The sequence below is a fragment of the Bombina bombina genome, chromosome 6 (genome assembly GCF_027579735.1).
Source record: "Bombina bombina isolate aBomBom1 chromosome 6, aBomBom1.pri, whole genome shotgun sequence".
NCBI lineage: Eukaryota > Metazoa > Chordata > Amphibia > Anura > Bombinatoridae > Bombina > Bombina bombina.
The window spans coordinates 863143226-863215314 of NC_069504.1; the positions used below are offsets into that span (position 1 = coordinate 863143226).

General features: G+C 38.7%; 1 protein-coding gene across 1 annotated transcript; it reads right to left on the reverse strand.

Annotated features, from left to right (window-relative positions):
• Positions 1 to 5977: 5977 nt before the first annotated feature.
• Positions 5978 to 39694, reverse strand: WRAP53 (WD repeat containing antisense to TP53). Its single transcript, XM_053718313.1, has 11 exons — positions 39577 to 39694; positions 37891 to 38755; positions 35134 to 35232; positions 34371 to 34479; positions 34199 to 34287; positions 19871 to 19961; positions 17490 to 17622; positions 11370 to 11578; positions 11190 to 11293; positions 7767 to 7889; positions 5978 to 7017 (listed from the first exon to the last, which is right to left on the reverse strand). Exons 2-11 carry the CDS (start codon positions 38664 to 38666, stop codon positions 6855 to 6857), a joined length of 1896 nt encoding a protein of 631 aa, XP_053574288.1. The 5' UTR covers positions 38667 to 38755; positions 39577 to 39694; the 3' UTR covers positions 5978 to 6854.
• Between the last annotated feature and the right edge of the window lie 32395 nt (positions 39695 to 72089).

The window sequence follows — 72089 nt, forward strand, 5'->3', positions numbered from 1 at the left end:
CTTAAATAAACCTAACACTAAGCCCCTGAAGATCTTCCTACCTTGTCTTCACCATACCAGGTTCACCGATCCGTCCTGGCTCCAACATCTTCATCCAACCCAAGCGGGGGTTGGCGATCCATCATCCGGTGCTGAAGAGGTCCAGAAGAGGCTCCAAAGTCTTCCTCCTATCCGGCAAGAAGAGGATATCCGGACCGGCAAACATCTTCTCCAAGCGGCATCTTCAATCTTCTTCCATCCGGTGCGGAGCGGGTCCATCTTGAAGCAGGCGACGCGGATCCATCCTCTTCTTCCGTTGTCTCCCGACGAATGACGGTTCCTTTAAGGGACGTCATCCAAGATGGCGTCCCTCGAATTCCGATTGGCTGATAGGATTCTATCAGCCAATCGGAATTAAGGTAGGAATTTTCTGATTGGCTGATGGAATCAGCCAATCAGAATCAAGTTCAATCCGATTGGCTGATCCAATCAGCCAATCAGATTGAGCTCGCATTCTATTGGCTGATCGGAACAGCCAATAGAATGCGAGCTCAATCTGATTGGCTGATCGGAACAGCCAATAGAATGCGAGCTCAATCTGATTGGCTGATTGGATCAGCCAATCGGATTGAACTTGATTCTGATTGGCTGATTCCATCAGCCAATCAGAATATTCCTACCTTAATTCCGATTGGCTGATAGAATCCTATCAGCCAATCGGAATTCGAGGGACGCCATCTTGGATGACGTCCCTTAAAGGAACCGTCATTCGTCTGGAGACAACGGAAGAAGAGGATGGATCCGCGTCGCCTGCTTCAAGATGGACCCGCTCCGCACCGGATGGAAGAAGATTGAAGATGCCGCTTGGAGAAGATGTTTGCCGGTCCGGATGTCCTCTTCTTGCCGGATAGGAGGAAGACTTTGGAGCCTCTTCTGGACCTCTTCAGCACCGGATGATGGATCGCCAACCCCCGCTTGGGTTGGATGAAGATGTTGGAGCCAGGACGGATCGGTGAACCTGGTATGGTGAAGACAAGGTAGGAAGATCTTCAGGGGCTTAGTGTTAGGTTTATTTAAGGGGGGTTTGGGTTAGATTAGGGGTATGTGGGTGGTGGGTTGTAATGTTGGGGGGGGGTATGGTATGTTTTTTTTTACAGGCAAAAGAGCTGAAATCCTTGGGGCATGCCCCGCAAAGGGCCCTGTTCAGGGCTGGTAAGGTAAAAGAGCTTGTAACTTTTTTAATTTAGAATAGGGTAGGGAATTTTTTATTTTGGGGGGCTTTGTTATTTTATTAGGGGGCTTAGAGTAGGTGTAATTAGTTTAAAATTGTTGTAATATTTTTCTTATGTTTGTAAATATTTTATTATTTTTTGTAACTTAGTTCTTTTTTATTTTTTGTACTTTAGTTAGTTTATGTAATTGTATTTATTTGTAGCAATTGTATTTAATTAATTTATTGATAGTGTAGTGTTAGGTTAATTGTAGGTAATTTATTTAATTAATTTATTGATAGGGTAGTGTTAGGTTTAATTATATCTTAGGTTAGGATTTATTTTACAGGTAAATTTGTTATTATTTTAACTAGGTAACTATTAAATAGTTCTTAACTATTTAATAGCTATTGTACCTGGTTAAAATAAATACAAAGTTACCTGTAAAATAAATATTAATCCTAAAATAGCTATAATATAATTATAATTTATATTGTAGCTATATTAGGATTTATTTTACAGGTAAGTATTTAGCTTTAAATAGGAATCATTTATTTAATAAGAGTTAATTAATTTCGTTAGATGTAAATTATATTTAAGTTAGGGGGGTGTTAGTGTTAGGGTTAGACTTAGCTTTAGGGGTTAATCAATTTATTAGAATAGCGGTGAGCTCCGGTCGTCAGATTAGGGGTTAATAATTGAAGGTAGGTGTCGGCGATGTTAGGGAGGGCAGATTAGGGGTTAATACTATTTATGATAGGGTTAGTGAGGCGGGTTAGGGGTTAATAACTTTATTATAGTAGCGCTCAGGTCCGCTCGGCAGATTAGGGGTTAATAAGTGTAGGCAGGTGTCGGCGACGTTGAGGGGGGCAGATTAGGGGTTAATAAATATAATATAGGGGTCGGCGGTGTTAGGGGTAGCAGATTAGGGGTACATAGGGATAACGTAGGTGGCGGCGCTTTGCGGTCGGAAGATTAGGGGTTAATTATTTTAAGTAGCTGGCGGCGACGTTGTGGGGGGCAGGTTAGGGGTTAATAAATGTAATACAGGGGTCGGCAGGGTTAGGGGCAGCAGATTAGGGGTACATAAGTATAACGTAGGTGGCGGTCGGAAGATTAGGGGTTAAAAATTTTAATCGAGTGGCGGCGATGTGGGGGGAGCTCGGTTTAGGGGTACATAGGTAGTTTATGGGTGTTAGTGTACTTTAAGGTACAGTAGTTAAGAGCTTTATGAACCGGCGTTAGCCAGAAAGCTCTTAACTCCTGCTATTTTCAGGCGGCTGGAATTTTGTCGTTAGAGCTCTAACGCTCACTTCAGAAACGACTCTAAATACCGGCGTTAGGAAGATCCCATTGAAAAGATAGGATACGCAAATGGCGTAGGGGGATCTGCGGTATGGAAAAGTCGCGGCTGAAAAGTGAGCATTAGACCCTTTAATCACTGACTCCAAATACCAGCGGGCGGCCAAAACCAGCGTTAGGAGCCTCTAACGCTGGTTTTGACGGCTACCGCCGAACTCCAAATCTAGGCCTAAGTGATTCTTATGTGCACCAAGCTTGGCACCGCGTCTGCAGACCTCACTGGCATCTGTGCATATAATAATGATCACTGGTACAGTTTGTTAGCTGTGGAGGGCAGTAGAATTTGGGCCTTTAAAAAAAAAAAAAAAAGGTAAATATTTAAAATACAACACCAAAAAAAGGTTTATTTATGTATGTTGCAAAAATGTTTAAAGGGACAGTATACACTCATTTTCATATAACTGAATGTAATAGACACTACTATAAAGAATAAGATGCACATATACGGATATAAAAATCTAGTATAAAGCCGTTTAAAAACTTACTTAGTCGCTCTCAGTTTAGCTCTGTTGAAAAGTTAGCTGGAAAACCCACTGCAAGTGGGAAATAAGACACTCCCCCTTCTTTTCCATATGAAAAGACCCTTTACACAAACAGGAGCAAGCTGAGAAGGTAGCTGACTGTATTCACATAAAACTTTGGGGCTTGGTTAGGAGTCTCAAAATCAGAGCAATGTTATTTAAAAATAAGCAAAACTATACATAAAAAAAATACACAAAAAAAACAAAAACACTTTATGGGCTATATAAAAATAGATCATCTACAAAACATTTATGCAAAGAAAAAATGAGTGTATAATGTCCCTTTAACCCCTTAATGACCATAGCACTTTTCCATTTTCTGTCCGTTTGGGACCAAGGCTATTTTTACATTTCTGCGGTGTTTTTGTTTAGCTGTAATTTTCCTCTTACTCATTTACTGTACCCACACATATTATATACAGTTTTTCTCGCCATTAAATGGACTTTCTAAAAATACCATTATTTTCATCATATCTTATAATTTACTATAAAATTTTTTTATAAAATATGAGGAAAAAAATTGAAAAAAAAAACTTTGACCCCCAAAATCTGTTACACATCTACAACCACAAAAAACACCCATGCTAAATAGTTTCTAAATTTTGTCTGAGTTTAGAAATACCCAATGTTTACATCTTCTTTGCTTTTTTGTAAGTTATAGGGCCATAAATACAAGTAGCAGTTTGCTATTTCCAAACCATTATTTTTCAAAATTAGCGCTAGTTACATTAGAACACTAATATCTTTCAGGAATCTCTGAATATCCATTGACATGTATATATATATTTTTTAGTAGACATCCCAAAGTATTGATCTAGGCCCATTTTGGTATATTTCATGCCACCATTTCACCGCCAAATGCGATTAAATACAAAAAATTGTTCACTTTTTCACAAATTTTTTCACGAACTTTAGGTTTCTCACTGAAATTATTTACAAACAGCTTGTGCAATTATGGCTTAAATTGTTGTAAATTCTTCTCTCGGATCCCCTTTGTTCAGAAATAGCAGACATCTATGACTTTGGCGTTGCTTTTTGGTAATTAGAAGGCTGCTAAATGCCACTGCGCACTACACGTGTATTATGCCCAGCAGTGAAGGGGTTAATTAGGGAGCATGTAGGGAGCTTTTAGGGGTAATTTTAGCTTTAGAGTAGTGTAGTAGACAACCCCAAGTATTGATCTAGGTCAATTTTGGTATATTTCATGCCACCATTTCACCGCCAAATGCGATCAAATTAAAAAAAACGTTAAATTTTTCACAATTTTAGGTTTCTCACTGAAATAATTTACAAACAGATTGTGCAATTATGGCACAAATGGTTGTAAATGCTTCTCTGGGATCCCCTTTGTTCAGAAATAGCAGACATATATGGCTTTGGCGTTGCTTTTTGGTAATTAGAAGGCCGCCAAATGCCGCTGCGCATCACATGTGTATTATGGCTAGCAGTGATGGGGTTAATTATGTAGCTTGTAGGGAGCTTGCAGGGTTAATTTTAGCTTTAGTGAAGAGCTCAGCCTCCCACCTAAAACATCAGACCCCCTGATCCCTCCCAAACAGCTCTCTTCCCTCCCCCACAATTGTCCCCGCCATCTTAAGTACTGGCAGAAACTCTGCCAGTACTAAAATAAAAGCTATATGTGGGCTTTTTTTTTTTTTTATATATAGCATATTTAAATATGCTGCTGTGTAGGATCCCCCCTTAGCCCCCAACCTCACTGATCCCCCACCAAACAGCTTTCTAACCCTCCCCCTCTGCCTTAATGGGTGCCATCTTGGGTACTGGCAGCTGTCTGCCAGTACCCAGTTTAGTAAAAAAAAGTATGTTTTTTTTTTATTGCCCTTTTCTGTAGTGTAGCTTCCCCCCCCCCCCCCCAAGACCAACCCCCACCCCTTCCAGAACCCTTAGATGATGATTGAATTTTTTTAAATATGTTTTTTTTTAAACTTTTATTAACTTTTTTTTACTGCAGTGTAGCGGTTCCCTCCCGCTCCCGCCCCGTGCACGCGCCCGCCCACCCACCGCCCCCCGTGCACGCGCGTGCTCCCGTCTGTCCTGCCCCCCTCCACTCGGCACATCGATGGCCGCCCACCCGCCTCCCAGAGTTGCTCCCACCCACCAACGATACCGGCCACTGATGTCCGGTGCAGAGAGGGCCACAGAGTGGCTCTCTCTGCATCGGATGGCCAAGGGGGGTTATTGCAGGATGCCTCGATATCGAGGCATCACTGCAATAACCGGAAAGCAGCTGGAAACGAGCAGGATCGCTTCCAGCTGCTTTCCAGACCAAGGACGTACGCCACACGTCCTCGGTCATTAACTGTATTTTTTTTGAGGACGTGTAGCGTACCTCCTTGGTCGTTAAGGGGTTAATATAAAATTCAGTGTACTTTTAAAAGCGTGCTTTACACATTAACTTTTATGTCCCTTTAACAGTGTGTGCTTGTGTGTGTGTGTGTGTGTGGGGGGGATATCAATGATCTATATAAAGTTGTCAATAAATACAGATCTGTTACTGTTCCTCAAGGGTGGGTGCATGAACGAGAGGTGTACAGGATATCAGAAATAATGACGACAAGTCTACAAAGAACAGTTATGCTTTATATTTCTGCATAGAGCTACAAGAATATATACATAAAATATATACAGAATTACAAAATGTATAAAAGTTTATACAGTGAAACTTAATATTTACATATTATATGTACACACTGCAAAATGTAAAATAAAGGTATTTTTCTTTGTGTTTTATATATATATATATATATATATATATATATATATATATACACACACACACGTACTGTATATATGTATGTACTGTATGTATATATGTACGTACTGTATGTATATATGTACGTACTGTATGTATATATGTACGTACTGTATGTATATATGTACGTACGTACGTATATATGTATGGACATATGTATATATCTATGTACTGTATGTATGTATGTAAGTATGTACGTATGTACTGTATGTATATATGTACTGTATGTATGTATGGTATGTATGTATATATGTACGTACTGTATGTATATATGTACGTACGTGTCGTGCAAGTTATAAGTGTTTATGTTATTGCATTGCTTGTGTAAAGGCAATTTTGGCACATTAGCATCCTGTTGTTTAATCAAGTAATCAGTTTTCTCCTCAGGACCTATTTAATGGGCTGATTATACTGACCTCCTGCTTAAAAATGTAAGCCAATGTTAAGCTACAATTAGCTAATATTACAATGTTTTAAATGTTTGTTGCACAAATTATCATCAAATCATTTCATACTAAATTATGAAATTCATTTGTGATTTGGATAGCTTAAAGGGACCTGAAATGTTTTCTTTTATGATTTAGATAGAGCGTGCCATTTTAAATAGCTTTCCAATTTATTTCTGTTATCTAATTTTTGTTTTCTTTGTATCCCTTGGTGAAAAGCATACCTAGGTAGACTAAGACACTGCTAATTGGTGGCTGCAGATATATCCATCTTGCCATTGGCTTTCAGCAACTCCCAGTAGCACATTGCTGCTCCTCCAACAAAGGATACGAAAAAAAAATGAAGCAAATTAGATAATAGAAGTACATTAGAAAGATGTTTACAATCGTATGCTCTACCTCAATTATGAAAGAACAAAATTGAGATGCATGTCCCTTTAAGTAACAGAACATGTTATAATATTACAAAGTATTACACTGCCCACAATGTTACTTCATAATACTACACGGCTCACAACATTTTCTGTGGTCTTATGCATAATTCTTCCAGTATTTAGTTCTGCTACTTTGCATTACTACCGCACCACCACAATTGCAGGCAGTTTTCTCCGGGGTTCCCGCGAGAGGATTTCTTTACTTCTAAAGACTCGTCGCCACTGTCCTCTATCTCTGGAAACTTCCTTTGTCCTGATGAAGTCGCTAGAAGAGGAAATGAGGGGTGCAGACTATAGGGAGAAACAGAGCCTATTAAAGTGAGACATTAAAGGGACATAAAACCCAAAATGTTTATTTTGTGATTCAGATAGACCATACCATTTTAAACAACGTTCCAATTAACGTCATCAAATTTTCTTTACTTTCTTGTTATCTTTTGTTGAAAAGCAGACAGGTAAGCTTAGGAGTGTGCATGTACCTGCCGCACTAAATGGCAGCAGTTTTGCAACAATGTTATACATTAGCAAGAGCACTAGATGGCAGCACTATTTCCTGCCATGTAGTGCTCAAGACGTGCATAGCTACATATCTCTTCAACAAAGATCAACAAGAGAATGAAGCTAAATTGATAATGAAAGTAAACTAGAAACTTTTTTTAAATTGTATACTCTATCTGAATCACAAAAGAGTAATATAAAACGCATAAAAAGGGTGTAAAATAAAATGCTTTGTATTTATTTTGTCTCCTTTTACTGCAATTTAATTCTGAAAATTGCTGCCTTTCAAATTGCCATTAAAAGTGGATGTGCAGATTCCATACAGCCATTGGTTGCACACTGTAGTGGCCCAAATATAACCGTCCCTTGTCGATCTCAGTAGAGACGAATACCAAGGTTACAACAAAATGGCACCCATTGCATTACGGACAACGTAAAATAAATCTGCATATTAGTCATCTAATCTTTGCTACGAATGCACTAAAAATGGGGAGGGGCAGTCATAAATCCTATAAATGTATACGACAAGGTTAACCACTCACCTAATTCCGTTGACACAATCATTCTGAGCCTGAAACTGTAGGGGTGCGTCTCCAGGAGGCGAAAGAGTGTCCCAGATTGTCACCAGTCCCTGTGTCCCACCACTTACAAGGTAACGTCCAGAACTGAGGAGCAGAAATATGAAATAACCGTTAAATGCCTGAAGCAGAGTTTATTCAAGACTAATGAGTCAATAGAATTAGAAACACATTGCATAAAAGACCATTATCCATTAGACAAGAACCAGAAGGTGCATCAAATCTTCTAAAGCGTAAACTTAATTCATTCTCAGGGCAGCCTAATGCAGCATATCCCTGGCATTTTGTAATTCTATTAAAGCATTTTTCCCTCACAACTTCTAATAAATCCTAGTTTCTCAACCTGTCTTATGTGTACCTATGTGGGGTACTTGGGAGATAGGAAAAAAGGTACTCCATGGATTGCAATGCTTTTCCTGATGTGGCTATTGTAATCATAACATATATAACAGGAAGTGATGTTAATCATTTCCACCATCAAGCACTCCTAACAGTGCAGACTGAGTATATCACAGATTCCCATACAAAGAGAGAAGCGCTCTACCAGGAATGAACAACAGCTCAGTGGCTTGTTCTATGGCGATTTACCACCCGGAAGCAGCCTCTTCTAGACCAGTGTGCTTTTCACAGAAGAAAACTCTCCCGAAGTATATCAGTCTGATCCCGCCAAGCAAGGTCAGTCCAGCCCCGAAATACCAGGCAATTCTCCTCTGAACAAGGAACATGACAACCCCAGACGATCGTTTCGGCCTCCTATGGGCCTCGTCAGTGAGGTGCAGCCACATTCCTCCAAGCACACTGGGCAAGGAGTCCACGTCTGGTTTCCCCCATCACCCATATCACAGATTCCCCCTGACATTTGAGTACTGTAGTTGGATATGAAGTGTGCCAAAGGGAAAGTGTCATGTAAAGTGTATTACGGTTCACTTCCATACACATGGTTTCTACCATATGACTCCGCTACATTAGTCAACATCTTGAAAAAGGCAGAAGCCAAAACGCGTTGACACTTTAATAGAGACCAAGCAGAGTGCAATCTTATATAAGAGATTAACCACTGTGGGTCTGTCATAGCTCTAAAAGAAAGTCTCCATCTTATCACACTAACAAACAGAGTGGACTGAGCCCCAGTGAAAGACTAATGTACCGGAGTCATATGGTAGAACATTTATATAATGCAGAACATGGGAGTATAAAACATATATCTTGTACGAAAAAGCAAGGCCGGAAAAACATGCTTAGAAATGCGATGATCTCCCTCTAGTGGCAGGTGATGTGAAGTACATGGAACCTCTATATAGAACAGGAAGCTGAGCAGCAGAAACCAAAAAAGTTGTTCCTTAAAAGGGACAGTCTACTCTAGAATTGTTTTTAATCCCTTTATTACCGATTCCCCAGTTTTGCATAACCAACACTATTATATTTATATTTAAAGGGATAGTAAACCCACATTTTTTCTTTCATGATTCGAATAGAGCATGCAATTTTAAGCAACTTTCTTACTTACTCCTATTACATTTTCTTCGTTCTCTTGCTATCTTTATTTGAAAAGGCAGGAATGAAAGCTTTGGAGCCGGCCTATTTTTTGTTCAGTACCCTGGATAAGGCTTGCTAATTGGTGCCTGCATTTAGCCACCCAATCAACAAGCGCAACCCAGGTTCTCAACCTAAAATGGGCCAGCTCCAAAGCTTTCATTCCTGCTTTTTCAAATAAAGATAGCAAGAGAACAAATAAAAATTGATAATAAAAGTAAATTAGAAAGCTGCTTAAAATTATATGCTCTATCCAAATCATGAAAGAAATTTTTTGGGTTTAGTGTCCCTTTAACCTCTGTGATTAACTTGTATCTAAGCCTCTGCAGACTGCCCAATTATTTCAGTTCTTTTGACAGACTTGAATTTAGCCAATCAGTGCTGACTCCTAGGTAACTCCACAGAAGTGAGCACAATGCTATCTTTATGGCACACGTGAACTAGGGCGGTCTAGCTGTGAAAAACTGTCTAAATGCACTGAGCTAAGAAGCTGCCTTCAAGGGCTTAGAAATTAGCATATGAGCCTACCTAGTTTTAGCTTTCAACAAAGAATACCAAAAGATGCAAATCTGATAATAAAAGTAAATTGAAAAGTTGTTTAAAATTGCATCTGAAAAAAAGTTTAAATTTTGACTAGAATGCACCTTTAAGAAGCAACCTATCATCAGAAGTACTAGTGGCAGAAAGCCGTCCTATACTTACACAATGTGGCAAAACATAACAGGGTAGTAAAGAGTGATGGGGAGAACTTGTGTATAGTGTGTGCAATGGTCTTTAGCTCTGTGGGAGCAGCAGGCACATAAGCTAAACAGATAAGGGTCAGACATCAGCATGAGTGAACAGGAATGTACCCACTAGTAGGCGCCTTCTCCAAGAAACATCAGGAACTGTAAGGAGAAGAAACAGGCCAGGAGGAGGAACCATTTCCTACTAAACAGCTTATTTAAAGGGACATTATACACTAGATTTTTCTTTGCATAATGTTTTGTAGATGACCCATTTATATTGCCCATCTGGGTGTGTTTTTGTAACAATGTATAGTTTTGCTTATTTTTAGAGAACATTGATTTTCAGGATCCTAACTAAGCCCCAAGACTGCTTCTGTTTGTATAATGGGTCTTTTCTTACGCAGGGAAGGTTCTGCTCTCAGCTTTCAGTGGGTGTCCCAGGCTAAGCTCATCAACAGTTGGGAGCTTCTAAGTAAGTTTTTAAAAGGTTTTACACTGGATTTGTATTGCAGTATCTGTGCATATTATTCTTTATACAGTAGTAGTGTCTATTACATGCAGTTAAAAGGGATAGTAAACCCCAACATTTTCTTTTATAATTCAGATAGAACATACAATTTTAAACAACGTTCCAATTTAATTCTATTATCAAATTTGCTTCATTCTCTTGTTATCCATTGCTGAAGGGACAGCATTGCACTACCGACAGGAAGCTGAAAATATCTATTTAGCCAATCACAAGAGACAAATGTGTGCAGGCACTAGTTAGCAGCAGCTCCCACTAGTGTATGGTATGTGCATATTCATTTTTTATCAAGGGATACTAAGAGAACGAAGCACATTTGAAAATTGAAGTGTATTTAAAAGTGTCTTAAAATGACATGCTCTATCGGAATCATGAAAATTTAATTTTGACTTTCCTATCCCTTTAAATGAAAATTGGTGTATACTGTCCCTTTAAAGTTTCTTCTTATTTCTAATTGGATGGCTTACGATTGACCCGATTGTGTAGAATCATATGCTGCTTTAAGGGCTGTCACAACAAATATGAGTTGATGTAAGAAAAGAAGATAGTTATATTAGATCTACTGAATAAAGGGAGAAGACATACAACCATAGCACTTACATATCCATCTCAAAATAGATTCGCTGGTTGGTGGTGATACTGCGAGTCATAGAGCACAAAACCTTTCCAGGATGACGGATGTCCCAGCAAAGTATCTCAGGGTCCTACATTAAGACAGATCAGTTATTGTTTTGCTATATTCAAAAGCAGCTTCAAGAGCTCTCTTATTCACTTACTTACTTTTCGTCCACCTGAGAAAACACAGGACCCATCAGGTGAGAAGACCACATGGGTAACACCTCCAATGTGCCCCTGCAGAACTGCCAGAGTAACCCCCTCGTGCAGGGAGTATAGTCCCAGGGATTTTGAGTAGGACCCACAAGCATAAATATCTTGAGATGGGCTGAACGCAATGCAAGAAATAATACCAGCCTGACCTTGTTTTTTATCTGGAAATAGACAGATGGTGTAAGAGGAGATAACAGGGCATAGAAAAGTGACAGGTGCAGAAAAGCAAAATAAAAAAAAAAAAAGATAGAAAAAAAAGACAAGGAAAGATAAAAAGTAAATGGTAACAAGAAAGGATAAGCAGAATAAAAGCAGAGGCAAGAAAGCAAAGTGAGAGAAGAGAGGCAAGAAAATCAGTTTTCTGTTTAAGACACATATTAGTCCAAAGGTTATTCATCCTGAAATAAGAATTAGTTTATGTAGCATAAAGCTGTATATTCATGGCTGCAATGGGTCATTTTTTGGTAAATTAATGCCATGAATCCATTCACAGTGTCATGCTCTCCCAGAGGGTTCTGGGACATTATATTGGGACAAATTTTCAATCTAGATTATATTATTACAGGTGCTTGGTTTGAATGTATGAAATAAACATACAGAGATGAGAAAAATTCCTTAATCCCACTGTTCCTCTGAAAAATCTATATACACAGACTTAACCCCTTACCACTTAAAGGGACACTAAAGTTAAAACAAAAAAAAAAACTTTCAGATTCAGAGAGAGCATTCAATTTTTTTGTTTTATTTATTTACTTTAACACATTTTCTGAGGCACTAAGCGCCTACTGAGCATGTGCAAGTGTGTGTTTGTTTTGTGATTGGGTGATGGCTGTCACATGATATAGGGTGAGGGAAATAGAATTAACTTTGAAATTGACCATAAAAAAACTCATTTGAAAGTGCTACTGCATTGTCCTTTTTTTTTTTTTTTTTTTGTTTCAAAAGAAGTATCATGGCAAATCGTAATACAAACATAATAGGTGAACTTATAACATAAAGAAAAATACTGTAAAGTGTACATGTTCTAACTTCACTGGTTTTCCGTTAGATCCATTGCACTCTGTTTCTCACATTATTGAATTACATTCTTATTTGTAACAGACAGCACTTTATCTATATGTAGCGAAAATACAGCATTTCAATAACCAGGGTTAATATAAGAGTCCAAACTTGAATCGTAAACAGTCTTTTTTGACGCTTCAGTGGGGTGGGTTAGCAATCATTAAAAATAGGAAACCAGCAAGAGAGTGATGACCAGTTACGTTGCCTTCTGCTATAACCTCATGGAAAGGTTAGGTAGATCACCTCTGCATTTTACACTATCTACCTATTGCATCTGTGGTGGGCTTCTGTGTGTTATGTTGGAGCGAAATATTGTTTCCACATAAGTGTCATGAGTTCGTGTGTTTCCACTGTGCCTGACTGTAAATGGTGATATCTTTCGAGGTTGAGGTAATGTTCTGCCTGCATTTTCCAGTCCTCTACTGTCGGTGTTATGTTTAATTTCCAGTGTTTGGGAATTAGGGATTTGGCGCTATTAATCATTAGTATAAGGAGGAGTCTGGCTACACTATTGCTGATCTTGGGGAGAGACAGGTATAGGAGGATTAGTGGATCATTAGGCACTCGTTTTCCTACTATGTCTGACATATGGCCAAGGACCCCCACCCAAAATGTGTCTATATTGTTACAGCTCCACCAAATGTGTGTCAGGGTACCCTCCTCCCCACAGCCCCTCCAACACCTACTGCTCGCTGTCTTGTATATTTTATTCAGTCTGCTGGGTGTTAGGTACCATCTCGTTAAGAATTTATAATTTGTCTCCAGTACCCTTACCGAGACAGACGATCTCTTAGTTTCGTTAAATGCTTTCTGCCAGTCTTTCTCTGTTATATCTAGTCCCAATTCCCTCTCCCATGTTCGAGTGTAGTTTGGTAGTTTTTGTGTCTCTCCTTTCAATAGTTGTTTGTATATTATAGAAATTAAATGTCTAGGAGTGTTATCGGATAGGCATAGTGTCTCAAAAGGGGTTGGCTTTCTTGTTAGATATTGCTTTTTGGGGTGTGTGTGAATGTAATGTCCTATTTGCATGTAGGAGTACCAGTTTACAGTGATATCTGGATGTGAATCTAAGGTTGTTTCCAGAGGGCCTATCTTCCCGTCTTGGAGAAATATTGAGATGACCCTGTGTTTGATGTGCGTTCCTGGGTTTCCCTGTTTGTCTTTTTGATTCCAGGGGAGTGTGGCGTTATTGCATATGGGTTGCATCGGGGAGGTAATATTAGATATGAATGTGGTGGTATTTACCAGTCTATCCCATGTCTGAAAAAATTCCTCCAGTATCTGGTAATGTTTGAGGATTGTCGGGAGTTGTTTAGCAGGGAGCCATGCCGCAATTCCAGCATTACATAGCCCCAGTACATGTCTATCAATTTGTACCCATTGCTTATATATGTTATTTGTGCACCATTCCACTAGATTTTGTAAAGCAATCGCTGTTTTGTAAGTATGTATGTTTGGTACCCCTAGGCCTCCGCAATCTTTGGGCATATACATTGTCTGTTTAGCTATTCTTGGCCTAATTCCTTGCCATATGAACTGTTCCATTAATGATTGGATCTTAGATAGGTATTGGTGTGGGAGATGGATAGGGGCTGTTTGCAATAAATACAGGAGTCTAGGGAGAACATTCATTTTTATCACGTTTATTCTTCCTATCCACGAGATAGACTTGCTCTTCCAGCTAGAAAGGTCGGTAATAAGAGCATTTTCAAGGGTTTTATAATTAGCCTGGAATACAGTTTTGGTGTCTGTTGCCAGAAACATACCTAGATATTTAAGTTTCACACTTTGTATTTTAAGGGGGCAAGTTTGTGTCAATTGTTGAAATTTTTCCTCCTCGTATGTTAGATTTAACATTTCGGATTTGTTAGTATTAATTAAGAAATGGGATACTTTTCCATAATTTTGGAATATTTCTAATGTCTTTGGCAGTGAGGTCTCTATCTCTGTTAGCGTAAGGAGAACATCATCAGCGTATAGGGCGAGCTTGTGTTCTGTGTCCCCTACTTGTATACCTTTGATTTGTGTGTTATTTCTTATTGTTTGTGCTAGTGCCTCTATTGAGATTGCAAAGAGGACCGGCGAGAGTGGGCATCCCTGCCTAGTTCCATTTCTAATGTGAAGTTTGTCTGACAGTATGCCATTCACTTTGATCCGGGCCATGGGGCATGTGTATAGAGAGAAGACGTATTGAATAAATTTATCGCCAAATTTCATTTTATGCATTACTGCTTTTAGGAATTGCCAATTTACCCTATCGAAGGCTTTCTCCGCATCCGTGGATATAAGGACCGCTGGTGTTTTATTGTGCTTAACATAGGATATTAGTTGTAGGGCCTTAAGGGTGTTATCCTTGGCTTCTCTACCTGGGATAAAACCTGCCTGATCCGTGTTTATTAATTTAGGTAAAAACTGGTTTATTCTATGGGCCAGAACTTTAGTGAAAATCTTAACGTCCGAGTTCAGAAGAGAAATCGGGCGAAAATTCTCAGGTGTATTGGGTTCCCTTCCTGGTTTCGGCAGTACCGTGATATGCGCCTCTAACATATTTTCTGTAAATCCGTTATTGCTTAAGAGAGAATTGAACATCCTCGCTATGAGATGATGAGGATAGGTTTTATAGTATTTCATTCCAAATCCATCTGGGCCCGGACTTTTGCCACTTAGCATAGACTTTATGGCTTTTTTAATTTCATCTACCGATATAGGTAGCTCAAGTTTCTCAGTTTCCTCTTTCTCTAGCTTAGGGAGATTTAACTCTGCTAGGAAGCCCTCAATATGTTGTGTTGTAGCTACCTCTGGGATATTATATAGTGATGTATAATATTGTCTGAATGTCTCGGCAATACTCTTGCTATCTTTATGTGTAGCTCCTTGTTTGTTTTTGATATAGTGAACATGTGTGTTTAGTTGCCTCCTTCTCAAGGCTTTTGCTAATGATGTACCAGTCTTGTCTCTGACGTTGAAATATTTTTGTTTTAGGTATGCAGCTTTTCTTTGGTATTCCTTAGTGAGGTAACTCCTTAATGATTGTCTAGCTTTTTGTAAGGATGTTAGTATGTCTGAGGATCGTGGATTTGATTTGTGTTCTTTCTCCCAATACCCTATTTGTGCCAGTGTGGAATTTAGGAATTGCCTGTTCTCTTTATTTTCCCTTGCCTTTCTTGCTATAAGTTCCCCTCTGACTACGCACTTGTGTGCCTCCCAGACCGTCCCATCCGGTGTATCCACTGTTGTATTCTCTCTGAAGTAGTTGTCAAGTGTCCTGTCTATGGCTTGTTTGGTTAGGGGGTCCCCTAACATGTGTTCATCCAGTCTCCAGGTATGTGCTTTCTGTGGGATGTCTGGCCATTCTATCCCGCATTGTACAGGTGCGTGATCTGCCCACGTGGTGGGCAGAATTTTTGAGTCTATAATCAGAGCTAGCCCTAGTTGGTCTGTTAGTATATAATCTATCCTGGTAAATGTGCTATGTGGGTTTGAGTAAAATGTGTAATCCCTAGTTTGTCCATTCACGGCTCTCCATACATCATGTAGTTTCAGTTGGTGTAAAAGGCTCTTGACAGCTTTGATTACTCGTGTAGGTGTGCTTGTGGATCCAGTAAAGGTATCCATTTGCGGGTCTAACGGTAGGTTAAAATCCCCTCCCAAGAACAGTGTTCCTTTTGTGTGGATCAGTAATGAGTGAAAGATAGTTTTGAATGTATGATGCTGATCTTTATTTGGGAGGTACACATTTGCTATGGTGACCGGTCTGTTAAATAATAGGCCCACTAGTATTATATACCTTCCGTTTTTATCTTTTTCTATATATGTGGGTTGGAATTGTATTGAGTTTTTGAATAATATGCCTACTACAGCTTTTGACGTCCCTGATGCTAAGAATACGTTTCTATATTTATGTGATAATAGCCTTGGTTCTTTGCCTCTCTTGAAGTGTGTTTCCTGTATTAGCAATATGTCGCCTGTATTTTTATAAAGGTCTCTGAAGACCATAGATCTCTTTTCTGGACTATTCAATCCATTTACATTTACTGTTGTAAGTGTGAGAGAGTGCATGTCCGGTCTCTTTTGCTAATATGTCCCTTATGAGTGTGGTTGGTGTTGATGTCAACTCGTGATCTGCAGGGGTTTAGTTCCCTGGTTATTTGCATTGTCCTTTTTTATGCATTTCTCAGTTCTGCTGTACTTAATGGTCCTTTGAGTGCTACGTTCAATGAAGTGATAAGAAGTTCAATGAATAGAAGATTGTTTGGATTTGAACAGATCTGCACAAGGAGCTAATTATGAGGAGGGAGGGGCAAGCAGTAAACATAAAAGTAAAACCTATAATGATATAGTTTTAGATACATAATACTATTTATTTATTATTATTATTATTATTATTATGGTAATGATTCATTTTCTCCTTCCAATAAAGTACAACAGAAACGTCATCTAAAAATGAATGATTAACCTATTAAAATAGAAGATAGTTCTATATATTTCTAATGCTATATAACCAATTAATTTTCTAATATAACGGAAAAATTAATCTACAAAGTGATTTAAAATTGAAACCTTCATCTAGTTGTAAATTATTAACATTATAACAACCAACAAAATAGAGTCTTTATGTAAGAAACCATGATTTAAAAAGTCTTCCGAACCAGCGATTTAAATCAAATCCAACCTGCAAGAATGTGAGCTGTAAGAAATCCAAAAGGAGTAGCAGCAAAAAAATAAGTGTTTATTGGGCACAACACAACAGCATGAATAAGGTAGCAATACCGAAACGTTGCTGTTAATGTTGTGTTGTGCCCAATAAACACTTATTTTTTTGCTGCTACTCCTTTTGGATTTCTTTGGATTGATGTTTCAGAGACTGGAGTGGGTCTCTTGAGTAGCAGGCAAAGGGGCCGCTGTGTGCTGAGTCATTGACTTTGAATTTGGAGAATGTGAGCTGTAGACAGTAAAATACGGAAAAAGAGAGAATACCAAATTGTAAGAGCAGAAAGTGATGGTACTCACGAAATGTGGGGCGACACTGGCAGTCTCTCCCTGGTCGAGATGTGTCAAATACTCTGACTATTTTATCAAAACCACAGAATAACTTTGAACCATCTGGAGAGAAACATAGTGAGTGTGCAGCGGTGAGCTCATCCTGAGACACAAGAAAAATACACAATTACGGGGCATATCTAGATATGCTCTGTGTGACTGCTGGCAAGCCTCTCATTAAAACAGTACTAAAACATTGCTAATTCAAGTGTATTGAGAAATGCGTCTATTCAAAACAAATCCACTTGTGTGCATTCCAATTTGGCTGGAAAGTCCCTTTATTTAAATGAAATCCTATAAAGTAACATTTCTCCCCTCCAGTAATCAAGTATTACTATTGGGACACATTTGTTTTTAGTGATTTCCCTACTTAAAGGTGCTACAGATCAGCCCCAAAAGGAGGCCTAATATCCGTCATGTTCGGTGACAAACAGAACTAGAATGGAGAAGAGCTTTACTGCATCTCAATTACATTGTTCACTGAGGAAGCTGTTGTATGCTCCAACACGTTTGCCTTTTCCCCTGGAGCTCTTTTATCAACCAATTGCACCCTCTGAGCATCTTCTAGTAAGAGAGTTTATTATTTGCAGTGTTTGAACGGATATTTCCATCACACTGGAAGAAAATTAAATCTACCCAGTTCACGATACTGGAAAGATATCAATTGGAAAAGTATCCCTTTGTCAAGAATAAAAAGAACAGATGACCATTTGTCACTTTGCCTAATATGGGAAGAATTTACTGTAACGCAGAATTAACAGATAAAGGTTAGCCTTAAAGGGACACTAAACCAAAACATTTTCTTTCCTGATTCAGGTAGAGAATACAATTTTAATTAACATTCCAATTGACTTCTATTAATCGCATTTGCTTCATTCTTTTGTTGAAGAAATACCAATGCACATGTGTGAGCAAATCACGAGGATTCTATGCGCATCTACCAATCAGCAGCTACTGAGCATATCTAGATATGCTTTTCAGCAAAGAATATCAAGAGAATGAAGCTAATTAGATAATAGAAGTACATTAGAAAGTTGTTTAAAATCACATGCTCTTTCTAAATCATAAAAGAAAAAATTTGGGTTTCATGTCCCTTTAACTATAGGTCATATATGGGAACTTACATCCCGCGGAGACTTATGGGATTACAAGCACATGACACTTTCATTTACACACTAATACGGACTATCTAGGAGTTCTTAACCGTTCCTTATGAATATGTTCATCTTATATGCAAAGTCATCTTCTCAATATTGTGTTCTGCTCATTGTGCATTTATGCCTCATGTTTTTCTTTATATACTTTGTTATGTAAAACTATGTACTGTCGGTTAAAGACTTCAATAAAAGTTGACAAATGTTTTAAAAAAATATTTGCAGTATTACCCTATATCGGTTTCTCTTTCTAAAAGGGGAATTTGCTAAAGATTATAAAGATTTACATCAAGTTCTGTTTTTTCCTCTGTACAAGCGCCCACGGTGTGTCTGGAGATAATTGTTTCTAAGTGCACCACACTTAAAGGAATAGAAAGGACAAAATTTAAATGTGCGTGGCTGCATTTCATTTATAAATAGAAGCATTTGTGCAATATTTTTCCATTAGCAAAAATGCTTTGAGGGTCCTCGCACCATTATTCAAGCTCAGAGCTGGCGGTGGCGTGTATTGTGTCTGTGAAGACTTAGTTTGTTTTATACAAGTCACTGATGACTCCCTGAGAAGGTATAGTGTTTGAATACTGGTGCACAGACCCTCACAGCATATGTGCATATTCCCCGGAAAAAAACAGTAATGCCTTTGACTATAAGTATTTTTGCTTAATGGAAGTATATTGCAAAAATGCTTCTATTTAAAACTGAAATGCACATATCAATGTTTACCTTTCTATCCCTTTAAAGCAATAGTCAAGTCAAAATTAAACTTTCGTGATTCAGATAGAGCATGCAATTTTAAGCAACTTTCTAATGTACTCCTATTATCAATTTTTCTTTGTTCTCTTGCTATCTTTATTTTAATGTAAGCATAGCAGTCGGCACATTTTAGGTTCAGCACTTGGGTAGCATTTGCTGATTGGTGGCTACATTTAGACACCAATCAGAAAGCTTTACCCAGGTGCGAACCAAAAATGGGCCGGCTCCTATGCTTACAATCTTGCTTTTTCAAATAAAGATACCAAGAAAATTTGATAATAGGAGTAAGTCAGAAAACTGCTTACAATTGTATGCTCTATCTAAATCATGAAAGTTAAAATTTGACTAGACTATCCCTTTAAACAAAGCTTACACATCAAACACATGCCCTGATGATTTGATAGTATGCAATACAATTACAAATGTAAGATGTCCCTGGCTTACCAAATGGTTGTAAGGTCTGTAAGATGCTTTTAGGTTTCCGTAGAAGGCGTCCCATATATGAATAGGATTGTCTCTGCTGCTGCTTGCCACACTGCAAATGACAAAGATAAAACAAAAAAAAAATCATCCCCAAAAGGGATATAAAAGTCAAAGCTAAACAAATTTAAGACACTTTTAAATTAACTTATGTTATCAAATTTGCTTTGTTCTCTTGGTATGTTTTGTTGAAAAGGATTTGTACATATCCTCAAACAGCAGCAATGCACTACTTGGAGCTAATTGATGATTGGTGGCTGTACACATTTGTCTTGTGTCATTGCCTCACCAGATATGCTCAGCTAGCTCCCAGTAGTACTAGAGCTGTATGCAAGCAACAGTGCAATGATAAAATACTCTATTATATTAGACCATTTTCTTTTTGCACTTTTATATCCCTTTAAAGTAAATACATGCTAGATATGACTTATTCAAAACAAAGAGTAGCCTTTAACCCCTTAATGACCACAGCACTTTTCCATTTTCTGACCGTTTGGGACCAAGGCTAATTTCTGCGGTGTTGTGTTTAGCTGTAATTGTACTCTTACTCATTTACTGTACACACACATATTAAATACCGTTTTTCTCGCCATTAAATGGACTTTCTAAAGATACCATTATTTTCATCATATCTTATAATTTACTATAAAAAAAATATATAAAATATGAGGAAAAAATGGAAAAAAAAAAACACACTTTTTCTAACGTTGACCCCCAAAATCTGTTACACATCTACAACCACCAAAAAACACCCATGCTAAATAGTTTCCAAATTTTGTCCTGAGTTTAGAAATACCCAATGTTTACATGTTCTTTGCAAGTTATAGGGCAATAAATACGTAGCACTTTTCTATTTCCAAACCACTTTTTTTCCAAACTTAGCGCTAGTTACATTGGAACACTGATATCTTCCAGGAATACCTGAATATCCATTGACATGTATATATTTTTTTTAGAAGACATCCCAAAGTATTGATCTAGGCCCATTTTGGTATATTTCATGCCACCATTTCACCACCAAATGCGATCAAATAAAAAAAATTGTTCACTTTTTCACACATTTTGTTACAAACTTTAGGTTTCTCACTGAATTTATTTACAAACAGCTTGTGCAATTATGGCACAAATGGTTGTAAATGCTTCTCTGGGATCCCCTTTTTTCATAAATAGCAGAGATATATGGCTTTGGTGTTGCTTTTTGGTAATTAGAAGGCCGCTAAATGCCACTGTGCACCACACGTGTATTATGCCCAGCAATGAAGGGGTTAATTAGGGAGCATGCAGGGAGCTTGTAGCATTAATTTTAGCTTTATTGTAGTGTAGTAGTCAACCCTAAGTATTGATCTAGGCCCATTTTGGCATATTTCATGCCATCATTTCACCGCCAAATGCGATTAAATAAAAAAAAAGTTAAATTTTTCACAATTTTAGGTTTCTCACTGAAATCATTTACAAACAGCTTGTGCAATTATGGCAGAAATGGTGGTAAATGCTTCTCTGGGATCCCCTTTCTTCAGAAATAGCAGACTTATATGGCTTTGGCATTGCTTTTTGGTAATTAGAAGGCTTCTAAATGCCACTGCGCACCACACGTGTATTATGTCCAGCAGTGCAGGGGTTAATTAGGGAGCTTGTAGGGAGCTAGTAGGGTTAATTTTAGCTTTAGTGTAGTGTAGAAGACAACCCAAAGTATTGATCTAGGCCCATTTTGGTATATCGCATGCCACCATTTCACCGCCAAATGCGATCAAATAAAAAAAATTGTTCGCTTTTTCACAAAGTTTAGGTTTCTCACTAAAATTATTTACAAACAGCTTGTGCAATTATGGCACAAATGGTTGTAAATGCTTCTCTGGGATCCCCTTTGTTTAGAAATAGCAGACATACATGGCTTTGGCGTTGCTTTTTGGTAATTAGAAGGCCGCTAAATGCCGCTGCGCATCACACGTGTATTATGGCTAGCAGTAAAGGGGTTAATTAGGTAGCATGTAGGGAGCTTGCAGGGTTAATTTTAGCTTTAGTGTAGAGATCAGCCTCCCACCTGACACATTACACCCCTGATCCCTCCCAAACAGCTCTCTTCCCTCCCCCACAATTGTCCCCGCCATGTTAAGTACTGGCAAAAAGTCTGCCAGTACTAAAAAAAAAAAAAAAGCTATCCTTGATATTTTTTTTTTTTTTTTAAAAAAGGCATATTTACATATGCTGCTCTGGAGGATCCCCCCCTTAGCCCCCAACCTCCCTGATACCCCCCCCAACAGCTCTTTAACCATCCCCCTCTAACTTATTAGTAGCCATCTTTGGTACTGGCAGCTGTCTGCCAGTACCCAGTTTATAGTAAAACATTTGTTTTTATTATTTTTTTTAAATATTTTTCTGTAGTGTAGCTTGCCCACCCAAAAGACCAACCCCCCCACCCCCTCCCAGATCTCTTAGATCGATATAGTTTAGATATTTTTGGCCCTCACTGCCACTTTTTTCACATCATTTTTCTGTAGTGTAGCGGTTCCCATCCGCTCCTTACCCGCGCACCCGTGCACGCCCCCGGCGTTCCCGCCCACGATCCCGCCCCCCTCCACATCATACGGCCCATCTATGGCCGCCCACCCGCCTCCCAGACTGGCTCCCACCCACCAACGAAACCGGCCATCGATGTCCGGTGCAGAGAGGGCCACAGAGTGGCTTTCTCTGCATCGGATGGCCAAGGGGGGTTATTGCAGGATGCCTCAATGTCGAGGCATCACTGCAATAACCGGAAAGCAGCTGGAAGCAAGCAGGATCGCTTCCAGCTGCTTTCCAGACCGAGGACATACGCCATACGTCCTCAGGCGTTAAGTGTATTTTTTTTTAGGACGTATGGCGTACGTCCTTGGTCGTTAAGGGGTTAAATAATATCTAGTTGTATTTTATTACAATTATATTAGTTGTTTAAATATTGAAATAAATCTAAAGGTTTAGTTTCTATAAAGTAATGTTTGTACTAGTATTTATCTCTGTTAGTGCAAACAAAGCTGTGTGGAATACCTTTTAGAGTATCCACACAGCCTTGTTTGGACAGTGTCTCTTACTGCATGTTTTATATCTGTCCCTAATTGTCTTCAGCAGGGGAAACAAATAAGGGGCAACTCAAAAACAAAATAGTAGTTAAATCAAGCACTATGTGTCGGTAAACATTGCAATATACATTAAAGGGACATTATACACTCATTTTTTCTTTGCATAAATGTTTTGTAGATGATCTATTTATATAGCCCATAAAGTTGTTTTTGTTTTTTTTAAAATGTATAGTTTTGCTTATTTTTAAATAACATTGCACTGATTTTCAGTCTCCTAACCATGCCCTAAAGTTTTATGAGAATACCGTCAGCTACCTACTCCAGCTTGTTCCTGTTTGTTTAAAGGTTCTTTTCATATGCAAAAGAAGGGGGGGTTGTTTTATTTTCCACTTACAGTGGGCTTTCCAGCTACCTTTTCAACTGATCAAAACTGAGAGCTTCTAAACTTCTTAAACTGGATTTTTATATTAGTATCTGTGCATCTTATTCTTTATAGTAGTGTCTATTACATGCAGTTATATGAAAATTGGTGTATACTGTCCCTTTAATAACATTTTGTAGCTAAAGCTTGAGAAAAAAAAACATTAGTGTGGATTTAGTGCATACGTACGTAATATTAATTTATACCAGAGCCAGGGGTTTTACCACATTGCCTAACTTGCTGCCTACAGTCAGGGAGACCCTCACTGATATAGTTGTCTGATGCTGGCTGTGAACTATTTATTGTGAACAGCTGAGTTGTGATGCTGAAGTTTTATTTCCTAAAATCATAAGTGCAGCACAAAGACAAAGTAAGCAGCTAAAATCAGACAGCGCTGTCTGTCCTCTCACAAGATAATACAGAAGATTTGGCTGTGGTAGGAATGGAACATGGCAGAGGTCTTGTGATCTGCAGTTTAGAACAAAGTATGGAGATATATATATAGATTATATATATATATATATATATATATATATATATATATATATATATATATATATATATATATATATATATACACATACATATATATATATATACACATACATATATATATACACATACATATACATATATATACACATACACACGAACAGTATCTCACAAAAGTGAGTACAACACTCACATTTTTGTAAATATTTTATTATATCTTTTCATGTGACAACACTGAAGAAATTACACTTTGCTACAATGTAAAGTAGTGAGTGTACAGTCTGTATAACCGTGTTAATTTGCTGTCCCCTCAAAATAACTCACACAGCCATTAATGTCTAAACCGGGCCCAAAATGTAAATATTTTGTGTGGCCACCATTTTCCAGCACTGCCTTAACCCTCTTGGGCATGGAGTTCACCAGAGTTTCACACGTTGCCACTGGAGTCCTCTTCCACTCCTCCATGAAGACATCACGGAGCTGGTGGATGTTAGAGACCTTGTGCTCCCCCACATTCCGTTTAAGGATGCCCCACAGATGCTCAATAGGGTTTAGGTCTGGAGACATACTTGGGCAGTCCATCAGCTTTACCCTCAGCTTCTTTAGCAAGGCAGTAGTCGTCTCGGAGGTGTGTTTTGGGTTGTTATGTTGGAATACTTCCCTGCGGCCCAGTCTCCGAAGGGAGGGGGATCATGCTCTGCTTCAGTATGTCACAGTACATGTTGGCATTCATGGTTCCCTCAATGAACTGTAGCTCCCCAGTGCCGGCAGCACTTATGCAGGCCCAGACCATGACACTCCCACAACCATGCTTGATTGTAGGCAAGACACACTTGTCTTTGTACTCCTCCCCTGGTTGCTGCCACACACGCTTGACATCATCTGAACCAAATAAGTTTATCTTGGTCTCATCGGACCACAGGACATGGTTCCAGTAATCCATGTCCTTAGTCTGCTTGTCTTTAGCAAACTGCTTGCAGGCTTTCTTGGGCATCATCTTTAGAAGCGACTTCCTTCTGGGACGACAGCCATGCAGATCAATTAGATGCAGTGTGCAGCGTATGGTCTGAGTACTGACAGGCTGACCCCCCACCCCTTCAAACTCTGCAGCAGTGCTGGCAGCACTCATACGTCTATTTCCCAAAGACAACCACTGGATATGACGCTGTGCATGTGCACTCAACTTCTTTGGTCGACCATGGCGAGGCCTGTTCTGAGAGGAAACTGTCTTGCCCACTGTGCTGCAGCTCAGTTTTAGGGTCTTGGCAATCTTCTTATAGCCTAGGCCATCTTTATGTAGAGCAACAATTCATTTTCAGATCCTCAGAGAGTTCTTTGCCATGAGGTGCCATGTTGAACTTCCAGTGACTAGTATGAGAGAGTGTGAGAGCGATAACACCAAATTTAACACACCTGCTCCCCATTCACACCTGAGACCTTGTAACACTAACGAGTCACATGACGCCAGGGAGGGAAAATGGCTAATTGGGCCCAATTTAGACATTTCCACTTAGGGGTGTAGTCATTTTTGTTGCCAATGGTTTGGACATTAATGGCTGTGTGTTGAGCTATTTTGAGGGGACAGCAAATTTACACTGTTATACAGGCTGTACACTCACTACTTTACATTGTAGCAAAGAGTCACATGAAAAGTTATAATAAAATATTTACAAAAATGTGAGGGTGTAGTCACTTTTGTGAGAGAGTGTGTGTGTGTGTGTAATATATAAAATGAAGTAACCCATTGGTTACGAAACGCGTTAGGCTCCGCCCCCCGCCACACCTGCACGCTTTTAGTGCACAACATACACAGAGCTGCATAAGGTAATCGGTTGCTGGGCCATGAAATCAGCATGATTAGCTCCGATTTATACCTTTGGTGCTCCTTATTTGTATATTTGTATATCTGTGATACTGTCAACTTTTAACGTTTTTACGTTTGTGGAGCAATTTAGTGCATGCACTTGGAAACAGACCTTTTGTACAAGGATCTAGCTACCTGTCAGCACTACGGCTCACTACCATTGTGTATATACATGTTTGTTTAATTTTACAATTGTATACTTGCATCCTAATCACACAAGGGTGTCTGTTTTATACTATTTAAAATAAATATATGGTTTTATAATCTCTGTTATATTATAATGTATTGTGTGGTCAATTGAGATATATAGACTATACACACACCTCTATACATATAATATCCCCTTACTCCCTATACCACTGACAACGGACAACGGTGACCCACTGAAGATACACCCAACATTGGAGGATCGTGGACACAGGAGAAGGGAGCAGAGGAACAGAGTATAACCATATAAGTGCACTTCTAGTACCTCACTACTTGAGGGTACACCAGGTGAGCACGGATAATTCCCCCACTGTTTGCTATTTATGTTACTTCTGTGAACGTATTACACGAAGTGTGCCCCTGTCTCCTTCTATACTTTTCCATATATATATATATATATATATATATATATATATATATATATATATATATATATATATATATATATATATATATATATCCAACCCTACACCAGTCACTAGTTTGGCACAGAAAGGGTTAACAGACCCTTTCCACTTTAATCTGTCACAGTCTAGCCACTCTCTAGTCTGTCCTAGACTTAGAAAAAAATGCCCAAACTCCCCTTTAATGCCACCCACAATAAACTATCTCTAAGCTGCCACCACTTAAGATTTTATGGGAAATCTAAAGACAACCCAGACTGCCAAATTAAATTCCAGAATACAATTTAGCAAAAAATAACCCAAAATCAAAGTATAAATACTACCAAGTCTCTTTCAGTAACGTGGTTCAAATATTGGACAAAGGCAAAATCTTAATAAGTGAATATTTATTATGCGAAAAATTATGCACAGCGCATTATTAATAAAAAGATAAATAGAATTATGCACAAGCAAACAGTTTTAAAATAAAAAAAGGAGAAATAACAGAAAACCTTATATACTTTCCTAGCTTAGGTATCTGCGCCAGGGAGATTGCCTGGAAAAGAGTAGTATACAGCCTCCCAGGTAGAACAACTTTAAATTGTTAGACACACAAGTTTATACCGGTTTCTCTGATATCAAATTGCTTGACCCAACCTTCTTACAGAGGGGCAAGAAATATTCACTCCCCTCTTTTGCCATAAATATCCACTCCCCTCTTTTTACGACAGGTCATAAAGTTCAGAGTCTTTGGCTTAAATTATAGAACACCTTATAACTTCTGAAATGCATATTCAGCGCATAAACCTATATAACCAATTTCCCAGTGACATCATGAGAATTAGTTTGGTACCAAATATGACATGGTTGTCATATTTTCATCATCTAGTTTCATAATATGGTTAATAGCTTGTCTCAAATTGTACTAGTGTCCTCTGATTGACCTTATCTACCTCTGGGTAGAGGCACTGCTTTTTGTCTTTTGTGCTGACATTTTTACTTGCTTGATGCATCAATAGATACACAATAACATTTTGTCAAGTGGAACTTAGAAACTATTTATGAGGGGTTCTGGCTTATCTAAGAGAAAACACAGCAACACAAAAACACAGCAACACATTTATTCTTGTAAAAACAAATGTTTTTAGCACACAAGTTAAAGAAAATTAACCCCTTAGCATCTAAATCATGAGGTATTCAGGACAACTATTATCAATTTTTCTTCGTTCTCTTGGTATCTTTATTTGAAAAAGCAAGAATGTAAGCTTAGGAGCCGGCCCATTTTTGGTTCAGAACCTGGGTAGCAACTGCTGATTGGTGTCTAAATGTAGCCACCAATCAGCAAATGCTACCCAGGTGCTAAACCAAAAATGGGCTGGCTCCTAAGCGTACATTTGTGCTTTTTCAAATAAAGATTACAAGAGAACAAAGAAAAAAATTATAATAGGAGTTGTCCTGAATACCTCATAATAATAAGGGGTAGATTTATTAAAGGTCGAGCGGAGCGAATCATGTCCGATCAACCTCTCCCTAAATGCCGAGAGCATACGACTCCTGCACACTCACGGCCAATCGGTCGCTAGCAGGGGGTGGCAATCATCCTGATCGTATCCGGATGATTTAAGTATCGTATCGGGATGATTTAAGTGTAATTGCATGAACCAGCAACACCTCCAGCGGGCGCTACAGCCAATCACAAAGTATCTGCAAAACTGCCTGCCATGGTAATAATGCTGAGCCGTTTCCTAATTTCCATACGCCTAGCAGAAAATCATCAAGCTTCTACATACACAAAGCTGGAGTTGAAAATTTAGTATTTCACATACTACTCTGTGAAATATAATTCTGTCTGAGATCAATTCACAGAGCAGTGTGAGAAATTTAATTTTCACATACGGTGTATGCAGAAGCTTACTACTTTATTGCTGTGTCAGGGCTGTCTGGTTTAAGCTAATATTTTATGTTTTATTTTTTTTATTACCGGTTATTTGTAGAGCGCCAACAGATTCTGCAGCGCTATAAACAAAGGGGGAGTACAGCAAAACAATTATAGGGATCAAATGGGTAGAGGGCCCTGCCAAGAGTTGCACTGTTTTAGTCAGCTCTTAAGAAGGTGATCTACAAACAGCTGGACTCTTAGGCTTACATGCTAAGGGGGTTCAGGGGATAGCAATGGAGGAGAGGAACTGGAATTAGGAAAGGTTAATGTAGGTTGTATGCATCCCTGAACAGTAGAGTCTTTAGGGAGCACTTGAAGCTTTTAAAACTAGAAGAGAGTCTTGTGGAGCGAGGCAGAGAGTAACACAAGATGGGAGCCAGTCTGGAGAAGTCCTGTAAACGGGAGTGTGATGAGGTGACAAGAGAGGAGGAGAGTAGGAGGTCATGAGTAGAGCGAAGTGGACGGGAGGGAGAGTATCTGGAGACAAGATCTGAGATGTAGGGGGGAGCAGTGCAGTTGAGGGCTTTGTATGTCAGAATGAGAATTTTGTGTTTGATATTAGAGGCAAGAGGAAGCCAATGAAGGGATTGGCAGAGAGGTGCAGCAGATGAAGAGCGACGTGTAAGGAAGATGAGCCTGGCAAAGGCATTCATTATGGATTGTAAAGGAGCTAGGCGGCAGCTGGGGAGACCAGAGGGGACAGAGTTGCAGTAATCGAGGCGGGAAAGAATGAGAGTGGATTAAAATCTTAGTTGTGTCTTGTGTAAGGAAGTGTCTAATTTTAGAGATGTTTTTAAAGGGACAGTATACACTCATTTTCATATAGCTGCATGTAATAGACACTACTATAAAGAATAAGATGCACAGATACTGATATAAAAATCCAGTATAAAATGGTTTAAAAACTTACGTAGAAGCTCTCAGTTTACCTCTGTTGAAAAGATAGCTGGAAAGCCCACAAATGGGAAATAAGACACTCCCCCTTCTTTTGCATATGAAAAGACCCTTTACACAAACAGGAGCAAGCTGGAGTAGGTAGCTGACGGTATTCACATAAAACTTTGGGGCTAGGTTAGGAGTCTGAAAATCAGAGCAATGTTATTTAAAAATAAGCAAAACTATACATTTAAAAAAAAAAAAAGAACTTTATTGGCTATATAAATAGATCTTCTACAAAACATTTATGCAAAGAAAAAATGAGTGTATAATGGCCCTTTAAGGTGGAAGCAGCAGGCTTTAGCCAAGGACTGAATGTGAGGAGTGAAAGGAAGAACTGAGTCAAATGTGACCCCGAGACATCGGGCGTGCGGGGTAGGGGTAATGATGGAGCTGTCGACAGTTATAGAGAGAGATTGGGGGTGGAGAGTTTTGAGGAAGGGGGGAAAATAAGGTGCTGCTCTTACGAGTTTAGGAACCCCAGCTCAACTGTTCACATTACATAGATCACAGCCACTATCAGACAACCATGTCGGCCAGTGACTACCTGGTAGCTAGTTAGGGAGTGATTAAACACCTAGTTCTGCTAGAAGTGAATATTACATACATATGCATAAAGCACAGAATACACAACAAGGTTTTACTCAGTTATAGAAGCTTTAGCTGCAAAATATGTAATTAATGCATACTTTACCACATGCGATGCTTGCTTTAAAGGGACACTCAATAAAAAATAAACTTTCATTATTCAGATAGAGCATGCAATTTTAAACAACTTTTTAATTTACTTCCATTAACCCCTTAACGACCGAGGACGTGCAGGGTACGTCCTAAAAAAAAGGCAGTTAACGCCTGAGGACGTACCCTGCACGTCCTCGGTGTGGAAAGCAGCTGGAAGCGAACCTGCTCGCTTCCAGCTGCTTTCCGGTTATTGCAGTGATGCCTCGATATGGAGGCATCCTGCAATAACGCTAGATGGCCATCCGATGCAGAGAGAGCCACTCCGTGGCCCTCTCTGCACCGGACATCGATGGCCGGTATCATTGGTGGGTGGGAGCCGACTTGGGAGGCGGGTGGGCGGCCATCGATGGGCCGGGTAATGTAGAGGGGGGCGGGATCGGGGGCAGGGCCGATGGGGGCGCACACGTGCACGGGGGGGGGGGGGGGGGGGGCGGCGGCGGGCGGGCGCGTGCACGGGGCGGGAGGGAACGCTACACTACAGAAAATCAAAGTTTGAAAAGTTTGAGAAAGGGGTATCTGAATTAAAAAATATGTAAATCGAATGTATCTAGGAGGGGGTGGGGGGTTGGTCTTTGGTGGGGCAGGGAGCTACACTACAGAAAAGGGGAAAAATGAAAAAAATATAAGCAATTTTATTCTAAACTGGGTACTGGCAGACAGCTGCCAGTACCCAAGATGGCGGCCATTAAGACAGAGGGGGAGAATTAGAGAGCTGTTTGGTGGGGGATCAGTCAGGTTGGGGGCTAAAGGGGGGTCCTACAGAGCAGCATATGTAAATATGCCTTTTCTTTTAAAAAAAAAAAACCCAAATATAGCTTTTATTTTAGTACTGGCAGAGTTTCTGCCAGTACTTAAGATGGCGGGGACAATTGTGGGGTGGGGGAGGGAAGAGAGCTGTTTGGGAGGGATCAGGGGGTCTGATGTTTCAGGTGGGAGGCTAAGCTCTACACTAAAGCTAAAATTAACCCTGCAAGCTCCCTACAAGCTACCTAATTAACCCCTTCACTGCTAGCCATAATACGTGTGATGCGCATTTAGCGGCCTAAGTACCAAAAAGCAACGCCAAAGCCATATGTGTCTGCTATTTCTGAACAAAGGGGATCACAGAGAAAAATTTACAACCATTTATGCCATAATTGCACAAGCTGTTTGTAAATAATTTCAGTGAGAAACAAAAAGTTTGTGAAAAAGGGAACTTTTTTTTTTTATTTGATCGCATTTGGCGGTGAAATGGTGGCATGAAATATACCAAAATGGGCCTAGATCAATACTTTGGGTTGTCTGCTACACTAGACTAAAGCTAAAATTAACCCTACAAGCTCCCTAATTAACCCCTGCACTGCTGGGCATAATACACGTGTGGTGCGCAGCGGCATTTAGCGGCCTTCTAATTACCAAAAAGCAATGCCAAAGCCATATATGTCTGCTATTTTTGAACAAAGGGGATCCCAGAGAAAATTTTACAACCATTTATGCCATAATTGCACAAGCTGTTTGTAAATAATTTCAGTGAGAAACAGAAAGTTTGTGAAAAAGTGAACGATTTTTTGTATTTGATCGCATTTGGCGGTGAAATGGTGGCATGAAATATACCAAAATGGGCCTAGATCAATACTTTGGGTTGTCTTCTAAAAAAAAATATATACATGTCAAGGGATATTCAGGGATTCCTGAAAGATATCAGTGTCCCAATGTAACTAGCGCTAATCTTGAATAAAATGGTTTGGAAATAGCAAAGTGCTACTTGTATTTATGGCCCTATAACTTGTAAAAAAAGCAAAGAACATGTAAATATTGGGTATTTCTAAACTCAGGACAAAATTTAGAAAATATTTAGCATGGGTGTTTTTTGGTGGTTGTAGATGTGTAACAGATTTTGGGGGTCAAAGTTAGAAAAAGTGTGTTTTTTCCACTTTTTTCTCATATTTTATAATTTTTTTTATAATAAATTATAAGATATGATGAAAATAATGGTATCTTTGGAAAGTCCATTTAATGGCGAGAAAAACGGTATATAATATATGTGGGTACAGTAAATGAGCAAGAGGAAAATTACAGCTAAACACAAACACCGCAAAAATGTAAAAATAGCCTTGGTCCCAAACGGACAGAAAATGGAAAAGTGCTCTGGTCACTAAGGGGTTAACAAAAGTTGCAGTCTTTTTATATCTAAACTTTTTGAGTCACCAGCTCCTACTGAGCATGTGCAAGAATAAGTGTGTATGCATTTGTGATTGGCTGATGGCTGTCACATGGTACAGGGGGAGTGGAAAAATATATAACTTTTAAAATTGTCAGAAAAAAAAATCTACTACTCATTTGAAGTTCAGACTAAGTGCTATTGCATTGTCTTGTTATCTTGCATTTGTTGATTATGCAAATCTACAGTGTTGACTGGTCCTTTAACTACTACACTTTTGTTTTTGAGTAGACGGTCCCTTTAAGTTAAAGGACCACTAAATGCAGTAGTCACATAATTAACAAGTGCATATTAAAAATACAATGCAATAACACCTACTCTGAATTTGAAATAAGCAGTAGATTTTTTTTCTGGCAAATTATTTTTTTTCCCATTTTCTTGCCCCCTGTATCATGTGACAGACATCAGCCAATCACAGACTAGTATACGTATACCCTGTGAGCTTGTGCACATGCTCAGTAGGATCTTGCTCCCCAGAAAGTGTGCTTTTAAAAAAGACTGTGCAAAAATTTGATAATGGAAATAAATTGGATGTCTTAAACCTGCATGCTCTTTATGAGTCATACAAGTTTATTTTGACTTGAGTGTAATATTAGCAATCAAAGTAAAAGATGGGGACTTTAATTCATAAAACGCTTTGTAAACACTTTTTTTTTTTATAATTATAATTTAAATGTCTTGATATATTCCACCATTATTCCACCCATAACGGATACTCTAGATCTTACTTCAGTGATAATTCAGGCTGTAGCCAATCATATTATGCCCCCTTTGGCGTCCAGCAAAGGGGGTGCGATACGATTGGCTACAGCAACAATTTTCAGGGTTTAATTACAGGGAAAGTGGACATCAACTCATAAGAACACAGCATAATTTTATATCTCACAGATTTTCGTTTACCTAAGTATTTTGAAGGGTTTGCCACCAATTTACCATACATATAGATCCAATATATTTCTTGTCAGTGTGAGAATATATTGAAGATAACTGTTATTTTTGCATATACTGTACTTTAAGAATTTACATACAGGCAGCAGAGTTTCTCAGTCTTAAAGGGACAGTCTACTCCAAAAGTGTTATTGTTTATAAAGATAGATAATCCCTTTATTACCCATTCCCCAATTTTGCATAACCAACATCTCAGGGTTATTTACAGACATGAATTTTAGACAATTAGTGCTGACTCAAGAATAACTCCATGGGAGTGAGCACTCATGAACTAGCCCTCTCTGAATGAGAATTGCTATAAAAAATGCATAAATTAAGGAGGTGGCCTGTATATTAACATAAAACAATGTTGATTGTGCAAAGCTGGAGAATAGGTAGTAAAGGCATTATCTATTTTTTTTTAAACAATAAAAATGTTGGTGTGTAGGCTGTCCCTTTAAAGAAACACTAAAGACAAAATTAAACTATCAAGATTCAAATAAAGCATGCAAGCTTTAAGTGACTTTCTAATTAACTTCCATGGTCAAATTGTATTCAGGCTTTTTATATGCACACATATTAGTTTACAATTGGTTAATGGCTGTCACATGATTTGGGGGGGGCAGCAAATTGAAGTAGATTTTGAAAGTTGTCAGAAAACACTGAACCCAAGTTTTTTCTTTTGTGATTCAGATAGAGCATGCAATATTAAGCAACTTTCTAATTTACTCCTATTATCAATTTTTCTTTGTTCTCTTGCTATCTTTATTTGAAAAAGAAGGTATCTAAACTTTTTTTGGTTCAGTACTGTGGACAGCACTTTTTTTATTGGTAGATGAATTTATCCACCAATCAGCAAGGACAACCCAGGTTGTTCACCAAAAATGGGCCGGCATCTAAACTTACATTCTTGGATTTTAAATAACGATACCAAGAGAATGAAGACAATTTGATAATAGGAGTAAATTAGAAAGTTGCTTAAAATTTCATGCTCTATCTGAATCACTAAAGGAAAAAATTGGGTTCAGTGTCCCTTTAACATTCAGAGTAAGTGTCAATACATTGTTTTTTTCTTATAGTGTCGTCCATTAAAGGTTCTGAACAGTAAAGCAGTTGTAACACTTACAAGCAGGTGGTGGAGTCAGAGGAATTCATAAGCGGATACCAGCAGTAATCATATATAGTTTCACCCTCAGTCATTCGTAAGACAGGTTTCTGAAAAATAGATAAAAGAGACAAGATACAATGTAACACAGGGATACAATTAAATATGGACAGAAAAAAAAAGCTCCTCATACCATTTCTTCCAGTATATCCCAGTTATCTGTATACAGCTCCGGAGGTAGGTTATAGATCCGTAGGATGTTATCGTCACTATTGGTCATTATACAAGAACCATCAGGAGCCCTAAGGGAAGGATACAGCCCTGTAAATTTCAGCAATTATTCAGAATTACAGGATCTGGATGTTCATAACCAGTTTAATGCTTACGTAGATGAGGTAGTACAGTAAACTGTGATTTAATTTTTGTCCATTAGCAAGATCAATCTCCTCTCTTCTACAATGCAAAAACTAAACAATATAATACTTACATGTGTGTGTGTGTGTGTGTGTGTGGGGGGGGGGTGACACAAGGCTACCTCCCTCTCAATTTTGTTCTTGAAGTACTGAGGTCAATAATTTGAGGATGAACTGCTCTGACATAATATTTATTGGCTTGTAGACCATTGGTTCTATTTTTGAAAGAGAAGTGTTCCACCATTTAAATAGAAGTTTCATGTCGCTCTACCTTTTATGTGATCCACATAACGGCCATCTGTCAACAGCAGCTAGTCTCGTTTTCTTAGGTGCTTGTTGTGGTTGACAGATCCTAGTTTATCTGATTAAATAGATATTTGGCACTAGCCTAAAGTATTATTCTGATTCATGACCATAATTGATATGAAAAACAATTTTATTAAAAATAACTATTATAAAAGGAAGGTTTACATTTACAATATACATACGGACTGTGCCTGGCTCCTAGATTATGAACCAATTTGTCAAACTAAAGAATCTTACCACTTGCATCCCTTAAGGAAGTTTTCAGACGTTCCTGAATATTCATTCCAGGAACCTGCAAGGGACCAAGGTGGGTGGGAGAAATCGTACGCTGAGGAACTATGAAAGGAAACAAACAGAATGTATCATTACAGAGGTTTTATTTTAGGGATATTTGCTTTTATATAAGAATTAGTTTTATACCAAATACCATATATACTGTAGTATATAAATAATATATAACATTATATACTATAGCTATTGCACTACTTTATCATGTGTTTATGCAGATTAAACCCTGTAAGACTGTTTCTTTATCAGCTCTTTTATAACTGTCCCTATCCAACCTCAGCAGGGGAGATAAGTTAAAAACATGCTTTAAACAGGATAACAATGTGACAATTATTGTACAGATAATAAACCTTTACACTTATTTCTGCAATATTTAAACAATCTTATTGTAAAAAAAAAATACATTTACATATTATTCTCAGGCTAATTTTTGCTTTTAATACATAAATTGGTTGTACAATATATTTAGAAGTTAGATCCTAATAGCTTAGGCTCTTCCTCCTGACGCAATCAGGTGATAGTCCAAATATAATCCGTGAAGACAAAAGACAGTGCGGGAGCAGCACAGCATCTCAAAAGGCTGTAATATTCACCCCAAATATACGATATGATGCACCTATAATTTTGGTGTAATAATTCGAACCTCAGAGCAGCGCAGTAAGCACATGTATCTTGTCCTTGATCAACCCATAATAATGCCACAGTATTCACAAATGTATATTTATTAAAAGACAAATCCATCATAACATACCATAAACAGCAAAGTAGAAACTGTGACCACCAACATAAGATCATTTATAAATTTTACAAAGCGTTTCTAAGCCTAAAATGTATCCGGCCATTTCTACCTGCAAAATAACGTATATGGTGTACAAAGGAATTAATAAACTGACCAAAGACACTGTGGGACTGATTTGTTTGACTCGTCTGAATGCACTTGTATAACAAACAGATCGAGCACTTATTTAGTGTCTAAAGGGATATAAAAGCGCAAAAAGAAAGGGGATATTATTATTGCACCATTGCTTGTATATGACTGTTTAACCTGGCAAAGGGATTAAACACAACATTTAAAGTCAGCTCCAGAGCAGCAATGCACTAATATTTGCTAGTGGAAAACATCTGGCCAATAAAAAGAGACAAATGTGTGTAGCCAGCAATCACCAGCTAGCATTGCTGCTGCAGAGGATATGTACATATTGTTTTCAACAAATGATTTAAAAGGACCTTTCAATTATATGCTCTGTCTGAAACATGCAACTTTAATTTTGAATTTTTCTTTCCCTTTAAAAGGGACAGTCTAGTCAAAATTAAATTTTCATGATTCAGATAGGGCATACAATTTTAAACATCTTTCCAATTTAGTTTTATCATCAAATTTGCTATGTTCTCTTGGTAATTTTTGTTGAGAGCTAAACCTAGGTAGGCTCATATGCTGATTTCTAATATCCTGAAGGCTGCCTCATGTCATTTTGACAGTTTTTTCACAGGTAATATTGTGCTCACACCTGTGGAGTTATTTATAAGTCAGCACTGATTGGCTAATATGCAAGTCTGTCAAAAGAACTAAGCTAAGGGGGTAGTCTGTAGAGGCTTAGATAAAAGGTAATCAAAATGGGTAAAAAGTATATTAATATAACTGTTGGTTATGCAAAACTGGGGAAGGTTAATAAAAAAAAAATAGATAATCCCTTTAACAATAAAAATTCTGGAGTAGACTGTCTCTTTAATGTTTGGCTGCTGTGGACATTATACGGTCTGCACAAAGTTTAAAAAAAATGAATTCAAATGTTGTGGAACTTGAAGTCAAAGCTAGCATTTAATTTATTTCCTTGTAAAAATGATCAATTGCTTAATCCTTCAAGGGACAGAAGCGCCTTGAGATTTTACAATATAGTTTCACTATGTATTTTGCTTCCTTTTCACACATTTTCAAATTCTTAGAGATGGAAATACACATTGCAGACTGCTCAAGGTGAACCCTGCTACATATATTTCTTTAATTGGCTTTAATAGAGAACTGAAAAACAATGCACGTTATGCTAAGATAATGACCATGGCTAGCCATGTTGTCCACAGACTCAACCCCTGGATGGCTCCTCCAAATAATGCAAGTGGTGGCTGGAGGTTAGTTAAATATAAATTAAAAAAATACAGCAAACAAGGTGTTAATTTGTTTAGACTTGATATGTTAAAAAAGCCTCATAAAATGATAGCTTGAGTACAACTCTCAAACACTTTTGCCACTTCCAGAGTAATGTGGATAATAAAAAATACAATACACCAATCTCTTTTGTAAAGTCAAATAGTGAAAGATAAAAATGAGATCAGCTTGTATAAAGAATAGGAAACAAAACAATTCAAAACAAAGAATGAACATCCAAAGGGTTTTTAAACCTTTGTAAATGGATTTTTAATGTAAACAAAAGCAAAAAAATGACACTGCTGAAGGGACACATAAATTTTGTTAGTATTACTTGCATAGTTACAAAGATTGACAAAAAATACTAGCAACCATGTTTTTTGCTAAAACCTAAAGATCTAAAACTGTAGATCTTTTGTACTTAGTTGTCATGCTATTTGATTATTTAAGGATGCAGAACTAAAATATATTTAGAATACAAGCCTGGCCCAGGAAGCAGCATTACAGGACAAACCTGACCAATGAGATATAATATCATTAAACACATGATACAACATACGTACTATCTCAATACATCAGCTGGTTCCATTGGGATCTCCCCCACAGGTGCTTCTTCCATCATATCAGCAACTTCTTCTTCTTGATCTGAATCTTCTGAACCAGCCTTGTAAACTTGGGTAGCATTTTCTGTGCATGGCACCATGGCTACTGGTCCTTGGAAAACAGGATCTTTCTCCTTTATATCAGGGCACTCTATTAGTCCTTTCCTAGTTGTATTTTCTGGCTCATTAGCACCAGTTTCTTCTGCCCAAATACAACTATTACTTGTCTGCCCAATCTCTTTCTTTATGTATTCAGCAGCACATTCTACGGCTAAGAATGCTTTCTCACTATCGGTTTTAGAAACACAGCTTTCTTCCTCTATCACATGACTGACCTTAGGCCCAATAAAATGACCTATGTATTCACTATCAGGTATATTTACACATTCTACTTCTAATACAGCTATTGTGCTATCAGTTTGAGGAATGCTACTTCCATCTTCCGTAACATGGGAGTCTTTATCAATATTTTCATTTTCTTTATCTTCAGTGACTGACATATTTATACACTCAGCCTGCAACGGGGCTCCGTCAGTTTTATCTATACTGCTTCCCTCATCTTCCATTAAATCAAAACTCTCCTCGTATAATCTACTCTCATTCCTATTAGGATCGCTCCCCTCTTCTGGAGTCTGTCCTTTGTTATCAGCAGCAGAAACTCCTGATTCATGTTCCTTAACGTCTACCTCACTCTTTTCACTATCCTCACCAACAGAAACACTTGCACATATATCCATCACTTACAATCCTTTTAAATCAGTCATACAAAGGCCTAATAGCATAGCCGAATAACATTAAAAAAAGAGAGATTCCATGGAATTTCACCCTGTATAATAAAAAAAACAAAACACATTAAGGTTCAGATACAGCATACACTTTTAAGAGACCATTTTATCAAATTACTTTGTGCTTTCTGTATCCTTTGTTGAAAATAATACCCAAGTAGGCCCAAACGTAGCAAAGCACTTTTGGGAGCTAGCTGGTTATTGGTGGCTACACACATATGCCTCTTGTCATTGGCTCACCAGATGTTCAATTAGGTCCCAGAATGCATTACAGTTCTGGAGCCCACTTTAACTATGTGTCTACCCACTTGACAGGGATGTATCATACAGCACTGACGATCCTACTATGTGTTTAATTCCAACAAAATGGTTAAACACATAGTTAAAATAAGCTTGGGAGCTGCAGAGAAGTGCTAGTCCCGATAGGAAATAGTTACTGAATCATAGCATGTCATTTTCCATTATAATGGGCTTTTATTGCAGAGGTTGGAAACTAAAAAGCTGTAGTAAGAAATTAGTTTATACACAAACCTGCATTCCAAAAAGCTAACAAATCGCTGCTGGTTGCTCATGCAGACAAGAATAAGTTCAACTTGTCTTTCATGTACATGACACAACAGTATAGTTTACTGCAGCTCTTTCAGATCAATCATATTATGATTGCTATCTTACTATTAAAAAAATAATCAGGGAATCAAGATTTACGTTTTTTTAAATAAACTCTCCTATACATGGATATGGCATGGATGGAGTCCTGGCAACATGCTGAACAGAACTGTAATATTATAAACACCACATTTCACTACACAATAAAATTACTATGTTTTGTTTGCAACTATGCGAATTATATGCTAAAGCATACCCGATAACTGTGTCTTGTCTGATACTACAGCTGTTAGCGAACTACGCGTTACTTCCGCAGTGAATGTTGCACTCACGAAGCATAACCATGTGGAACAGGGAGGCGTGAGCGACATAAGCATACGTAACCAATCAAAAATGGAGGACTTGGGCGTTAACTAATGAAAGAAAAGGCGTAACTGTGAAAGCTGACCAATAGCAAAGCGAATATGCAGAATACTACGGAGAAGACCCTAAACCAATGAAGTGCAGACACTATGCAATAAAAGATACATGCAAATGACACAGAGAGGGATCATAGAGTCTCAAAACTAGAAGTTACGAGTGCGGCCATTTTTATTGTGGTCATATTACGGAAAGTTCCCCAGTTAGCCATATTTGTTTTGGGAATATAATTACGTTACACACACAACTGTTTCTGGCAGCTTATGTTGCTGTAGTGTCTTTTATTTGTATGTTTTAGTTGTAGATAGTTGTTACCAGTTTTTTTTTAACCACAGAGCAATTAGCCTCCCAATTATTTTACATTTTATTCCACGAGCAGAGCGAGAGCAGAGGAACAAGCTTAGCTTTGTTGTAGGTAGTGCTGCTGCTGCTGCTGCAGTGCACTGCACTACTAGCACGTTTATTATCGTGTAGAGTTACAACTTTGTAATAAAAGATTTACAGGAATACAAATAAATAAACCACTGTACTAGGTTACATACTCAATTTTTAACCAACACTTTTAATTTGAATTAATGCTAGACGTTTCAACCTTATCTGGGCATTAGTTCTATAGTTATTTAAAACATTATGGCCTAGATTTGGAGTTCGGCGGTAAAAGGTCTGTTAACGCTCCGCGGGCTTTTTTCTGGCCGCACCATAAAATTAACTCTGGTATCGAGAGTTCAAACAAATGCTGCGTTAGGCTCCAAAAAAGGAGCGTAGAGCATTTTTACCGCAAATGCAACTCGATACCAGAGTTGCTTACGGACGCGGCCGGCCTCAAAAACGTGCTCGTGCACGATTCTCCCATAGGAAACAATGGGGCTGTTTGAGCTGTAAAAAAACCTAACACCTGCAAAAAAGCAGCGTTCAGCTCCTAACGCAGCCCCATTGTTTCCTATGGGGAAACACTTCCTACGTCTGCACCTAACACTCTAACATGTACCCCGAGTCTAAACACCCCTAACCTTACACTTATTAACCCCTAATCTGCCGCCCCCGCTATCGCTGACCCCTGCATATTTTTTTAAACCCCTAATCTGCCGCTCCGTAAACCGCCGCAACCTACGTTATCCCTATGTACCCCTAATCTGCTACCCCTAACACCGTCGACCCCTATATTATATTTATTAACCCCTAACCTGCCCCCCACAACGTCGCCGACACCTGCCTACACTTATTAACCCCTAATCTGCCGAGCGGACCTGAGCGCTACTATAATAAAGTTATTAACCCCTAATCCGCCTCACTAACCCTATCATAAATAGTATTAACCCCTAATCTGCCCTCCCTAACATCGCCGACACCTAACTTCAATTATTAACCCCTAATCTTCCGATCGGAGCTCACCGCTATTCTAATAAATGGATTAACCCCTAAAGCTAAGTCTAACCCTAACACTAACACCCCCCTAAGTTAAATATAATATTTATCTAACGAAATAAATTAACTCTTATTAAATAACTTATTCCTATTTAAAGCTAAATACTTACCTGTAAAATAAATCCTAATATAGCTACAATATAAATTATAATTATATTATAGCTATTTTAGGATTAATATTTATTTTACAGGCAACTTTGTAATTATTTTAACCAGGTACAATAGCTATTAAATAGTTAAGAACCATTTAATAGTTACCTAGTTAAAATAATAACAAATTTACCTGTAAAATAAATCCTAACCTAAGTTATAATTAAACCTAACACTACCCTATCAATAAAATAATTAAATAAACTACCTACAATTACCTACAATTAACCTAACACTACACTATCAATAAATTAATTAAACACAATTCCTACAAATAAATACAATTAAATAAACTAGCTAAAGTACAAAAAATAAAAAAGAACTAAGTTACAGAAAATAAAAAAATATTTACAAACATAAGAAAAATATTACAACAATTTTAAACTAATTACACCTACTCTAAGCCCCCTAATAAAATAACAAAGCCCCCCAAAATAAAAAATTCCCTACCCTATTCTAAATTAAAAAAGTTACAAGCTCTTTTACCTTACCAGCCCTGAACAGGGCCCTTTGCGGGGCATGCCCCAAGAATTTCAGCTCTTTTGCCTGTAAAAAAAAAACATACAATACCCCCCCCCCCAACATTACAAACCACCACCCACATACCCCTAATCTAACCCAAACCCCCCTTAAATAAACCTAACACTAATCCCCTGAAGATCTTCCTACCTTGTCTTCACCATCCAGGTATCACCGATCCGTCCTGGCTCCAAGATCTTCATCCAACCCAAGCGGGGGTTGGCGATCCATAATCCGGTCCAGAAGAGGCTCCAAAGTCTTCCTCCTATCCGGCAAGAAGAGGACATCCGGACCGGCAAACATCTTCTCCAAGCGGCATCTTCGATCTTCTTCCATCCGGAGCGAAGCGGCAGGATCCTGAAGACCTCCAGCGCGGAACATCCATCCGGACCGACGACTGAACGACGAATGACTGTTCCTTTAAGGGACGTCATCCAAGATGGCGTCCCTCGAATTCCGATTGGCTGATAGGATTCTATCAGCCAATCGGAATTAAGGTAGGAATTTTCTGATTGGCTGATGGAATCAGCCAATCAGAATCAAGTTCAATCCGATTGGCTGATTCGATCAGCCAATCAGATTGAGCTTGCATTCTATTGGCTGTTCCGATCAGCCAATAGAATGCGAGCTCAATCTGATTGGCTGATCCAATCAGCCAATCGGATTGATCTTGATTCTGATTGGCTGATTCCATCAGCCAATCAGAAAATTCCTACCTTAATTCCGATTGGCTGATAGAATCCTATCAGCCAATCGGAATTCGAGGGACGCCATCTTGGATGACGTCCCTTAAAGGAACAGTCATTCGTCGTTCAGTCGTCGGTCCGGATGGATGTTCCGCGCTGGAGGTCTTCAGGATCCTGCCGCTTCGCTCCGGATGGAAGAAGATCGAAGATGCCGCTTGGAGAAGATGTTTGCCGGTCCGGATGTCCTCTTCTTGCCGGATAGGAGGAAGACTTTGGAGCCTCTTCTGGACCGGATTATGGATCGCCAACCCCCGCTTGGGTTGGATGAAGATCTTGGAGCCAGGACGGATCGGTGATACCTGGATGGTGAAGACAAGGTAGGAAGATCTTCAGGGGATTAGTGTTAGGTTTATTTAAGGGGGGTTTGGGTTAGATTAGGGGTATGTGGGTGGTGGGTTGTAATGTTGGGGGGGGGTATTGTATGTTTTTTTTTACAGGCAAAAGAGCTGAAATTCTTGGGGCATGCCCCGCAAAGGGCCCTGTTCAGGGCTGGTAAGGTAAAAGAGCTTGTAACTTTTTTAATTTAGAATAGGGTAGGGAATTTTTTATTTTGGGGGGCTTTGTTATTTTATTAGGGGGCTTAGAGTAGGTGTAATTAGTTTAAAATTGTTGTAATATTTTTCTTATGTTTGTAAATATTTTTTTATTTTCTGTAACTTAGTTCTTTTTTATTTTATGTACTTTAGCTAGTTTATTTAATTGTATTTATTTGTAGGAATTGTGTTTAATTAATTTATTGATAGTGTAGTGTTAGGTTAATTGTAGGTAATTGTAGGTAGTTTATTTAATTATTTTATTGATAGGGTAGTGTTAGGTTTAATTATAACTTAGGTTAGGATTTATTTTACAGGTAAATTTGTTATTATTTTAACTAGGTAACTATTAAATAGTTTTTAACTATTTAATAGCTATTGTACCTGGTTAAAATAATTACAAAGTTGCCTGTAAAATAAATATTAATCCTAAAATAGCTATAATATAATTATAATTTATATTGTAGCTATATTAGGATTTATTTTACAGGTAAGTATTTAGCTTTAAATAGGAATAATTTATTTAATAAGAGTTAATTTATTTCGTTAGATGTAAATTATATTTAACTTAGGGGGGTGTTAGTGTTAGGGTTAGACTTAGCTTTAGGGGTTAATCCATTTATTAGAATAGCGGTGAGCTCCGGTCGGCAGATTAGGGGTTAATAATTGAAGTTAGGTGTCAGCGATGTTAGGGAGGGCAGATTAGGGGTTAATACTATTTATAATAGGGTTAGTGAGGCGGGTTAGGGGTTAATAACTTTATTATAGTAGCGCTCAGGTCCGCTCGGCAGATTAGGAGTTAATAAGTGTAGGCAGGTGTCGGCGACGTTGTGGGGGGCAGATTAGGGGTTAATAAATATAATATAGGGGTCGGCGGTGTTAGGGGTAGCAGATTAGGGGTACATAGGGATAACGTAGGTGGCGGCGCTTTGCGGTCGGAAGATTAGGGGTTAATTATTTTAAGTAGCTGGCGGCGACGTTGTGGGGGGCAGGTTAGGGGTTAATAAATATAATACAGGGGTCGGCGGGGTTAGGGGCAGCAGATTAGGGGTACATAAATATAACATAGGTGGCGGTCGGCAGATTAGGGGTTAAAAATTTTAATCGAGTGTCGGCGATGTGGGGGGGCCTCGGTTTAGGGGTACATAGGTAGTTTATGGGTGTTAGTGTACTTTAGGGTACAGTAGTTAAGAGCTTTATGAACCGGCGTTAGCCAGAAAGCTCTTAACTCCTGCTATTTTCAGGCGGCTGGAATTTTGTCGTTAGAGCTCTAACGCTCACTTCAGAAACGACTCTAAATACCAGCGTTAGAAAGATCCCATTGAAAAGATAGGCTACGCAAATGGCGTAGGGGGATCTGCGGTATGGAAAAGTCGCGGCTGAAAAGTGAGCGTTAGACCCTTTAATCACTGACTCCAAATACCAGCGGGCGGCCAAAACCAGCGTTAGGAGCCTCTAACGCTGGTTTTGACGGCTACCGCCGAACTCCAAATCTAGGCCTCTGTGACTATGGATGCCAGGTACCCTCTACACAAATATTGGACGGCTTGTGGGTGACTGGTCACAGGTTGTAATGGGGGTCACACAATAGCCCCCCCCCTCCAAAAAAAAAGATGGTCAAGACTGCACCCTTGACCCCACCATGTATAACAACTGAACAATAATATATCCAATGGTTCCAGTAAGATAGAAATCAATGCATTTTTCCCCCAATTTGGCTGCTAGTAATACACATATATAATAGTATTATGACCCCTTGACTGCCAGTCTTATTTAACACCCCCAAGACTGTATAGTAACATACAAAATTGTTATTTGTGTACCCTCTTTGGCTGCCAGCAACATATATAGTAGTGCATGCACAGTAAAACTTATTTTACAACCATATTTGTATTTAGGGTTGCGAGCTGTGCTCCATAAAAATACCGGATGACACGGACACGGGACGTAGCTGGGTTCGCACAATGTCCCCACAAAAGCTCAACCTTAGGCCCCACCCTTGATCCCACCACATATATTTTTCACCCCTGGGTTGCCAGTAACACATGTACGTAATTGTGATGTGACCCCCTTGGCTGCCAGAAGTAAATACCCAGCAATGATTGAAAGCCCCCATGGATGTCTGTAAAAAAAATAACTGAAAATGCACAGTGTAACTTTTGTGAGCCATATTTATAATGCATAAAGGCCTAGAAGGCCCTTTACATTTAGCTGACAGGGGTCTTTAAGTGTCCAGTATTTTAGTACAGATTGCACTGGACAGCCTGCTAAAATACTGGACATTCTATTTGTTCAGATCAACTATAATTAATATAAAATTGATACCGATATAAAGGCTTCTAAATGTGGGGACTCTACTATTGAATAATGACAGACCTAGCACCCGTATTTTTGTTAGCTACACTGCACAATATATTACATATGCTAATTAGTATGACTGGTAACCCCAGAGGTAATCACATGACATGATCCTGAGGCTTAGCTATATCCCTGTAGATCAGGGGTCTCAAAGTACCGGCCCTGGGGCCATATGTGGCCCTCAAGATAGTTTAATCTGGCCCTCCCTCGTTTATTAAGTGAATTATTAATTTGGCCCCATCAATATTTTTAGGGTTCTAAGAGGTGTAACAAGATAAATATAAAGACAAGCATGCAACCTCCAGTGCAGACTCCCATTATGCACTGCTTGGATTAATGTCACTTTTTATTCAGTTCCAGAATGATCACTTCACTTGGCACTAACAAGATAAATATATTCTTTGTATGTGTAATGTAGACTACAGCCCCTACCATGCACTTACAACTCAGGTAAATGTCCCTTCCAGTTTCTAGAATATCCAGTTCCAGAGAACTCACTCTGCTCAAGTGGCCCCCATGGGAGAAGAACACTTGGCCAGTGGCCCCCGGATACAATGAGCTTGATGCCGCTGCTGTAGATATTACCAGACCAAAGCAGTTCATGTCATTTTAATAGTTTTGTTAGAACTTAAAGGGACAGTAAACACCTTGTAATTACAAGACATTTCTGTTACCATCCTACAGGATAACATATCAGCCAAGTGTAAACATTTGTTTAACAAAATAAAATCCTATTTACTGCAATTCGTTTTCAATAGAAAAACTGCTCCCAACACTCGCCTTATTTGGAGGGGTCAAATAAGTTTGAGTCGGCAGACAACAAGTCTAATCATTGCCATTAAGTTAGTATAAAGTTAATTGTTTTGCAGTTGTTATTTATTAAAGCCAATTAGGGAAATATTTGATGCAGAGTTAGCACTGAAAAGTCAGCAGAATGCAGTTCTAACTCAATGTACAATTTTCAGAGCTAAATTACATGAAAAGGAGCACAATAAATAATGAGCATATTACAAAGTTGTTTTATTATACATAATTCAATATATTATGTTAATGCTACACACTAACTAAAGGCTAAACTGACAGTTATGGTATAAAATGATGCCTGGTTGTCATGGTGACAGCCTTAGGGGAGTGGCTTATGTGATGCAGCAGTTATGTCACAAAACCAACTGACAACACAAAGCCACCACCCTAATAACTGCTGCTCCCTTACTAGAGTTGCTAGACTGATCCTGCTGAGCTTCAGTAATCACTGACGTAAATATTAGTTATCTAATTTCTTTATTTCACAGCTCGGATATTACAGTACAGCTAGAGCTTTATAACCACAGCTCTGTATGTGTGCTGGTATGAAGAACAGTGACTACCTCCAACACAATGCAAATGGCATCTGGTAGGAGCTGCAGGTATGAACACCAATTACTACAGGTAGTGTTACCATGATCACCCTAACTCAGTAACTGAATAATACTAAATTACATTTATATACATTGTAAAATAATACCGATAAATGACAGAAGTAATAGCTTAAACTTTGCAGCTTCCAATGGGCACCAGTACTCTGAGACAAAACATAGAATACAAACCATAATAATAATCAATATTATCTTCATACCTTTATTTAAAAATACATATAATTTAATAAATATTTTAATTTTTAAAATAATTATTTTAAACATATTATAGCATTATACGTTTTATAGCCATAACTGTAGGACACACCAGTGCCTTTATTCATCTAAACATCTTTATAAGACTTGTAGCTGGCTGTACAGATTTTAAACCAGCTTTAAGGATGGTAAGAATTACTGCATCATTAGTCTGCAAATGCTCTAAAGCAAAGACTTCTACTAAAGGCCTAAAATATAAACCCCACGGCTGGGGTCTGCAATTTATAAGCTGCAAACTCACTGGTTCTGGGATCCTCATTAAATACTGTACTGTAAGGTGCAGCATCTGATGCAGCTGTTTGTTCTGCTTGACCCGGATGAAGAAAAGACAACTAGCGATCTGAAATAAATTCAAATCAGAGTGATGCGCATCTGGCCAGCAGTATATGTGCTGATGGAAGATAGCCTCACGCTGCAAACTCACTGGTGCTGGGACCCTCAGTAAACACTTTACCGTAAGGTGCAGCATTCGATGAAGCTGTTTTTTTGGTTGACCTGAAGGAAGAACAACTGGAAATCTGAAATAAATTCAGATCAGACTGGCCTGCAGTATACGCACTGGCAGCAGATGTCCTTCAAGGATTTTTTTTATTTTGCTAAACTGTAAGTATCAAAGGTAAGAGTTCAACAAGTTGGTAAGCTCTTTGAGCAAGACATTTCATTACCACACTAGATTGTGAATACAGATCCTTCTCCATGAGCCTACAGACAAATGCAGTGAGGTCAGATCATTTCTCACATTTCTGTTGCACTTTTCCTTTACTTTCCCATTTCATAAAAATCTTTAGCTTTAATTTGGTTCTGTATATTTAAAGCTTACTTTACTTTTCATTGATTTAACATATACAAATCATCTCTGTGACACTAGGACTTGAATCATAACACTAACAATAAAGCACAATAACACTTACACTGCTATAACTTTAATAAACTTATATTAAATGAAATTGAATGGCTTAAATCACCTCTCACTGCTCATATCTGTATAATGTAATAATGTTAAGGATCTTGGCAAAGAGAATACAATGATATGATTACTATGTTTGCACTTATATCCTCAATGCAATGCCTTGACGTAGGGACACCACTACTAGGTTATAAGCACCTTGCAGCTGGTTTACAATTTTATATGAAAACCGCAGCACCCTGGAACAAGAACTAGTATGTCTGTGACACTAAACTTGAATGTCTACAGTCACCGTGGGACAAGTGCTGCTGTTCAATTTTTGAAGCAGAGAGTCCTAGTGAAGCACAAGATTTGATACGTCATGGGATAGTCCTGTATTTTATACCTTCTTGCATTAGATGAAAAATCCTTACAATATGTGTATAGACTAATTCATATCTGGAAAGCAGTATAACGAAGTGCAGTCTTATATCAGGGATTTCTTTATTTCTCTACACTGTAAGTACCCAGAGGTAAGTTTTCCTTAAATACAAGATTGTTAGCTCTTTGAGCAAAGCACTGAAACACTAGATTGTAAGCTCATTGGAACAGGGTCTGCACTTACACCCATGGAAATCCTTTAGAGCAGGGACTCCAATTGTACCTAATAAATGTATTGTTGTCAATAGAGTGAGATGAATCCTCCATTTAATTAGTTCAGCAAGCAATACATATACATTGGATAGAATATACAAATTATCCCACAGAGTGTATTACTAATTCAAAATGCATTTTTAATATGGCACCCCTTATGCTCCTGTCAGTTTAAACCAGTAGTGTAGCAAACTGTGAAATACACGAGGCTTAAATAACACAGCATCAACCATAGGCAGCCTGTTTCGCTACTTTGGGAATCTTTCTCACTCAAGTCATTATGGTTGATGCTGATGTCCTCGAGCATTCCACCCTTTGCTATAGGGCTGCCCATAATATTGAAATGGATTTTGAATTATAAATGTTGCAATTTTGCACAGATAAGTATATTTGTTTTTTGCTAAGATTAATATAATGGAGGGATGAGCCCCAAACGGGCCAAACAGGCTGTCTATGTTTCGTGCTGCTGTTCTGCTCAAGCATTCATTTCACGCTTTGTAAGTGTGCTGAATTAATGTAAAATTAATGAATTAATGTAATCATTAGCAAAACTGGCATATAGTCGTAAACCTAAAATCAATGCTTGAGTCCAATAACATAGCATCTACATCATACTGAAGAGCCCCAACAAGGGCGAAACAACCTGCCTATAGTGAAAAAAAACTTTACATTTGTAGTATTACAATGTATTATTTCCCTGCAAGACACTACTCTTTTTGTACTTGGTTTACATGTAAGCAGAACTACTATAGAATAATAAGGCTTCCATATATCATAAAATTCAAGATTTTGCCTGATTTCCAAGTGCCCTTGACATATTAAAAGGGCTCCTACCTAAAACTATTAAATGGCTAGATGTTTTATACATATTTGCAATATATATGTTTGTATATTTATATATGAGGACACAAAGAATATCTGTTAATGATAGCAGCAACTGGATCACCTGGAAACCCCTAGCAGTTATGTTCATGCTTATTTCAGTGCAGGCTTCCATTTCCCATTGTCTACTTGCCTCATTTGTCAGAGCCATAATGGTCTAGCTATTTATAATAGGACCACTACTTGGATAAACAGACAAGCCTCCCTCACATTTACATATAAAAACGAGCTCATCGGGGCATCATGTCATCTCCTATGTATGGATATGACATGGATGGAGTCCTGGCAACATGCTGAACCGAACTGTAATATGACAACATTTATTAATACATTTTATAAACACCACATTTCACTACACAATAAAACTACTAAGTTTTGCTTGCAACTATGCAAATTTATATGCTAAAGCATAACCGATAAATGTTTCTTGTCTTATACTACGCAATACTTCTGCAGCGAATGAATCCAATGCACTCATAAAGCATAACCATGTGGAACAGGGAGGCGTGAGTGACATAAGCATACGTAACCAATCAAAAATGGAGGACTTGGGTATAACTAAGGAAAGAAAAGGCGTAACTGTGAAAGCTGACCAATAGCAAAGCGTATGTGCAGAATAATACGGAGAAGAGAAGACCCTTACAAGTTACAAGTGCGGCCATTTTTATTTTGGTCATGTTACGGAAAGTTCCCCAGTTGGCCATATTTGTTTTGGGAAAATAATTTCATCTCATTACACCTGTTTCTGGCAGCTATGTGTGATATCCCTTTAAGACTCACAACCTCTAAGTACTTCCTCCCTATTTAAGGAAGTACTATTACCTCACTCAGGGCCTGATAATTGAAGTTGATCTTCACTTTAATTGTGTTCTCTGTGAATTACCTTTTGCTGCCTTTGTGTTGCTATTATTCAGGTCTTGACATCTCTCCTTGCGATATCCGCTGGGTATCAGCTGTTACTTTGCCTTGCATCCTAACCGTAGACCGGTAGCCTCATCTGGATTCCTGCGCCTACCGGAACTTTATCCTCACGCATGCCGAAGTCGCGCTCACACTAAGCGGTCACCGGATCTCAACGCTGCCAGCTCTCACCTTGTCAGCTCTCATTCAGCGGTGCTACCGCTCTCCACGCTACATTCTCTGCTGCACTTGAAGGGATAAGAACCACTCTCCACGCACAACTTGGTATCGTTATTACCCATATACTAGTCTCTATTATCTGACTCCTTATGTTTGTCTCCCTAAGTTTGGATATTTAACCCAAGTTACCTGCACTATACTGGGATATTAGCGTGATTGTTTTGGACTGTATATATTTTATCCGTGTGACTGTGTGAGTGCGTGAAGTTACTGCTGACCTTAACAAAATCAATTATCTCTGGATTTAACTATATGAAACCTACTTTCTTCTCATCAAGTATATGAAAGAGACGTTATTCTTATTTATAAATACCAGATACCTCAGTACTGCTTAAATATTTGATATATTCAAATCTTGATTTATATATCTATCTGTTTCCAATTTCTAACAATTCATTCTATATTGTCTCTTATCTATCTTTCAATTACAAAAGTAATGTCTCACCTTGTATAAGCAAGTTAAAACAAGCCATTTTTACCTGCTTAAAACAAGAATAGAGCAACAAAACCTTTATTTTTTACTCTTTAGAAATATATCTTTAAAAGTGATTGTATTCATCACAGAATTATCAGGCCTAATAAGGTTATAGACCTGTAAATATTTAAATTTTATTTATGATGGATCCTAATGAAATATAAAATGAATTTTCTAATATCCATCAGAAATTGGAATATCTAGCCAGGGCCTTAACTGAGGTACAAACAGAAAATAAAGCTCTCAAAACTCTAGTAAAAGAATGTTTGCCAGTGAAAGGTTCAGAAGTCCCTGAACCTCATATCCATTACCCACAACCCTTTACTGGTAAACAAAGCGAGTTCAGAGACTTTAAAAACGCTTGCAAACTCCTATTCTCACTTAGGCCTAAAACCTATCATACAGAAAGGATCAAGGTCTGTACAACTATCTCTTTCCTCCAGGGGGAGCCTCGCTCATGGGCTAACAGATATTTTGAGAGTGACCATCCTATACTTGATTCCTTAGAAGAATTTTTTCTGGCTATGACAGCCTTATATGAGGATTCCCACACTCAGATAACGGCTGAAACAAAATTAAGATCTCTAAAGCAGGGTAAAAGGAACGTCGAAGAATATATCACTGAGTTCCAAATGTGGATAGATGATTCCAAATGGAACGAAATTAGTTTAAAAAACTAATTCAGATTGTGATTGTCGGAAGCATTAAAAGATGAGTTGTCCCGTTTGGAGATGCCTGAATCTCTAAATGGATTCATGAAATTAAGCACAACCCTGGACCGCAGACTGCGAGAAAGGAAGGCTGAAAGAGCTTCATATGACACTGCACCGAGACGTCCTTACCCCTATACCTCAAACATGGAAAAGGTTGCTTCAAATCAGACTCCAATGGAGATTGGAGCCATAAAGAGTCCTCTAACACCCGAAGAAAAAGCCAGACGCAGATCTGAGAATCTTTGTCTTTACTGTGGGCAAAAAGAACATTCAGTTACCAATTGCCCAATACTTCAAAGTCAGAAAAAGGGTAAGAATCAGTTCAGACATAATATTTTGCATTTCACACAAAATCCTCAACTGACTCTTATCATTTCTTTACAGTGGGATAAGAAAAACGTACGTTCTAATGCTTTGATCGATTCTGGGGCATCCGGATATTATATAGATTCTTCCTATGTTAAACTTAATAAAATCCCTATTGTTTGCAAATCACATCCTGTCTCTGTTAAACTCATTGATGGTTCACTCATACAACACGGCCCCATTACACACCAGACAATCCCTCTATTAGTAACTACTGACAATGGAACTACTGAATATCTATCTTTTGACCTAATACCTATTCACATGCATACTCTCATTTTAGGTTTCACATGGTTACAAAAACATAACCCCAGCATAGACTGGTCATCTACACAGGTAACATTAGACTCTTCATTCTGTTTAAAGACCTGTTTCCCATTTCAGTTAATTTCTGCTATAGAACATGAATTGCCAGAAATTTATCAGGACCTGGCAGAGGTGTTTAATCTAAAAGAAGCAGAAAATCTCCCACCTCATAGGGAGTTTGACTGCCCAATTGATATAATACCAGGGTCTCAAATACCTCACGGTAAAATATACCCTCTATCACAAGAAGAATTGATATACCTACGGTCATATCTTGATGAAAATCTCTGTAAAGGATTTATCTCTCACTCAACATCCCCAGCTGCTGCTGGAATGTTCCTAGTATGTAATAAAGACGGTACAATAAGACCTATTATTGACTATAGAGCCTTAAATGAAATAACAATTAAAAACAGGTATCCCTTACCGCTAATACCGGAACTTCTAGAACGGTTAAATGAAGCTACTATGTATTCAAAACTGGATCTTAAGGGGGCTTATAACCTGATACGTATGAAAGAAGGACACGAATGGAAAACCGCCTTTAGAACGCGTTATGGACTTTTCCAATATAATGTAATGCCTTTTGGCCTAAGCAATGCTCCCGCAATCTTCCAGCATTTTATTAACAAAATATTCCATGATCTAATGGATATCTGTGTCATCATCTATTTAGATGATATCTTGATATACTCTAAGTCTCCCACGGAACACGAAAAACACGTGAGATGGGTGCTTACACGTCTTAAAGAGCATAAACTCTATGCAAAATTAGAAAAATGTGTCTTCCATGTCTCTAAGATAAAAATTTTGGGTTACATAATAACCCCTAACAAAATACAAATGGATCCTGAAAAAGTATCTGCCATTAAGGATTGGCCTACACCCACTACAGTGAAATCGTTACAACGCTTCATAAGTTTCGCGAATTTCTACCGAAAATTTATCAAGGATTTCTCTTCAGTAGTTAGACCGTTAACACAGCTAACTAGTGTTAATCAAAGATTCAAATGGTCTGAAAAAGCCCAATAAACTTTTGATAAACTTAAAGAGTTATTTACTACAGCTCAAATTCTATCATTACCTAACTTTGATCTACAATTCCAACTCGAAGTGGATGCCTCTAATACAGGCATAGGAGCCATACTCTCTCAGCAGAATAAAGACCATAATGAAATTCACCCTATAGCCTTTTATTCAAGAACTCTAACTAGTGCAGAATGTAACTACAGTATGGGAGACAAAGAACTCCTAGCAATAAAGAGCTCATTGGAACAATGGAGACATCTCTTAGAAGGATCAAAGATCCCGTTCATTATTTTTACTGATCACAAAAATCTTGAATACTTGAAAAAGAACAAAACTCTAACAGCTAGGCAAGCACGATGGTCATTATTTTTGGATCATTTTGATTTTGTAATTACCTATAAACCTGGTAGTCAAAATTCTAAAGCCGATGCTTTATCCTGTATACATGAAATACTTCCTCATGAACCACCTAATTTTACTATCTCTCCAGAAAAAATCATAGGTAATCTGACGCCCAGAGAACAAGAAGTTCACACAGCCTTTAAACAAGATTCAATACCCCTCAAGTATTGCTCTAAAGATCCTCAAACTGGACTCTATTACCATAACACTCAATTATATATACCAGTGAGTATCAGAACATAAATTCTCTCACACACCCATGATGATACCATATCCGGTCATCCAGGAATTCAAAAAACCATTGACCTCACCAGACGAAGATTCTGGTGGCCTGGCATGAATAAATTCATCTATGATTATGTATCTGGGTGTGAGAATTGCGCCCGAAACAAATTAGTTCACAAAAGACCCATTGGTTTACTCACACCTCTGTCTATTCCAGATAAACAATGGAGTTCTATAGCCATGGATTTCATAGTAGAATTACCCATTTCACAACAGTATAACACTATCATGGTAATAGTTGACCATTTAACCAGACTGGCACACATTATCCCTCTTAAGGGATTACCCACAGCCATAATAACGGCTAAAGTCTTTCTTGAACAGGTTGTCAGATTACATGGATTACCTTCTAACATAATTACTGATAGGGGAATCCAATTCACTTCCTCTTTCTGGAGATCCCTATGTAAGTTGTTAAAAATAGACCACCGTTACACCACTGCTTTCCATCCCCAGACAAATGGGCTGACTGAAAGACTTAACCAGACCATAGAACAATTTCTACGTTGTTATATCTCACATCTCCAAGACGACTGGACAGTATTTCTCCCCATGGCCGAATTTACATATAACAATTCAATAAGTGCCTCTATCAAAACATCACCCTTTTTTGCAACTTATGGTTTTCACCCTAACACCATATCCCTCTATACACCATCTAACAAAACAGTACATTCACCCACAGCAACAGAATTTACATCCAACCTTCAAGAAAGATTACTCATACTAAAGACACATCTATCTGAAGCCAAAGAATATCAAAAGACATACTATGACCAGAAACATAGAATAGGACCTGAATATAAAATTGGGGACTTAGTACTCCTATCAACGAAAAATCTTAAGCTTCATGTTCCAAGTAAAAAACTTGCGAACCAGTTCTTGGGACCTTACCCAATAGAACGGGTGATCAATTCCAATGTAGTAAAGCTCAAACTACCTAAAGATTACAAGATCCATCCCTCTTTCCATATCTCATTGTTAAAACCATACTCAACAATAACTCGCACTTTGGACAATCCTCCACCTCCTATTATGGTGGATCATCAAGAAGAATTTGAGGTGGAATCTATACTAGATTCCAGGATACATAGGCACAAATTGGAATACCTCATTAAATGGAAGGGTTACGGTCCTGAGGACAACTGTTGGCACATTCAATCTGAAGTCCATTCACCCCGATTGGTTAAGGCTTTTCATAGGAAATACCCTCTCAAACCACATCCGGAATCCCCGGGGGTGATTCCCTGAGAAGGGGGACATGTGATATCCCTTTAAGACTCACAACCTCTAAGTACTTCCTCCCTATTTAAGGAAGTACTATTACCTCACTCAGGGCCTGATAATTGAAGTTGATCTTCACTTTAATTGTGTTCTCTGTGAATTACCTTTTGCTGCCTTTGTGTTGCTATTATTCAGGTCTTGACATCTCTCCTTGCGATATCCGCTGGGTATCAGCTGTTACTTTGCCTTGCATCCTAACCTTAGACCGGTAGCCTCATCTGGATTCCTACGCCTACCGGAACTTCATCCTCACGCACGCCGAAGTCGCGCTCACACTAAGCGGTCACCGGATCTCAACGCTGCCAGCTCTCACCTTGTCAGCTCTCATTCAGCGGTGCTACCGCTCTCCACGCTACATTCTCTGCTGCACTTGAAGGGATAAGAACCGGTCTCCACGCACAACTTGGTATCGTTATTACCCATATAGTAGTCTCTATTATCTGACTCCTTATGTTTGTCTCCCTAAGTTTGGATATTTAACCCAAGTTACCTGCACTATACTGGGATATTAGCATGATTGTTTTGGACTGTATATATTTTATATCTGTGTGACTGTGTGAGTGCGTGAAGTTACTGCTGACCTTAACAAAATCGATTATCTCTGGATTTAACTATATGAAACCTACTTTCTTCTCATCAAGTATATGAAAGAGACGTTATTCTTATTTATAAATACCAGATACCTCAGTACTGCTTAAATATTTGATATATTCAAATCTTGATTTATATATCTATCTGTTTCCAATTTCTAACAATTCATTCTATATTGTCCCTTATCTATCTTTCAATTACAAAAGTAATGTCTCACCTTGTATAAGCAAGTTAAAACAAGCCATTTTTACCTGCTTAAAACAAGAATAGAGCAACAAAACCTTTATTTTTTACTCTTTAGAAATATATCTTTAAAAGTGATTGTATTCATCACACTATGTTGCTGTAGCAATTAGCCTCCTAATTATTTCACATTTTATTTCACTAGCAGGGGAACAAGCTTTTTTGTAGGTAGTGCTGCTCTGCCAGCAAGTTTATTATCGTGCAGAGTTACAACTTTGTAATAAAATATTTACAGGAATACAAATAAATAAACCACTGTACTAGGTTCCATACTCAATTTTTAACCAACTTTTAATTTTAATTAATGCTAGAAGTTTCAACCTTATCTGGGCATTAGTTCTATAGTCATTTAAAACATGTGACTATGGATGCCAGGTACCCTCTACATAAATACTGGATGGCCTGTGTGTGACTGGTCACAGGTTGTAATGGGGGGGGGGGGGGGGTCACACAATATCCCCCCCCCAAAAAAAATTAAAATAAATAAAATTCCCCCTTAGACTGCACCCTGCCTTGACCCCACTATGTATAACAACTGGACAATAACAGATCCCTTTGGCTACCAGTAAGATAGAAATCATGCATTTTTTTTTTCAATTTGACTGCTAGAAATACACATATATAATAGTAATATGACCCATTGACTGCCAGTCTTATTTAACACCCCCAAGACTGCCAGTAACATACAATTGTTATTTGTGTACCCTCTTTGGCTGCCAGCAACATATATAGTAGTGCATGCACAGTAAAACTTATTTTAGGACCATATTTGTATTTAGGGTTGCCAGCTGTACTCCATAAAAATACCGGATGACCTATAGGTGTCTGGACACGGGACGTAGCTGGGTTCGCACAATGTCCCCACAAAAGCTCAACCTTAGGCCCCACCCTTGGTCCCACCATATATACTTTCCACCCCTGGGTTGCCAGTAACACCTGTACATAATAGTGATGTGACCCCCTTGGCTGCCAGAAGTAAATACCCAGCAATGATTGAAAGCCCCCATGGATGCCTGTAACACATATAACTGAAAATGCACAGTGTAACTTTTGTGAGCCATATTTATAATGCATAAAGGCCTAGAAGGCCCTTTACATTTAGCTGACAGGGGTCTTTAAGTATCCAGTATTTTAGTACACATTGTACTGGACAGCCTGTTAAAATACTGGACACCCTATTTGTTCAGATCAACTATAATTAGTATAAAATTGATACCGACATAAAGGCTTCTAAATGTGGGGACTCTACTATTAAATAATGACAGACATAGCACCTGTAGTTTTTTTAGCTACACTGCACAATTACATATGCTAATTAGTATGGCTGGTAACTAGGGTTGCCACCTTAGCCATGTTTTCCTAGACACTTATGAGTTACACATGCTGCAGGGTGTGCAGAGAGGAATATGTGTTGTTTTTCTGGACAGTAATATTTATATGCACTATTCATATCCCTCCCTGCACACCCTGCAGCATGTGTAACTTATGTGTCCAGGAAAATATGGCTGAGGTGTCAACCCTACTGGTAAACCCAGAGGTAATCACATGACATGATCCTGAGGGCCTGAGGCTCAGACATATCCCTGTAAATATTACCAGACCAAAGCAGTTCATGTAATTTTAATAGTTTTGTTAGAACTTAAAGGGACACTGAACCCAATTATTTTCTTTCATGATTCAGATAGAGCATGCAATTTTAAGCAATTTTCTAATTTACTCCTATTTTCAATCTTTCTTTGTTCTCTTTATTTGAAACAGAAGGCATCTAAGCTATTTGTTTGGTTCAGACCACTGGAAAGCACTTGTTCATTGGTGGATGGGCCGGCATCTAAACTTACATTCTTGCATTTCAAATAAAGATACCAAGAGAATGAAGAAAATTTGATAATGGGAGTAAATTAGAAAGTTGCTTAAAATTGCATGCTGTATCTGAATCACAAAAGAGAAAAAATTGGTTCAGTGTCCCTTTAAAGGGACAGTAAACACCTTGTAACCACAAGACATTTCTGTTACCATCCTACAGAATAACATATCAGCGGAGTTAACTGTCTAGCAGGACAAACGTGTTCTGATTGAGCTCTCTAACATGGAGCACTTAAAAACTATTTTTTTTTCTACAAAAGTGACCACTTATGGTAGTTAATCTTCTCAGATAAACTCTACAATTAATATATCGGCTCATTCCAGAGGTTTTTGAGCCCTCTGTTGAACTTTTATCAGCTTTGGCTACAGCTCACGACTTGCGCATCCTAACCTATAGTAATCCTACCGCACTAAAGCAACGGGTGTTTTTCCCTGAGCTCCGGAAGGCCGGGGCTCCACTCCAGAGCTACAGACCTGAGGACTTGGAGGTTTGACTGATTCGCCACACGACATCTGGAGACGACCCCTTCTTAACGCTTCCACAAGTGCACGACAACGTGGTCACTGATTACCACTCAGCTTTTTCGCCTAAAGCCATTTCCTATAGGTTGCCTGAGATGGAGACAGAAGAAACCCGCATACCTGTACTTTTGTCGGAGGTGACCTCAGATTGACCGGAATCAGTTGAGTGGCGCGAACGGCCGCCATCTTCCTTTCGGCCTTCCCTCACTACTGCAGGGCCTGGATACCTGTGAGCCCTCAATTGCATACGGAGGTCCTATAGGCCGGTAAGACCACGCTTCCCCTCAGCGCTCGCTGCCCAGCTCATGAGGCCTCTGAGAGGAGTAGTTAACAGACCATAGTATTATCCCTACCCGCAGCGATATACAGGGCGGCCTTTACAAACTAGGGATCACCCTCATATCCCACAGACGCTTCCTTGATCCATATAGAGGGACCTCTCCACTCATACCTGATATTAGGCCTGCTATTGAAGAAACCCTCAGCAGTAAAAGTTACAAGAGTGACAACTGGAAGGCACAGCAAGTGGAAGAAAGGGGAATAGAGAAGTGAGTGGCTAAAACGAAAGGAACTGAGAGACACTGCAATATTACCTTTTAAAAGTGCTCTTGATAAAGAATCCCAGACTCAGTATAGGAGATACTCTCATAGGAGGCCTATATCCCCTGCTACTCGGGGCCTAACCTCCTGGGTCCTGACTTTGACAGACTGAGGTACAGTACGCACACTACTAAAAAGTCTCTTATATTAAATATATGTGAGAACCACGCATTTATATTATTCTCTTTGCCAATCAAGGAACCCAGACTGGTTGCTATTTTGAGGATCTTACTGAGCCCACTAACATAATGCTCCTAGTACCCTGTAACCCACGGCTTTCATCCAAGCCATACTGCAGGTCTACCCAGCACCCTAAACCTGCTAGGCCCTTGTAAGGCTGAGACTTTGATCATTCTGACCGCACACAATCTACTTGCAAGTTTACATCGGCCATCTAACACGCCTGCCTTGACATGTAATATAGATACTTCATAGAATGTCCTGGGTGTTACTCACTGTTCCACATGATTTTAACATTCATCTAGGACACAGTCCCTAACCATAGCTGAGTAGAAACTCGTCAGACACTTGGGGGGCTTTGTTCCACTTCTCTTTATTTTTTTTGTCTACCTGCATATGCCTCTAACTTAAGGAATAACTGCTCGCATCTTTATCCTTTGAGGCTAACTGAAACGTCTCTACTGTTATGAGTGGGTATTATGTCTCAAGCTACTAAACGAAAACCAAAAGTAATGCAACACCCACAAAAAACAGTAGCTGATCATTTTAAAGGCCAACCTCCTTCAAAAGGAAACACAGCCAGAGACACAGATACGGCTTTGGATCTGAGCTACTCGGAAAGCAGTATGGATTCCCAGTCGCCCTCAGCTGATACCTTGTCCTCTAATATTATGGATGTTCTGACTAGACGTGTGAATATATTGCAAGACACCCTAACCAAAGAAATCAAAGGCTCTACAGTTGAGCTTCGCAGAGATATAGCTGCTCTAGGGGAACGCACTGACTCTTGAACGCAAGAATGAGGACTTAGCAATAGATCATGCAAACTTGCTTTCATACTCTCAGAATCTATCTGTTCAGATTTCGGATCTGGAACTAAAGCTGGCCGATATGGAGGACAGATCCAGGCATAACAACCTGAGGTTCAGAGGGATCTCAGAGGATATTGGCTCTAATGAACTGGAACCCTACATACTAGAACTATGCAAACACCTTCTACCTTCACTAGAACCTCCTGGTCTAATTTTGGACAGCGTTCATCGGGTAGCAAGGCCTCTAAATGTATCTCAGGATAAACCCAGATATGTTATCGCCAGAGTACACTTCTTCACCCATAAAGAACGTATTCTTCGTGAACTGGCCAATAACCAACACCTTCCTTCAAAATTTCTACAAGTGGCTATCTTCCTGGACATCTCCAGCTATACTCTTCAGAGAAAAAGGATGTTCTGATCCATTACTCAGATTTTGAGAACGGAGAACATCCGATATCGCTGGGGCTATCTCACCAAATTAATTGTTACGAGAGAAGGGTTTACTCACACCATCTTTACCCCTCAAGAAGGACTCCAACTACTCAAAGATTGGGAAATTACTCCCTCATCAGGACAGATGACTAAAGAACCCTCAACTTCCAAACTACATCCTGCAGCTCCTGAGTGGTGTCCCTTGCCACAGAGGAAAACTACTTGATGTTTGCAGTATATATAAGACACAGTCTTGTAATTATAAATGTATCAGTAATATTAGTTAGCTAGTTTGGGTTTAAAATTGTTTCCTACCCTGTGTTCTGACCACATGCGTTTTCAGTTTAGGAACTGATAGACTAGCACATACATGTATCATTTGATCTGCTCACTATGGCTATGCCTACCCAATTGGTTCATATTCGGAGATGCCTGTGGTCCACCTCACAGGAGAGTTATACTGTTTGAAGTACATTAGGTTTGAGGCACTAGTCGATAAAGTTTAGGATTCACTGATCTACTTTACCTCTAGCCAACAGTCTTTATAGACAAACCGAGGCCTCTCTTGTTAAATTAGAAAATACATCAGCACCTAAGATAAAACCTACACAGCCCATTTAATGTACCTTTCCCCTAATGCTACTAATAGGATCATATCGGTATAGCGATGGATGCTGAGGTTGAGGCACGGTTGATTCATTCCCTGCCCCTTCGGTTACTATGCCCAGAGACGCACATACCTACCCTGATACATTTTATCTGTTATTAATGTTTAAGACACAAAAATACTTCTGCACAGCCCTGATATTTTTTATGCAAGTTACATAACTGTAACACTCCCCCCCCTGCCACATAAATACTGTTTGTATTCTCCCCTTTTACGGGGATCGGAGAGGTCAATCCTTTAGTTAGGTAAACCTCTTCTATTAGTGGTATCTTAAACCACCTAGTCTATAGCAAAGTGAACACAACCTTACATTGTCACTAGGTAATTGAATATCTAATATATTTATATTGCCGGTTTGTTGAACCAAGTTATAACTGTTAATCTTCTTTCTTTGTTCTAGTTTACTGTTATTATTCCTGCATCACTGTAAGCTTATAACAAATTGTTCTTATATTTCTCAGTACATCACACTTGTAGAATTCGGATTGAAATTTGTTACTAGACTGCCATACATAATATGCATCCAGGTGGGGTAACTGTTCTCTACCCCTCCCAAAACCCTGCGCCCTTCCTACCCCTATCCTTCCACACCTCTTCTACCTCCCCTTACGCCCACATTAAGGTAGATAAAATGGAGAGCTCCCCTGAGTTTATCACGTTTGCTACCCTAAATGCAAAAGGCCTCAATTCACCTAATAAACGGAGTTTGCTGGCTAATTCCATGAAATCCCTGAAGGCTCAGGTAGTGTTTTTGCAAGAGACCCATTGGCTTGCCTCGTGCTCAGACCCATACAGGTCCTTTGATTACCCTACAGTACATCTCTCATTATTCCAAGAAAAGTCAAGAGGGGTTGCAATTATTATCCATAAATTCATAAATTTTGAGCTCACTTACAAGGAGACAGATGACCAGGGTAGATACCTAATTCTAATTTGTAAATTAAACGGCTCTTTATACACATTAGTGAACATATATGTCCCTAACCAGTCTCAACCTAGCTTTCTAAAAGACATACTCTCCAGGGTCGAACAAATCAAAACAGGTACTATGATCCTAGGAGGGGATTGTAATATGGTATGGGACCCATCAGTTGATAAAAAGGTCCAAATAGGTAAAGAAATTGACACACATACTATGAACACTGCTATCAAATTTCGACGTTTTATAACACAATACAATTTATATGATATATGGCGAGCCTTACACCCAAGCGATAGAGATTATACTTATTTTTCCAAACCACACAACTCATACTCTCGACTAGATTACTTTTTCACTGACTCCTGGACCCTCAACAAGGTAGATAATTCTCACATCCGGATCTGCGCATGGTCTGATCATGATATTCAATTATTTTTCCTCTCTACTGATATATCCAAAACTCCCAGACCAAGCTGGAAATTCCCAAGACAATTACTATGTAATCATGAATTCAAAACCTCTCTCCCAGCCTCTATTAGGGAGTTTAGTGCATTTAACAAAACTCCTCAAATGTCTCATCAAATGGTTTGGGCCTCTCTCAAAACCTACATTAGAGGTATTTGTATTAGAAGTCAGAAGGCTATTCGGTCCCAGATGGGAGCTTCGCTGGGTCTTTTGGTTGCTACATTGCGAGCTAAAGAACTAGTAAATAAAGCCTCACCCTCTCCACAAATGGCTGAGGAAATCAAAGCATTGAGATCCCAATTAGCTGACAGAGAATTGGAAAGACTACAAGAGGCACACTCCCGTTTTAAGCAACTGAGGTACTATTAGGGAAACAAAGCGTCTGCACTACTGGCACGTAAATTACGTGGCAGGACAGCTACAGCTAGAATCCTGAATATAATGCAAGGTAATAGGTTAGTTAACTCCCCTAAAGAAATTGGAGTGGCATTCACTGAATACTACTCAAAGCTTTATAATCTCAAGCCCTCTATGTTATAAACTGAATCTTCAGTTCAAGCCATATCCTCTTTCTTAACTAAACTTAACCTTCCCTCTCTGCCCCAATCAGCCAAGGAGGAATTATCTGCTCCATTTACATTAACATAACTCTCGCTGGCAATTAAAAAAATAAAATAATAAAGCCCCGGGTCTGGACGGATATCCGACAGCTTTTTATAAAATCTTTAGAACGGATCTAGGTGGTATCCTCCTTAAGGTTTTCACTGAAGCACGAGAAACAGGCTCATTGAGAAAAGAGTTTCTTCAAGCGATTATTCTCCCTATACCGAAACCTGACAAAGACCCCTCCCAGTGTAGTAGCTACAGGCCAATCTCGCTGATTAACACTGATGCCAAACTATACGTCAAGCTCTGGGCGAACCATCTTCGGTTTTTACTCCCGGGTCTTATACATCCTGTTGGCTTCACGTTTGGCAGAGAGGGAGCTGATAATACTCGGAGGGTTCTGGATGTTTTCTCGGAAGCCTCCAGGCTGAACTGTTCTATGCTGGCCCTGTCTTTAGACGCGGAAAAGGCGTTTGACAGGGTCAGATGGGATTATATGTGGCAAGTTTTGACGCAGTTTGGTTTCCCTTTGAGAGTTGTTGAGGCAATACAAGCACTGTATGGAGATCCCACGGCTGTAGTCAGAGGACTTGGATTTTCCTCCCCAGAGATCTCGATTACTAATGGCACTAGACAAGGGTGCCCCTTGTCGCCCCTGATCTTTGTCTTAGCCATTGAGCCCCTGGCTCAGGCCATTCGTAATTCTCCTCAAGTACAGGATACTGCTTAGTGGTAAGGGAGAGAAGATTGCTCTATTCGCCGATGATGTCACACTTTTTTTGTCTAACCCGTTAGGTTCTTTACCTGCACTATTTGACATCATAAATGATTTTGGCAAATATAGCTACTATAGCATAAACTTTCTCCAAACAGAGGCATTGCCTATCCACATTCCTGCATTTGAGCTAGAAATTCTGCAGACATTCTACTCTTTTCAGTGGTCTTCTGACACCATTAGACATTTGGGATTGCAGCTAGGGCCAGATCTCAAACTGGTTGTTAATAAGAACTACAACACAGTACTCCAAGAAATCTCAAAGCTTCTAAACTCTTGGAGTTTTAAGGAAGTTTCATGGTTGGGACGAATTGCATCATTGAAAATGACAATTCTCCCTAAGATCCTGTACTGTTTCAGATGCCTCCCTCTCAATGTACCTAAAATGATACTCTGTAATCTTCAATCTCTTTTTCAGAGATACGTATGGGGGCCCTCCAGACCTCGAATAGCATCAAAAATACTACAAAAACGGTTTGACCAGGGCAGGGTTGCCATGCCTAGTGTACAAAGCTATCTATGAGGCTGCTCCCCTGACGTACATCTTTGCATGGGCGGACAAAGGTGAACCACAGCGATGGAAAGATGTTGAACTATACAGTCTACCTACGAGGTTAAGTTTGGAAGATCTTCCTTGGATTCCAGTCTATTGATTGGATGGATTGAGGATTAATAATGCAATTGTTCGAGCCAATTTAAAGTTCTGGCAGTCCCTTAGACACCTGTCGGAATTTGCGCCTCATCCCTCCCCACTCCATTCTATTCCTAGCCTATTAGCTACCTTACCAGACATGCACATCCTCTATTGGAAACAATGGGACTTACACCAAGTATCTCAACTTTGTTCTTCAGGAACCCTACTCCCACCACATAGAATTGAATCCATTATACCAGATCCACTATCTTGGCTTTTGTTTGAATACTCTAGACTATATAACTTCTTGCTTTCTTGGGGTTTCCCCAAATCTCACTGTCGTCCTCTGACAACGTGGGAGAAACTATGGAAATTAAAGACAAAGATCCCCAAAACTCTATCATATCACTACATTATGATCCAAACTTCTACCAATTCTGACAGAATCTGGCAAATCAAAGCCTGGGAATATGAAACTGCCACGACCATTGCTGACAAAGACTTGGACCGTGCTATAACATTGACAAAAAAACCCTTAATTGCGCAAACACCATTGAATCATACATGAAACTACTCCTTAGATGGTACTACACCTCGCTAGGCTGGCTCAGATGTTCCCGACACTACCCCCTCTGTGCTGGCGTAATTGCGTCGAGAGAGGCACTGACCTCCACATATGGTGGAGTTTTCCGGCACTGGGTTCCTGTTGGAGCAAAGTATTTCGCATTTGTGATGAGATTGGGATGGCTCTGCCACAGAGACCAGAGATAGCCCTCTTTCATATTCTTCCCCCCAAAACATCCCCTCCACAGTCTAGACTGGTCGTCTTCATGTTTGCTGCTATGAAACTCACTATAGCAAGAGCATGGAAGAAATCTCTGCCCCCTGACATCTTAGACGTCACTGAAACAATTCAATTATTTGCTGGTATGGAAAAAAACTTCTACTCCAGCTTGGACAAAGAGGACCTGTATTGGACTATCTGGGAACCCTGGTTTCATTATCGAGGAAAATTAGAGAAACGTGCGTTACACTAATTGCATTCTTTTATTGAGTAAGATTATCTAGACATCAGTACATCTCCCTACACCTTGTCTACGTGACATGATTATCTTCCCACTACCTTTCCCCCCTACCCTTAGATTTATGTTACCCTCCCCTTCCCTTCCCCTGCATTGTGCCCCACCTGGATGCATTGCCTGGAGCTGCTTTATAAGCAAAGTAATCTTGTGAAATAGGTTTAGTAATGTTTCATTTTTATATATGGCAAAGCGTACATTTTAAACAAATTACCACAGACCTCATAGAACATGCTAGATATTGTATCTCTATATTTTGAAATGTAGAACGAAAAATATTGAAAAGGACATAAATTTACCCAACGTGGTTCTTCGTTATGTATTATACAGATGCGAAAATATCTATGTTTGTCATATCTTTTCACAAATTGCTGTACCTTTATTTTATATTTTCAATAAAACTTATTTCGGGGAAAAAAAAATCCTGTTTACTGCAATTGGTTTTTAATAGAAAAACTGCTCCCAACACTCGCCTTATTTGGAGGGGTCAAATAAGTTTGAGTCGGCAGATAACAAGTCTAATCATTGCCAATAATTTAGTATAAAGTTAATTGTTTTGCAGTTGTTATCTATTAAAACCAATTAGGGAAATATTTGATGCAGTTAGCTCTGAAAAGTCAGCAGAATGCAGTTCTAACTCAATGTACAATTTTCAGAGCTAAATTACATGAAAAGGAGCACAATAAATAATGAGCATATTACAAAGTTGTTTTATAATACATAATTGAATATATTGTGTTAATGCTACACACTAACTAAAGGCTAAACTGATAATCATGGTATAATGTGATGCCTGGTTGTCATGGTGACATCCTTAGGGAGTGGCTTATGTGATGCAGGAGTTATGTCACAAAACCAACTGACAACACAAAGCCACCACCCTCATAACTGCTGCTTACTTTACTAGAGTTGCCAGACTGATCCTGCTGAGCTTCAGTAATCACTGACATGTAAATATTAGTTATCTAATTTCTTTATTTCACAGCTAGGATATTACAGTACAGCTAGAGCTTTATAACCACAGCTCTGTATGTGTGCTGGTATGAAGAACATTGACTACCTCCAACACAATGCAAATGGAATTTGGTAGGAGCTGCAGGTATTAACACCAATTACTACAGGTAGTGTTACCATGATCACCCTAACTCAGTAACTGAATAATACTAAATCACATTTATATACATTGTAAAATAATATCGATAAATGAAAGAAGCAATGGCTTAAACTTTGTAGCTTCCTATGGGCACCAGTACTCTGAGACAAAACATAGAATACAAACCATAATAATGATCAATATTATCTTCACACCTTTATTTAAAAATACATATAATTTAATAAAGATTTTAATTTTTAAAATAATTATTTTAAACATATTATAGCATTATACGTATTATAGCCATAACTGTAGGACACACCAATGCCTTTCTTCATCTAAATATCTTTATAAGACTTGTAGCTGGCTGTAAAGACTTTAAACCAGCTTTAAGGATGGTAAGAATTACTGCATCATTAGTCTGCAAATGCTCTAAAGCAAGGACTTCTACTAAAGGCCTAGAATATAAACCCCCATGGCTGGGGTCTGCAATTTATACGCTGCAAACTCATTGGTGCTGGGACCTTCATTAAACACTGTACTTTGAGGTGCAGCGCTCTGATGCAGCTGTTTTTTTTGCTTGACCCGGAAGAAGAAAAGGCAACTGGCGATCTGAAATAAATTCAGATCAGACTGATGCACATCTGGCCAGCTGTATATGAGCTGATGGCAGATGTCCTCACGCTGCAAATTTCCTGGTGCTCGGACCCTCATTAAATACTGTACTGTAAGGTGCAGCATCGGATGCAGCTGTTTGTTCTGCTTGACCCGGATGAAGAAAAGACAACTAGCGATCTGAAATAAATTCAGATCAGACTGATGCGCATCTGGCCAGCAGTATATGCGCTGATGGAAGATGTCCTCACGCTGCAAACTCACTGTTGCTGGGGCCCTCATTAAACACTGTACTGTAAGGTACAGCATCTGATGCAGATGTTTGATCTGCTTGACCCGGATGAAGAAAAGACAACTAGCGATCTGAAATAAATTCAGATCAGAATGATGCGCATCTGGCCAGCAGTATACATGCTGATGGCAGATGTCCTCACGCTGCAAACTCACTGGTGCTGGGACCTTCATTAAACACTGTACCATAAGGTGCAGCATTTGATGCAGCTGTTTTTTCTGGTTGACCTGAATGAAGAAAAGAAAACTTGCAATCCGAAATAAATTCAGATCAGACTGGCCTACAGTATACACGCTGATAGCAGATGTCCTTCAAGGATTTTTTATTTTACTAAACTATAAGTATCAAAGGTAAGAGTTTAACAAGTTGGTAATCTCTTTGAGCAATACATTTCATTACCACACTAGATTGTAAATACATATCCTGCTCCATAAGCCTACAGACAAGTGCAGTGAGGTCAGATCATTTCTCACATTTCTGTTGTGCTTTTCCTTTACTTTCCCATTTCATAAAAATCTTTAGTTTTAATTTGCTTCTGTATGTTTAAAGCTTTCTTTACTTTTCATGGCTTATTGATATATCATATACAAATCATCTCTGTGACACTAGAATTTGAATCATAACATCAACAATAAGGCATAATAACACTTACACTGCTATAACTTTAATAAACTGATATTAAATCAAATTGAATGGCTTAAATCCACTCTCACTGCACACATCTGTATAATGTAATAATGTTAAGGATCTTGGCAAAGAGAATACAATGATATGATTACTATGTTTGCACTTATATCCTCAATGCATTGCCTTGACGTAGGGACACCAATAATGCTACTAGGTTATAGGTTATCTTGCAGCTGGTTTAAAATTTTATATGAAAACTGCAGCACACTGGAACAAGAACTACTATGTCTGTGACACTAAACGTGAATGTCTACAGTCACTGTGGGACAAGTACTGTTGTTCGATTTTTGAAGCAGAGAGTCCTAGTGAAGCACAAGATTTGGTACGTCATGGGATGGTCCTGTATTTTATACCTTCTTGCATTGGATGAAAAATCCTTACAAGATATGTATAGACTGATTCATATCTGGCAAGCAGTATAACAAAGACTGGAATACTTTATGGCAGTGGCAGGAAGATGGAAGATTTCAGAGGGACTAGTGTTATATCACACGCTTAGTGCAGTCTTTCATCAGGGATTTCTTTATTTCTCTACACTTTAAGTACCCAGAGGTAAGTTTTCCTTAAATACAAAATTGTAAGCTATTTGAGCAAAGCACTGAAACACTAGATTGTAAGCTCCGTGGAATAGGGTCTGCACTTACACCTGTGGAAATCCTTTAGAGCAGGGACTCCCATTGTACCTAATAAATGTATTGTTGTTAATAGAGTGAGATGAACACTCCATTTAATTAGTTCAGCAAGGAATAAATATACATTGGATATACTATACAAATTATCCCACAGAGTGTATTACTAATTCAAAATACATTTTTAATATGGCACCCCTTATACTCCTGTCAGTTTAAACCAGTAGTGTAGCAAACTGTGAAATACACAAAGCATAAATAACACAGCATCAACCATAGGCAGCCTGTTTCGCTACTTTGGGACTCTTTCTCACTCAAGTCATTATGGTTGATGCTGATGTCCTCGAGCATTCCACCCTTTGCTATAGGGCAGCCCATTATATTGAAATGGATTTTGAATTATAAATGTTGCAATTTTGCACAGATAAGTATATTTGTTTTTTGCTAAGATTAATACAATGGAGGGATGAGCCCCAAACGGGCCAAACAGGCTGTCTATGGTTGTTGCTGCTGTTCTGCTCAAGCATTCATTTCACGCTTTGTAAGTGTGCTTATGAAAATTAATCATCAGCAAAACTGACATATAACCGTAAACCTAAAATCAATGCTTGAGTCCAATAACATAGCACCTACATCATACTGAAGAGCCCCAACAAGGGCGAAACAACCTGCCTATAGTGAAAAAACACTTTCCATTTGTAGTATTACAATTTATTATTCCCCTGCAAGACACCACTCTTTTTGTTCTGGGTTTACATGTAAGCAGAACTACTATAGAATAATAAGGCTTCCATATATCATAAGATTCAAGATTTTGCCTGATTTCCAAGTGCCCTTGACATATTTAAAGGGCTCCTACCTAAAACTATTAAATAGTCAGAAGTTTTGCACATATTTGCAATAAATATGTTTGTATATTTATATATGAGGACACAAAGAATATCTGTTAATGGTAGCAACAACTGGATCACCTGGAAAACCCTAGCAGTTATGTCCATGCTTATTTCAGTGCAGGCTTACATTTCCCATTGTCTACTTGCCTCATTTGTCAGTGCCATAATGGCCTAGCTATTTATTATAGGACCACTACTCAGATAAACAGACAAACCTCCCTCACATTTTCATATAAAAACAAGCTCATCATACTGTAACACACCTAGTAAAGAAGACTTAATTTCAGTAAACTGTGAACTTGAAAAAGCAGCCCTATTAATACTTAGAAATCAGCTATCTGGGGCCTAGATTTGGAGTTCGGCGGTAGCCGTCAAAACCAGCGTTAGAGGCTCCTAACGCTGGTTTTGGCCGCCCGCTGGTATTTGGAGTCAGTGATTAAAGGGTCTAACGCTCACTTTTCAGCCGCGACTTTTCCATACCGCAGATCCCCCTACGCCATTTGCGTATCCTATCTTTTCAATGGGATCTTTCTAACGCCGGTATTTAGAGTCGTTTCTGAAGTGAGCGTTAGAGCTCTAACGACAAAATTCCAGCCGCCTGAAAATAGCAGGAGTTAAGAGCTTTCTGGCTAACGCTGGTTCATAAAGCTCTTAACTACTGTACCCTAAAGTACACTAACACCCATAAACTACCTATGTACCCCTAAACCGAGGCCCCCCCACATCGCCGCCACTCGATTAAAATTTTTAACCCCTAATCTGCCGACCGCCACCTACGTTATACTTATGTACCCCTAATCTGCTGCCCCTAACCCGGCCGACCCCTGTATTACATTTATTAGCCCCTAACCTGCCCCCCACAACGTCGCCGCCAGCTACTTAAAATAATTAACCCCTAATCTTCCGACCGCAAAGCGCCGCCACCTACGTTATCCCTATGTACCCCTAATCTGCTACCCCTAACACCGCCGACCCCTATATTATATTTATTAACCCCTAATCTGCCCCCCTCAACGTCGCCGACACCTGCCTACACTTATTAACCCCTAATCTGCCGAGCGGACCTGAGCGCTACTATAATAAAGTTATTAACCCCTAACCCGCCTCACTAACCCTATAATAAATAGTATTAACCCCCTAATCTGCCCTCCCTAACATCGCCGACACCTAACTTCAATTATTAACCCCTAATCTGACGACCGGAGCTCACCGCTATTCTAATAAATGTATTAACCCCTAAAGCTAAGTCTAACCCTAACACTAACACCCCCCTAACTTAAATATAATTTACATCTAACAAAATAAATTAACTCTTATTAAATAAATTATTCCTATTTAAAGCTAAATACTTACCTGTAAAATAAATCCTAATATAGCTACAATATAAATTATAATTATATTATAGCTATTTTAGGATTAATATTTATTTTACAGGCAACTTGGTATTTATTTTAACTAGGTACAATAGCTATTAAATAGTTAAGAACTATTTAATAGCTACCTAGTTAAAATAATAACAAATTTACCTGTAAAATAAATCCTAACCTAAGTTACAATTAAACCTAACACTACACTATCAATAAAATAATTAAATAAACTACCTACAATTAACCTAACACTACACTATCAATAAATTAATTAAACACAATTGCTACAAAAAAATACAATTAAATAAACTAGCTAAAGTGCAAAAAATAAAAAAGAACTAAGTTACAAAAAATAAAAAAATATTTACAAACATAAGAAAAATATTACAACAATTTTAAACTAATTACACCTACTCTAAGCCCCCTAATAAAATAACAAAGCCCCCCAAAATAAAAAATTCCCTACCCTATTCTAAATTAAAAAAGTTACAAGCTCTTTTACCTTACCAGCCCTGAACAGGGCCCTTTGCGGGGCATGCCCCAAGAATTTCAGCTC

What these genes read in the sequence shown, in the direction of transcription:
- WRAP53 (XM_053718313.1), bottom strand. Translation starts at nt 38,666, where the DNA reads ATGGATATATGTGCAAGTGTTTCTGTTGGTGAGGATAGTGAAAAGAGT. An exon ending in TCTGACTCCACCACCTGCTT is followed by an intron (nt 19,962 to 34,198) that starts GTAAGTGTTACA and finishes TGTCATTTGCAG; the next exon opens with TGTGGCAAGCAGCAGCAGAG. An exon ending in TTTTCTCAGGTGGACGAAAA is followed by an intron (nt 11,294 to 11,369) that starts GTAAGTAAGTGA and finishes GTCTTAATGTAG; the next exon opens with GACCCTGAGATACTTTGCTG.